General features: G+C 48.5%; 1 protein-coding gene across 1 annotated transcript; it reads left to right on the top strand.

The window, feature by feature from the left end:
* Positions 1 to 20,868: 20,868 nt before the first annotated feature.
* On the top strand, positions 20,869 to 58,251 carry LOC119465203 (uncharacterized). Its single transcript, XM_037726002.2, has 3 exons — positions 20,869 to 21,120; positions 44,921 to 45,064; positions 57,674 to 58,251. The coding sequence occupies exons 1-3, from the start codon at positions 20,913 to 20,915 to the stop codon at positions 57,895 to 57,897; spliced, it is 576 nt and encodes a 191-aa protein (XP_037581930.1). The 5' UTR covers positions 20,869 to 20,912; the 3' UTR covers positions 57,898 to 58,251.
* The last annotated feature ends 13,838 nt before the right edge of the window (positions 58,252 to 72,089 follow it).

Here is a 72,089-nt window from a genome sequence, read left to right as displayed (position 1 = left end):
GTTTGCCGGTAGCTGCGCATTGGCTTTTGCCACAAAATTTGTGCTTTGGAGTTTTACTTAAGAATCCCTACTCATTTATTTTCAATCGGCTTTAAACCTGTTATGCATTTTTGCTGGTACTGGATTTCCAGCTGCGCACAAAAACAAAGCAAGCGAGACCACCTTGCACAGTTCGTTGACAGCGTAACACATTGCGGTGACCTCTGACTTGTACTACCGAGGCAATTTTGTCACTTGCCACCAGGTCGCATAACGATGTATTAAAAACCCAAGCGTATCAGGTGCATGGATAATTAAACATATTAAGAAATCAAAACCTAGCTGAGCTCTGATATACGCAGATTCATTGAGTGTTGTTAAAGTAGAGAAACGTCTCATAAAAGACACAAGAACTGCAATAACATTTCTTGTACGCTACTCAACCACTCTCGCGAAGCTCTCAGCTAAGCGACGCAGGTGTCTCTCGCCACTCCACTCCTGGATAAGCGCTATAGCTGTGTAAGAAAGGCTCCTCGCTGTGTTTTCTCGGTGAAACGCCAATGCTGAATTTGAGGGAAGGAAAAAAAATAAAAAGACCAAGAAAGCGGCAGGCTCTGGGTCTGTCGGTCAGTTTGGTTGCAGCCGTTCTCTGCACTTGTACCACCTCGTATCTGTCCCTACTGGGCCGAAGCCCCAAAGCCTTCTCATTTAACGCAAAAGCAGCCATCTTTGGTGCATCAACAACATCAAATAGTCAATAACTCACCCATGACTCTTGGATATCACGCAGCCGACAACGTAACAATGGGAATCGAAGCGTCCATCTTCTTCTGCTTCTTCTTCTGCCAAGGTTGCACCGGCGCATACTCACGTGATTTGACACCTCGCAGAAAGGGCGTGTTGCACTTCATAATCGGTAATAAATTTCATTTATTGTGTGCTTTTAATTTGAAGCATTCTTTGCCTCACACCAGGCACTTTGTGGTATCTTGGTAGGTTTCCGCCTCGCTACATTTCGTAGAACTTGATTATTTCTTGTAAAAAGTCGCAGTTTCGCCCGAACGGCGAAACGTCGATTGAGATATCAAATTAGTAGAGCGCCATACGAAGTAAGGATAGCACTTTTATCGGCCCTATGAACTTGTAAACATCGGCATACTCAATAAAATAAAAAGCACGATGTCAAGTGCGCCCAAGCAAACATGAACACATCACACTCGATGAGCGCGGACACTCGCTGTGGAAATGCGCCTGCAGCAGCGAGCGAAGTGACCTTCGTGCTGTTTATCTGTTCAACGCAAACTGAGCGCCGAGAGCACACAACACACACAAAGCTGCTAGCCTCCGACGCACCCACCGACTCTGCCCCCAACGCAAATTGCTCTCAAGGTACGGGCGCATGACCGCGCGCAGCTGCCACATACGCATTTGCGGTAGGAGCACCCTCCCCCCCCCCCCCCCCCCGCCCCCGCCCTCCCCCCTATGCCTCGCAATTTTGGGTGCCTCGCGCGGGGCGAGATGCGGTGAGCTTCCTGCCCGAGTTTTTCCCATTCGCACGGACAAGAGTGAGCCGCGCTCCTCGGCTCCTCTCGCAAGTAGAGCACTGCACGGGCTCTGGCTTACCCAAAAACCAGGGCGCGGCCCGGCCCTAGGGCCGGGCCGGGCCGGTTAGGGCAGTTTTTTCACGGGCTCGGGCTGGGCTCGGGCGCGGCATGTGCCTTTTGACCCGGGCCCGGGCCAGGCTTGGGTTCTTCGACGCGGGCCCGGGCTGGGCTCGGACTTTCTGGTGGTGTGCATGTAACGTGCAGCGAGTTATCCTCGCGCGTCCCGACTACGAAAAACCTGTCTTTTTCGGTTTCGGGCCAGGTTCGGGCCGGTTTGGGCCTAGACGTAGAAAATTTCCGGGCCCGGGTCGGGCCCGGGTCTCGCCATAAAGCTTTTTGGTCGGGCTCGGGCGGGCAGCCTAAAGTAAAAACGGCCCTGGGCCGGGCCCGGGCTGAAAAAATCGGCCCGTGCAGTGCTCTACTCGCGAGCTCTTACTCGCACATACCGCGTAGGGTGCTCGGCGGCGGAGTTATCGCCCTTGGACTTTATACAGAACCTCACGGCGACGGCGAAGGTGACGGCAACAGCGAAAATTCGCCTGGAGTGTCCATATAATTGCTATAGCAATAAATGAAAAATGCGCAGAAATCATTGACGATGATTCAAAATGTTAGCGAATAGGCAGAAGTTTGAAAGTTCCCTTTTTGTTGGAGCGGGAATATTTAGACAACGTTGGTTGTTTCAATGCCTAATTACGTGGAGAAGACAACCGTTAACCAGCACGCCCATAGCAATAATATAAATCGACTGAACGTGCGTTGAAACTGCTGAAACAGTTGGCCCGCGAATGCGCGCCGCTGAACATAAGTTACAGTTCTGTTTATTCAATCTGCTTTGCCTTTATTGAGTATGTTGCAGTGCATGTACGATACGTTGTAGGGATTGCATGCACCTGTATTAATTTGTAATACTTATGTACAGATTGACGGGGGCGAAATGCGAAAACGCCCTTGCACTTAGATTTAGGTGCACCTTAAAGAACCCCAGGTGGTCCAAATTTCCGGAGTCCCTCACTACGGCGTGCCTCATAATCAGATCGCGGTTTTGGCACGTAAAGCCTTATAACTTAATTTAATATATTGTCTTTAATTTAATATAATATATACATTGTCTTTCAACTCGTTTACGCGACAGCACGCATCGTTTGCATAGGCGTCGTTGTATCGCTTGTGAATGTCAAACCTCCGACCACTAACCACGAAAAGGAGCGCAAGAATGGAATAAAGCTATGATGCCGCCTATTCAATAAGTGTAAAACGCAGGAACGCTTTTCTGAGATAACCACTGCGCCAATTTTAATAAACTTGTTGGATTTGGGAAATAAGGTTACATTCTAGTGGCTGTTGGAAGCGGAATTTCGATTAGGGCCTGTAATTTTTAACGAAATTTCCAAAAATTGGTAAGTTTGGAAAAAAAATAGAAGCACGAAATTGAGATATTTGTAGCTCTGCACCAAAAGCAGATGTCGCAGTAGTGTAAACTGCATTCATTAGATCATACAATGTGGACAACTTTAATGTGTCAATTTATATCTTACGTGAAGTTGATACATTGTTTACTCTAGTATTGCAAAATTTTCTACTCACAAAGTAAGAGTCTGTTCGAGAGCCATGCGAAATATATCAATTGTTTACACTTCAGATGTACGATTCGGTATTATTCTATTCGGTACTGAATTATCATATTATGTTTTATTGTTCAGTTACAGAGTTGGAAGCTTGATAGTTTCGCTTTCTGAAATTTTCTGATTTCTATGAATCTATAAAAAATATTGACAACCTAAATCGAAAATTTAAAACAAACAGTCACTAGATTTCCACTTTTTCTTTTAAATGGAAGAATCGCATCAAATAAGCTGCAGCGGTTGCCGAAAAAAATTATTTATTTTTTCCCATGTATTTAGATAGGAGGCCCCGAGCTAAAGCATCCTCTTAAAATTAAATTATCGGTGTTCCATCGCTGCATCCACAGCTCTAATCAAAAGGTCACGTTTTTTTGGTGTTACCTGTTTTTGCATGCAATACAGACATATTTAAAAATTTTATGCATACTTTCTTTGCTCCAACGCCAACCATACACGATTCTTGAGTGCGTTACCAGTCATCGCGAGAGCAAGACCGCGTGCACGCGCTAATTTTCATAAGGCCACAGACGCAGGAAGGCGGAATGAAACGCTAAAATGATAGATAGATTATGGGGTTTTACGTGACAAAACCACCATCTGATTATGAGGCACACCGTAGTGGGGAACTCCGGAATGATTTGGACCACCTGAGGTTCCTTAACGTGCACCCGAATCTAAGTAACGGGTGTTTAAGCATTTCGCCCCCATCGGAATGCGGCCGCCGAGGTCGGGATGCAGTCAGCCTTCCTACTGTTCGTCGTGTGCATCAGGTCCCATGAAAAGAAGTTGAGTTTAAAAGCGAGAGATTGCCCATTTCTCTCGTGTTTCTTTGGTTGCAGCTACATCTAGGAAGTGGCGCAGCGGCTTCGCGATTGGTTCATATTACCCTGTCTTTGCCCTGTAGCAACGAGCGCTTCGTAGACGCTGTGCTACAGCACACCACCTTCCCCGCTGGGGCGTATGCGCCAGAAAGCTTTAGGTGTGTTGGGACCCTGCGTATCCGAGCACACGGTGTTTGGACCCTCCCCCGCTTAACGGCGTAGCTTAGCCATGCCCGGGGAATACGGCATTTGGGGGGTTGAGAGAATGTGGGTGTTTGGACCTTTCTGGTCCCTAGGTGGAGGTAACGCACCTATTTGACCTCCGCTTCACGTAGTACTCTGGGGAAATGAATAGTTGCCTTTTTCTGTCCGTCTCTTCAATCTGAGACTTTCTTTCTTACTTTAGATCTTTCCCGTCTTCTCCTCGCTTCCTTTTACTTTCAATTTTCCCCGGCAGCAAGGGCTAACGAGGTGTTGTTTATCTAGCCTTGTTTGTATTACATTAGGTTATAGTACCTACGTACAGCTGGCGTGCAGCCAAAAGCTCCCGATTTCAAAAGTGAGCGGGGGAGGAGCAGTGCCATCCCTGCCCCCCACCCGCACCGGTAAGTGCGCCTATGGCCGTAGTACCAAAAGTGAACTAATCGCTCGAGGTTACCCTCATGTTACATGTTACCCTCAGTTAGGGTAACATGGGTAACTTCTTTAGTGTTCTTTATAAATCATTCTTAACAGCGCTATGAGGCGGTAGTTCAAGTGCTCCAAGTTTTTCATTATAACTGAAAGTATAGGGCACCAAGAAAACTGGGCTATCAATGCTCGATATTTCAATGTGAAATCGCTGACCTTAAACCCCCTCCCACTGACAGCGACTGCCATTCTGGCATGGCTGCTTAATGTCAGAAAATGAGTGGCCACCACATTATTATCTGCCTTGAGAAAGAAGTCGAGATTACGTAGGATGCGCTCTCCCTACACTCTTACACCTAATGGTGTAGCAAGGGTGCCGCCATGGATTTGTACCCGCAATTCCTGCCCTCACCCAACAACATGCAGCTGCAAAACCTCGGAAAAGGACATGCAAAGGCAAAACGACGCATGGCGTTCTTGACGTTTTTCAGCTCATGCATTCGCTTCCGGTGTTTGCAGCACACAAAAGCATTGCCTTCGAATTCGTGTTGGTTGCGTAGCATGCCAATTCATTTTCCAGCACTCAGTGCAGCAAGATTGCTTTGCGATTCAAGTTCTAGGTATGGCATGGTATAATAAAACTTTATTACGGTCCCTCGGAACGCGCGTCAGCACGTAGCGGGCCGCTCCCACGTCGGTACAGAAAGGTCGAGCCTCTCTGCTGCATCGCGGGCCCGATGAACAGCCCATAGCTGTGCTTCAAGATCGGGGCTGCTTAGGGCATCCTCTCATTTGGACGACTTGACGCCGTCGCCGTCGCGTAACGCAGGGCACTGCCAGAGCATATGTTCCAAGTCAGCTAGGTCTGAGCATAGCTCACAAACATTAGTCGATTGTTTCTCTGGATAGATTCTGTGTAACAGTGCCGGGTTAGGGTATGCCCCGAGCTGGAGTAATCTGAGTGTCAACGCCTGTGGTCTGCCTAGTTTCCTATGTGGCGGAGCATATCGTCTCCGTCCCATGTAAACATGTTTGGTAAGTTCGTTGTATGAGGAGGGAGGTTCCCGATTGTCTAAAACTTCAGCGCCGCGCCACCCGCTAGCTACGCGGTCAACGACTCCTCGCGCAGCTCTGTGGGCCGACTCGTTAAGATTGGGCGAGGCGCCCTCGATCTGCCCCATGTGTGCGGGGAATCAGATGATGGTGTGCGACTTGATGTCCTTGTCATGCAGAATGCGCAGGACCTGCTCCGAAACGGTGCCCTTGGCGAAATCTCAGACAGCCGTCCGCGAGTCGCTGTAGATCGTGGTCCTTCTGTCGCCCAGCAGGGTCAGGGCTATGGCTAGAGCACTGCACGGGCCGATTTTTGCGGCCCGGGCCCGGCCCGGGCCCGTTTTTACATTGGGCGGCCCGCCCGAGCCCGATCAAAACTTTTATGGCGAGACCCGGGCCCGGCCCGGGCCCGGAAATAATCTACGTTACCCGCCCGGCCCGGCCCGCCACCCCTTTACATTAAGCCCGAGCCCGGCCCGAGCCCGACTCGAAACCAGCCCGAACCCGGCCCGAGACCGAAAAATACATGTTTTTCAGAGTTGAGAAGCCCGAGAATAACTCGCAGAAAGCCCGAGCCCGGCCCGGGCCCGCGTCTAAAAACCCGAGCCCGGCCCGGGCCCGGGTAAAAAAGCACACGCTGTGCCCGAGAGCGGCTGAGCCCGTGAAAAAACTCCTCTACCTGGCCCGGACCGGGCTTTCGGGTACGCCCGAGCCCGTGCAGTGCTCTAGCTTTGGCCACCTGCTCCGCTGCCTCGGCCGACTTCGTTCGAACAGTCACAGAGTTCGTGATTTTCCCATCGTGATCGATGCCAAAACAGCAATCCGGAGCCTGTTCCCGAGCCTTGTCCTGGAGAGCCTTGGCCCTAGCTCGTCTCCGACCCACATTGTGTTCGGGGTGAACGTTTCGTGGAATTGGAGCGACGACAATGTGTTCTCGCTGTTCCCTAGGAAGACCGCAGAAGCGGGACTCGATTTCCGCTGGAGGAACCCCCAGCTCCCGCAGGATGCTCCTACCCGCTTGGGTGGTTGACAGCCTGGCGTACTGCGCCCTTTCCTGCGCTTCCGCGATCTCTTCCAACGTGTTGTGCATGCCGAGACACATCAGTTTCTCCGAGCTTGTGTACATGGGGAGGACGAGGGCCCTCTTGATAGTCTTCCTGATCAACGTGTTAAGCTTGTCCCTCTCCGACCTTTGCCAATTGTGCAATTTTACCTACGTGGCGCCAATTGGCGCCACGTAGCTAAAATGACACATCACAAAGGCGTGCACCAGTCTCAAAAGATTGTCCTCTCCAAGACCCTGTGGCCGGTTAGCAACTCTCCATATGAGTCTGATGGCATTGTCCATTTTGTTGGCTAGTTTAGACACCGTTAGGTTATTGGAGCCGTTCGATTCGATCGTCATACCCAGGACCCGGAGGGAGTCCACCATGGGGATGACACCGTCCTCACTTGTCCGTAGACAAGTTCTATGTAAAGGAAAAAAAAGCGTAGCTTGCACTGGAGGCGCAATGCTAAAGAGACAACGGAGCTGATGGGAACCTAGATACTTCTGGATTTTGGGCTAGGCTAAGCACTACCAAGTCATCCGCAGCATTTCCCGGAATCTATTGATTATGGATTGATTATCGATTAGGTATTGATTGGCTATCGCAAGGGATTGGCCACATATTTGGACTAGGCTAAGCACTACCAATTCAACCCTAGCATCTTCTGGAATTTATTGATTATTGTTCGATTAGCTATTTATTGGCTACCGATTGCCTATCGCAAGGTATTGGCCACATATTTGGGCTAGGCTAAGCACTACTAGTTTAAGTTTTACGAATATGTTGAATTACGAATCAGAAAGGTGCAAACTCACTATGCTGTAGTCATGGGCGATGTCAAAGCAAAAGTGGGGAAAAAGCAGGATGGTGAGCTAGCGATTGGCAACTACGGCATTGATTCTAGGAACACTAGAGGAGATATATTGGTAGAATTCGCGGAAAGGAATAGGCTCCGAATAATGAATACCTTCTTCAGGAAGCGCAGCAACAGGAAGTGGACCTGGAAAAGCCCTAATGGAAAAACAAGAGATGAAATAGATTTCATACTCTCCGCCGATCCCAGCTTAGTGCAGGATGTAGGAGTGTTAGGTAGGGTAAAGTGTAGTGACCATAAATAAATGAGGTTTAGGATTTCTCTCAGTTTGATGAGAGAAAGAATAAAGTTAGTCATGAAGAAACAGGCCAACCTAGACGCAGTAAGGGTAAAAGCAGACCAATTCAGGCTGGTGCTCGCATACAAATATGCAGCTTTAGAACAGGAAGATAAAGACAATATAGAGGTAATGAATGAAACCGTATCTAGGCTGCTCTCAGAAGCAGCAATTGAAGTGTGAGCTAAGGCACCAAGGTGACCAGTAGGTAAGATCTCTCGAGTAACAAAGGACCTAATAAAGAAACGGCAAAACATGGAACATGGAACATGGAAGTGTCATGGAACATGGAAGAACTCGAGAGATCACATAGAATTCGCTGAACTGTCAAAACCAATCAACAAGAAGAAAGTAAGGGATATCCGAAATTATAACGTGGTAATTATTGAGGAATCACTAAGATTGGATGCAGCATGAAATCAGTGAGAAAAAAACTTGGCATACGACAAGGAGAAATGTATGCACTGAAAGATAAGCAGGGTAGTAACATCAGCAGTTTCGATGACATAGTAAAAGCAGCGACAGAATTCTATACTGAGCTGTACAGCGCCCAGAGCAGCCAAGCTACTATCATTTTAACTAGTGATGAACAGGATACAGAGGCTGCTTCTGTAACTAGTGATGAAGTTAGAAGGGCCTTGAAAGACATGACCAGCGGAAAAGTTGCTGGAGAAGATGGAATAAGAGTCGATTTAATCAAGACCAAGGTAGAGTTGAGCGCGAGCCTTAGAGACGCGATCAGAACCACCCCCCTCCCGAGGAACATGTATCCGGAACATAATGTTAGCAGGAGACAAGCGAGGGCGAAAGCTTTGTTGAAAGAAATTGAACAGCTAGGACAACAGGCGGCCCTCGTAGACGCTGCCTCGGTCAAAGGCATAGAGGCCTATACGGCCGTGGTGGTCGACAGCCAAGGCGACGTACGGGACGCCGTCACCATCTTCACTAAGGATTCCACGGTGGCGGCGCAAGCCGCGATTGCTCTAGCCATCAGGAATCCTAAATGGTCTTTCATTTATAGCGATTCCAAAGCAGCAATTAGGAGCTTTGACAAAGGCTATGTCGCTGGGACTGCGGCTAAAATTATCGACAAGGTCGAAACTATCAAAAGTGAAATACGATGGTTTTCTGCACATATGGGCCAAGTGGACGAGACTCGGCTCATCCTCAACGAGGTGACGAATGACCTGGCACGAGGACTGGCTTGCCGGGCCGGTCAGAACCGCACCGAAGGCCCGCCACCATTCCGGGGACCATAAAGATCATTTACTAACTTACAACGACAGCCCTAAATACTACTTCTTGGGGCATAGGCTATTCCCACTGCCACACGTAAAGTTGAACAAGGCTCAGGCAGTCACGCTACGTTTACTGCAAACCGGAACGTACTCCACCTCGTATTTCGTAAATAAGATTCAACCCGAAAGGCAAATTAGGAATAAATGTAACGTGTGGGATAGCATCATTGAAATCAGACACATGCTGGCGGGCTGTCCCGCGACTCTCCCCGACCCCGAAGAAAAATGGCTTTACTGGCGCAAGATGATATCAAGATCGATCTTCATATCAAGATCAACTACGGGCTCTCCAGAGGGTGCATGATGGCGTCATAAGGCTCGGCCTGACGGTGTTGACGTGGACACGGCCCCCCTCCGTTTGAAAAAAAAAACGGGCTTCAGGACTCTAATAACGTTTTGTGAATGAGTGAATGAATGAATCAAAGATGGAGGAGATATCATGCTCTTGAAAAGCTTGCGGCCCTTTATAGGCAATGCCTCACGACTTCAAGTTTACCAGAAAGCTGGAAGAACGTCAACATTATCCTCAACCATAACAAGGTGGACGTTAAAGAATTGAATAATAATAGACCGATTAGCTTGCTTTCATTATTGTATAAAATATTCACCAAAATAATTTCCAATAGAATCAGAGCAACACTTGACTTCCGCGAACTAAGAGAGCAGGCTGGCTTCAGGAAGGAATATTCTACGATGGATCACATCCACGTCATCAATCAGGTATTAGAGAAATCTGCGGAGTACAATCAACCGCTCTATATGACTTTCATAGATTATGAAAAAGCATTATTCAGCTGAGATACCAGCAGTCATAGAGGCATTGCGTAATCAAGAGGTACAGGAGGCATACGTGAATATCTTGGCAAATATCTACAATGATTGCACAGCAACTTTGTTTCTCCACAAGAAGAGCAGAAAGACACCCATCAAGGAAGGGGTCAGGCAAGGAGACAATCTCTACAATGCTATTCACTGCATGCTTCGAAGTAATTAACCTCATAGACTGGAAAGGCTTAGAGTGAGGATCAACGGTGAAAGTCTAAGCAACCTTCGCTTTGCAGACGACATTGTCCTATACAGCAACAATGGGGACAAATTACAGCAAATGATTGAGGACCTTAACCGAGAAAGTGTAAGAGTGGGGTTGAAGATTCTTATGCAGTAGACAAAGATAATGTTCAATAGCCTGCCAAGGAAACAAGAATTCAGGATCGCCAGTCAGCCTGTAGAGTCTGTAAAGGAGTACGTTTATCTCGGTCAGTTACTCACAGGGGACCCTGATCATGAGAAAGAAATTTACAGAAGAATAAGATTGGGTTGGCGTGTAACGGCAGGCATTGACAAATCCTGACTGGGAGCTTACCACTGTCATTGAAAAGAAGAATGTACAATCACTGCATTGTACCGGTGCTAACATATGGGGCAGAAACTTGAAGGTGAACAAAGAAGCTCGAAAACAATTTAAGGACCGCACAAAGAGCGATGTAACGAAAAATTTTAGGTCTAACGTTAAGAGACAGGAAGAGAGCGGTATGGTTCGGAGAACAAACGGGGATAGCCGATATTCTAGTTGACATTAAACGTAAAAAATGAACCTGGCCAGGCTATGTAATGTGTAGAATGGATAACCGGTGGACCATTAGAGTCACAGAATTCAGACCAAGAGAAGGGAACGCCTAGTCGAGGACGGTAGAAAACTAGGTGGGGTGATGAAGTTGGGAAATTTGCAGGCGCAAGTTGGAATCAGCTAGCGCAAGACAGGGGTAATTGGAGATCACAGGGAGAGGCCTTCGTCCCGCAGTGGCATAAGTATAGGCTGATGATGATGATGATGAAGCACTACCAAGTCATCCCCACATTTTAAGGAATTTATTGATTATTGATCAATTATCAATTAGCTGTTGGCTACCTATTGGCTATCGCAAGGTATTGGCTACGTATTTGGGCTAGACGAAGTACTACCAAGTCATCCCCAGCATTTTCCGAAATTTATTGATTATTGACTCAGTACGTATTAGCTTTTGATTGGCTATCTATTGGCTATCGATGACTGCCTAAGCTTAAGTAGTCCAAACCATGCTTAGACTTGCCAGGCTCATCTTTTCTAGTTCATAGGGGTGTGTGCCACTGCGCTTGGATCCATTCTGCATGCCGTCAGGATCGGCACACATTTTTCGATTCAGCAGACACATACGCTCGGCTTTAACAGCTCCGCTGTTAAAAAAAGTCCCTGCACCGAATGGACTCAAACTTTGTCACCTTGCTGCGAGACGCGTAAAATTTAACATCGCTTGCAAAAGTGTGGATAGCGGGGCCAGTTGTGGTAAAATAATTATAAAACAGCGCCAGGGATGCAGACAGCGGAAAGAAAGATCAGGACGGTGCGTTGACTCTCTATACTGCAGTTTATTCAAGAAAACAGAAAATAAACCTTTTAAGAATGCCACCTGGTGCACCGTTAATATACACACCGTATCAAAACAAAAAGTTGAAAACAGGACAAGAAAGACAAAAAAAGAAAAAGGGACATGAGTAGGGGCAATGCAAACAAGAATTAATATGGTCACAAGCAGTACTAAATTGGCTTATACAATCATCTCGAAGTTGACAAATAAGAAACGTTTCTATGATTTCCCCGAGAATGATAGCGTTAAAGTAACAAGGCAAACAAGCGCAATTATTGCAATGGTCGGCTAAGTGCGAATAAGGTTAACAGATCAGGGCGTGCTTGTGTTCTTTTAATCTAACATTGACGTATCTGCCGCTCTGACCAATGTACACCTTTCCATAGTATAAAGGCAGCTGTTAAACAACACCGACTTTGCATGGCACAAAAGAATGCGGAAGTCGGACACCACAACTACTCACACCACAATATTTCTCTGTTAGCTTAGTTCTGACAAGATTACATAATCTCGATAACTTAACCCGTGAGGAAACTATCTGTTAGACTGTATCTGTTACACTGTATCTCTTAGCAATATTCTTCAGGTTATTCGACAACCTGTGTCTTAATGGCATGACAATCGTCTACTTTTCATGGCGGCGCTCTAGTGCTATTTCTCCCATCGGTTCGTCCTCTTTTACGAGCTTGTTACTAGCCATGGGGACACAGTATCTGGGCTTGCCCATGCATGATACCTAAATAATTGCTCCTGGAAGCTTTTTCTTGAGACAATTGCTCCTGGAAGCTTTTCTTGAATAAACTGCAGTTGAGCGTCAGAGCGCTTTCCTGTTTTTTCCCGCTGTCCGCGCGCCTGGTGCTGCTTTAGAGTTAGCTTGCCTTATTTAAAACTTAAGCTCGAAGCCTTGGTATCATGTCGCCTACTAATACTTACACTCAAGAATGTCTACGTATTTCTAATTGGAGCAAAGAAAGTTTCTACAGCCCTCAAGAAGAAGAACGTAAACTTTATTATCAAATCAATCAGATTTGAGTCCGGCGTATTTTTAGTGGGTCTGGGCACCCGCCGCGGACGCGGTTCCAAGACCTTGTCTCGAAGCGGCTTCCTCGGCTCGCTGAAAGGCCCAGAGTTGTACTGTCAGGTTCGAGCTGAGCAGTGCGGTCTTCCAACGCGAGCGCAGGCTGGCGGTGGAAGAGACGGAGGTGTCGGCACTGCCCGAATTGTTGGTTATGTCCTGACATTCTCATAACATGTGATTAAGTGTGGCAACCTCGCCACAGGATGTGCATCTGTTTGTAGTGTACATGTCTGGATACATGGCGTGCATGAGTCTGGGGTTAATGTAAGAATCAGTTTGTAATTGCCTGTAGTGTACTGCTTGCGCCCTGTCTTACCTAGCGTGAAGGAATGGGTATACGCGTCTCTGTAACTGGTAGTGTGTCGTGATGTCGTGGAACCTGGTCAAACGATCCTCCCACGACCAGACGTTTGCAGTACCCCGCGGGGCTCTTCCTCCGATGATGCTCGGTGAGTGAGGCCTCGAGCAACGGGGTGAGCCGCTTCGTTGGGGGTGCTCAGTCCAGTGTGTGCCGGGATCCATAGCAAGTGCCTTCGGTTATCGACGTCGGCCTCTCCCTGGTGTATGGGATGTCGCTTGAGTATATGATACGCCTCTTGTGATATGCGTCCATTTTCAAAATTGCGAATTGCCGTTTGCGAATCGCAGATCACGTATGTAGCCTTGGTTTGTGTGAGGGCCAGTGCTATATGGCCGCTTCCTCTGCCGCTTCGGCATATGCCGTGTTCACGGTGACGCTCGTGAGGTGGTTACCTCGGTGGCTAGTAACTACCGCCACGAAACTCTTCCTGTCTCGATAACGGCCTGCGTCGGTGAATACTTCCTCCTTGTCGTTGGAGTCACTTAGGTGCATGTGTTTTTACGTCTCCCCGTGTGGTGTTGGGGGTGCATGTTGCGATGCAATGGGCGCACGTATAGTTGTTCGCGCATGGTTCTTGGAATTTCCACATTGATGCCGTGCTGCATGTGGTATGTGATTTTGAGCATTTCGAGCATGTGCCTGCCCGGGCGGGTCTTGGATAGGCGCTCGAGTTGGGACACTTGTTTCGCCTCCACGAGTTCCTCGAGCGTGTTGTGCAAGCCTAGTTCTAGGGGCTTCGTGGTGCTCACTCCGGGCGCAAGTCCCAACGCACATTTGTGCGCCTTGCGTATGAGGGCGTTGAGTTTGTTTCCGCAACCGTGCAGTAGTGAAAAGCTGCCGTGTACGTTATTTGACAAATAACGAAGGCTTGTATGAGTCGTATGACGTTGCCTTCGCGCATGCCCGCGTGTTTGTTGGTGATGCGTCGGATGAGCTGCATCGTGCTCGTGGCCTTTGCCGTTATCTTGCGAAGTGCTTCGCCATTGCCGCCCTTATGCTCAATCATCATTCCTAGTACCGGATCTTGTACACCATCGGGATGGGTAGGCCGTTTGATGCCGTTAATCGGATCTCTTCCTTTTCCGGGGGGTGTAGCCTTTAGGTGGGCGCCCCTTTCTGACCGGTCTATATAGCAGCAGTTTGGATTTTTCGGCCGAGCAGGTGAGTCCCGTGCCCACCAGGTAGTTTTCCACGCACTGGATGGCCTGCTGTAAACGTTGCTCGATCGCTCCGTCGCTGCCCGTTGACGTCCAGATCGTAATATCATCCGCGTATAGCGTGTAGTGCAGTCCTTCGATTTGCAGCAATCGGTTGGGTAACCCCAGCAGGACGAGGTTGAAGAGCATCGGCGAGATGACCGAGCCTTGCGGGTGCCCGAGCTCCCGATGTTGATTTGATGTAAGTCTAGTTGTCCCACTAGCATGCCAGCTGTTCTTCCCGTGAGGTAGTCTCGGACGTAGTCGTACGTTCGCAGTCCGAGATTTAGCTTGTATATTTGTCGTAATATGGCATCGTGGCAAACGCTATCGAAGGCCTTCTTCAGGTCCAGCCCAAGGATGGCTCTCGTCGAGCGCCCCGGATTGTCTATGAGCTGGTGTTTTAGCGCAGCGCTCTCCACGCTGCAGCGCTTGCGTGGAGAGATGTCTTCTGAACCCAATCATGGTGTGTGGAAATAATTCGTTGTCCTCGAGGTGATCCGCGAGTCTATTGAGAAACGCGTGCTCCATCAACTTGCCCACGCAGGACGTGAGGGAGATAGGGCGCAGGTTCTCCAGCTGCAATTTCTTGCCGGGTTTCGGTATCTGTATGATCTTTGCTTCTTTCCATTGCTGGGGTAGCCTGCCGTGCGCCCAACACTCGTTAATGTATATTGTGAGTTTCTCAATCGATCCGTAATCAAGATTGCGTAGTGCCCTATTGGATATTCGATTGGGGCCAGGGGCCGACCTGGTGTTGAGTTTGACGAGGGTCACCTGGATTTCAGCAACGGAGAATTCCGCATCCAGGGTGGCGTTGCTTTCTCCCGTGTAGTCCGGATGTATTAGCGGAGGGGTTTGAGATATGTAAAGGAGTTCCGCATCCCGTAGGAATTGTTGTTCCGTTCCCCCGTAAGCGTGTATGATTTTGTATATGCCTTGCATGTGTGTGGTCTTGGTGTTGGCGGGATCTATCAGGTACCGCAGCATCTGCCACGTGCCACGCGTGGTGAGTTGACTGTCCATATCCGCGCATTTCTCTTCCCATTGTTGTCGTTGCAGAGTAAGCGCGTGCTTTTCTATTTCTTTCTTGAGCTGCGCTATCCGTTTACGCAGTCTCCTATTGTGTCTCTGTTGTTTCCACCAGCGCTGCAGGTGGGTCTTGGCTTCCCACATGTGCAGTAACCGGGAGTCTCTTGTAGCGAGCCTAGCTTTTGACAGGATCGTTTGCGTCACGCGCTCGATGTCCCGCCGCAGTTGGTCGGTCCATTGGTCTATGTATTTGATGTCTGCCACCTGTTGCTTGTCACGATATTTGCGTAGTTGATTCCAGTTGGTGATCTTCATTTGGCGACCGGCATTGTGTTCCTGCGGGCCGTCTTCTGCCGTTATGCAAATGATGTAGTGATCGCTTCCCAAGTCTTGCATGGTGTTTGTCCAAGTGACTTGGTGAGTGTTGCACGTAAAAGTAAGGTCCGGCATCGTGTCGGTGCTGACGCTGTTGCCCTGCCTTGTTGGTGCCGCGGGGTCGGTGACGAGCTCGAGTCCGGCGTATTGCGCCGTTGCCCACAGATGAGTGCCTTTCGTATTTTGCACGAATCTGTGTCTGCATGTGTTCTATTTGCTTCTGTAGCGCTTGTATCGCCTGTGTTAATTTAGCTATCTCCGTCTCTGTCTTAGCGTGTGTTTTGTCGCCAGCCTTCGCAGTTGGGACCCGTTTTCCCATGACCGCATCTGCCCAGCTCACCTTCTCGGTGGTCTCGGTGTCTCTCGTGGCGGTCCTTCGGGGGGTGCGGCTGCCCACGCGGCGTTGCTGCTGGGGGTCCGGGGTGCGGCTCGGGACCGGGAGCGGCCTCGTCTTCGGGTCCTGGATCTCGAGCGGGACTTTCCGGTGGAGCTGGTGGCTTTGGCGGCCTCTTCCGCCTCCTCGGCTTCTCTATGTCGTTCCCATTGCCTCTTTCTCACGACGTAGGGGGTCTTGTATCATGCGCGGCAGTTGCGATCCGCCGTCATGTGTGTTCCCCCGCACAGCTTGCAATGAGGAAGCTCTTGTGGTCGGGGCCTGGGTTAATGGCGTCACAACTACGGCACACTTTGTCCTGAGGATGGGGGCACACAGCCCTCAAACTTATGCATTATTTTGGTCTCAAGTGGAAGTTTCACGCTGAAAGATGTAATTGAACGGCACAAGCGAATATGCTTATCTATGGCCGTGCTGGAAACGGATGCTCACGGAATATAAGATATCGGGCACTATTGGTCGGTAAGACAGTATTTTGGAGACTCCGAAAAACATGTCCAGTGACCACATATATTTCAACTCTGACCTCCACTCGGTGCGGGCCGGGCTTTCCTGGGAGTTGTTTTTAGAAGTGGACAATAAATACTGTTGTCAAGTCACGCCGTTGCATTGATTTAGTTAAAGCAATTTCCGACAACGGTGCTGACCTTAGGACAGCGTTTTAATTGCAAGAAAATTTGGTAGCTGATATTGAATTGCTGGACCAGACATAGAGTATATTCTACTCATACGGACGTAAGAGCTTTCTCAACACCTCTCCATTCCTTCCTGCTGTGCAGTGTTTACAAAGAACATTCCGTTTCAAGTCTCGTTAGTGTGGCGCATTTCATTGTAGCACGCCCAGCATCACATTCGTTGCTGGTCTTGTAGTTGTAACATTAAACCTTAGGCTCACAATAGCGATAAATCAGTTGGCGCCAATTAATGGGAATAAAAGAGCTAATGTTATCTCGCTCTGGCGCGCAGTCTCAACGAGCACAAGCTTGCGATCGCCTGTTAGAGAAGCGAAATAGTGTCCGTGGTAATTTGCGACTCTTTCCTACAGAAGGTATACCGGAAGGTCGAGTATGAACCACGACGAGTCCTTCAAAGTGAAGAATTGCTGAACAACTCATACATTTGACCACATGTTGAAGCAAAGCAAGTAAAGAGACGGTGAACCAGCCAATAAAGTCACGGCAGCTTTTCGCACCTGCATCAACTCCCCTCATTCCTTTTTGCGCACTTAAGCTGTGAATATTTTGAGCTAACAAAGCTGAAAGCGCACCAGTCTTCTGACCTATACTGTTGTTTGCTTCCTCCATATCCCACCTTCCAAAGCTGCAGTGAACCCTAGTCACGAGATTTAATTGCACAGAAGGAGGCTGCTCCTTATAATTATCGCGAGCGAGATCGTATTTATTGTTTGTGTCTTCCTAATGCGAAGCGATTTTGCTGTCCTCTGTCCAGGCATAGTGCGGTAGCTCATCTGGTTTCAAACTCTTGAATAAAAAATAAGAGCCCCTTCACCTCTGTGAAGATGGAAGGCAGCGAAGCTGTGACTATGGTGGGTCTGCTGTAGTGAATGTTGCTATACTGAATTTCTATATTATCATTATTCATTATATTGCGCGTCTTCGGCATGGTCGTCAAAGAGCAAGGACGCCGGCATCTTGTTTTCGCGAGGCGCGATGGCCTTAAGTAGTGCGTTTACAGCGTCAAGTCCGCCCCATCGTCATAGAATAGCGCCTTAGCCACAGCGTTCATATCCGCGGCACACTGCACGGCAGCGTCAGGATCCTGTGAGATCTCTCCCGCTCCTACTCTCGTCGGCTCATACCCACATATCCAACATGCGTATGAGTGAGTGAGTGAGTACGAACTTTATTGAGGTCCTGAGGAGAAAGAATTAAAGCGGGGCCGGAGGGCCCGCCAATCAATCCGGTGGCTCCACCCAGGTCGGGGCCGGTAGACAGAGTCCTTCGGCGACGGCCCGGGGCGTATGAGCCACACGTGATTTCTTTGTTATTTTCATTCTTTCTTTGTTTCTTTCTTTCTCTCCTTTACTTCTTTCCTGCCTTCCTTAATTCCTTCTATCCTTTCTTTCTTATCCCTGGGTCGTACCCGGACGTACCTGGCTCGTATACCCGCATATCCAATACGGGTATGCGCCACGCAGCATTTTATTATCGTTAATCGTGACGTTACTGACGAGCATGTGATCTTATTAATATCATGACCTATCAGTCATGTCAGTCATCCGTTTTGACACCTCTGCTACGGCACAACTGTCGGGAAACCGCCAGGCACATGGAACCAAACCATCACGCACATGGAGCCGCAATGCTGATGCTGATAGTTTTCTTTACACACGTGGACACGACGCTGGAGGAACTAGCCCTTAACAGCTTCGCTGTAAACAAGTAGGTGGACGATCCAACCTTGGTCGCCGTGCACAGCAGCCCGATGTTCAAACGAAATGCAGATCATTTTATTGCCTGTTCTTGCATTTGATGCAGAATATATACAAAACCTCAGCCGTTGCTAGGATCCAGTACCGCCAGTTAGTAGTGAAAATAGACGCAGTGTGGGTGGTAATATTTTCAATTGTATGCACGCTTCTCTTGTTGAGTCCGTAGCACGAGCAAGGTTCTTTTGGGTTACAGACGGGAGCAGCAATGCAAAAATAAAAAGCGTAAATAACTGTCAACCTTACCGCTGTTTTTCACGTGCGTCGTGTCACATGCCAATAAATTCTTTTAAAAAGTCACAGCGTGCAAGTTTCCCTTGCTCTTGTTTTGTAGCAGCTGTTTGAGGCGCTACACCGCTTTTGCGAGTTGCCCATGAACTGCCGCCATTTGCTCGTATATATCAACTAATGCTACGTAAAGCTCCCACAACAATGTACCGCCTTCTGAATCGGCTCAGGTCTTAATGGAAGTGATAGCTGCATTTCTCCGCCCCTGGTGACAATATCTGTTTTACTGAATCAATCATCCACGTGCAGTAAAAGCTTCAGTTGATGAGACGGCGCTGCCGTCTACTTTTCTGAGTTGTAACGTTGAATGAACGTTCTAGAACGTTGTACGAGATATTAAGGACGAAGCTTCTCTCAGAAATATATTTGGAAAGTCTCAGAAAAGAATAAATTCCCCGTCGTATACATACATACGCATATACTTTAAAAGAAGCTGCTTTTCTGTTGCAGGTAATGTTTGATAATGATATCGTTACCTTCATGACTTACCCGCAAGCGTGCTGCGCAATAGCGCACAAGCTGCCTTGCTAATATGCGCCCACTTCCCCTCACCAATTTCTAGGCTTTGTACTTATTCTCAATTATTAGTTAAAAGCTAAGCGTCGGGTGCTGCGCACACCGTTAATGCCACTTCGTGAAAACAGCTGGTTGTTGTCATGCCTAAAGCTGCAAAACATTCTTCTCTTTCTCTTTTTTTACACCGCTGCGGCGCATGCCCGGGGTCAACGCACATTCATATATGCAGAATTTGCGCAGCTTGCTAGCCCAGTCCTTTTTTTCGTTTCTTCTAATATATATATTTTAACTTAGCGTGTGTTTGCGATCTAGAAGGATAAATTACACTTGAAATCCATGATCCCCTTGATATTATAAGGGACAGTATGCGGTAAATTGGGGGCCACATACAAAAATTAGCAGCTTCGCCCGAACGGCGAAGCACTGACAGTGATAGCAGGGTTCACCGTGGCGCTTGAACTGCTCGAACGGTGTTCTAAATACACGCGTGTGCGACTATATACGCGGAGCTGAGATACACAGGTGGCATTCAAATTTCCAGCAATTCCTGGCAAAACGTTTCGGCACAGGCGCCGCTGCACTGCCCCGTAAAGAGCGGTGCCCTTGAAATTACATCGGCACTTTTGAATAGCCTGAGAAGATTTAAGATAAAAGGCATGCACTGTGAATCAGACGTGTATTTAGTTTTGTTTGCACAAAGCAATTCTCAAACATTCTGAGCAATTGCATAGTCAATAGCATAACTGGTTTGAGCAACTTTGGTGGTTGAATACTAAAGCATGTGACTTGCATAAGGCATCGATAAGTACATGGCTTACATAAACATAAATATACACCGAACATTAAGGTCATGATAACGCCGAGGGCGAAAATTCGCCCTGAGTGACCGTATAAGTGATGTCGAAATAATATTTTCATGTGATATGTGAAATAGTTTTATGATATTTCTAAGATATAGACATGTGTGATAATTTCTGGTTGTTGCTGCACCTGTAACCCGTGGAAGTAAATATAGACAACGCACGTCTATATTTGTCCGAAAATTGGTGGCTTAAAGCTGCGTTCGCTGACAACAAATTCCATCATAATTCTGCTTTTATTGGGCTGCACAAGTAACTCTGCAAGCAGGAAATATGTTTTGATTGAACTCTCGTGGAGCGAGGCTATTCAACCTATTGGTGTGTGCCGGATAAGGCTCGTTATCAGACTGAGCGTGCGAGGTTCAGTGCGAACAGGTCGAATAGTGTGCCACTCAGACGGAAACTGGGCGCAGATGGGAACAGCTGCAGCGCCACTCAAAAGCTTGCTGCATGTGTTTGCGCCAAAACAGGAAACCTGTGCGTAGTGCTATCCATAGCGCTAGCAGGTTTCCCTTTACGGACACTTTTTTTTGCCAACACCGCACTTGTAGGCACATATTCTCGCATCGTCCATCTGAACGCACGTTATAGAAACTATGTGGCAGCTAAAGTCGAAAGGCCAGATCAAAAGTTTTTTAAGTGTCGCGGAGCACGATTTTTCTAGGTAATTTCTTAAAGTAAGGGTCAGAGCGTTGTGATTTGCAGACAGTAACACTCGCAAGTACTCACTGACTGGTGTTGAGAACCAATGGAGTCTGCAGGCTGCCGAGCTTCAAGCTACTTGACGGATCGATGTTGGATTTTACCAGTTGTAGCGGCTTGCGTAACATTTGCAGCTTCATTGGTTGAGTCCAGCAGGGGGTACCTGTACGTCCTCTACATGGAGAAGTTCAACGTCGACCACGGAGTAGCGTCGTGGCCAGACAGCATACTGGTAGCCAGTGAGCAACTGTCAGGTACGTAGGAGTCATCCGCAAAAAAATTGTATCCCAGCATAAGGCAAAGGCACCTTGAGGCAATCGTTGGGTAAAACAGCAGTTCTCTGGATGCAGCACTTCACTGTCTGCAGTGTAACTTTGACGACCAGTAAATAATTGTGGCGTACATTTATAAGTATCTATAGCATCAAACAGTATTCAGATCATTCCACGTTCCCGAAACAATGATGTTCTAGGTAAACCGTAGCATCATGCCCAAGTTGTCGCTTTGAGATACTGCTGTGCTAAACATGTTTTAGGGGTCCTGGTTATGGGTTTGTTAGCATGTATTCAGTGAAGCAACAGGCTGCTAGCCTTCAGAAAACTTCCGGGTAGCTCAAAGTGTAGATCAACCGCCCCACAAAGGTGACGGTGACGGCTTTGTTCAACGAATCAGGATGCATTTTCCTTTAACCACGAGACTGACATGTGTGCTAAAGTTCCTTCGTACCTCTCTACCAGTGTCAGGTGGAAGATATGTTTTCCATCTCCAGAAACTTCATCTACTAAATGAACTTGCGCATAAATAATTTAACAGAAACACCACTTGTTTTCAGGACGTTAGCTTTGTGTCTCACTTGTTGGTGGCCCGACTATTCTGTTTGAGTTTACTGACACTGCAGCCACATCACTGGCAGGAAGAAATCTATCGATGTCTCTACCGTCATGCAAAATAGAAAGTGCTGGGTCTTGAGTATAACGTGGACCCGCATAGTTTTTTTTTTTACGAGTGACTACATGTGCGCAACACTTGCAATTGCACCTACTGTTTATTCTGGCTGGAAACTTGATTACATTTATGGCAATTTCAGATTTAGTCTGGTTTATTGACTGGTTCCATTGAAGTTGTTGCCGCCATTTTGTTAATTTCGCTTCCTCTGACGCACAATATCCTGCTCACAGCTGTAGGCTTTCTTCAAGCGGCAGCTTTTTCTGTGATGTTCCATAGTCAAAGTTCTCATCACTTTCTCGTTATTTTTAGTAATTCCTCTGTCTGCCTTTGCTGTGTCATTCTATCTTTTTGAGTCAATGTCCAGACCATAGTTATCTTTATTATTACCCTTAACCATAAGCCTTAGGTGTCTATGTTGGCGGTGCCGTTCACGGTGACCTTGGCGAAACGCCGCAAAGAGTAAAAGCGCGTCGAAAAGTGCTCGCACCGACGTCACATTTCCTGTAACCAAAGTAAATTAGTGGCTTTGAAAGGAAAATTTGGTACATTTAGGTCTCGGTGGGGATGGAACCCGGGCCTCCACGGTGCAAGACGAGCACACTTCCCTGAAGCCACGGCTGCTCCACGGTTCTCGCTTACTAAAGGTGTGTCAAGTGCGTGCCTGATTGCACACATGACATGGTCACTAAGACGCGCTCGTGCCACTGCTCGCGGATTTGTCGTTGTGTTCTGCCACAGCTGCACTCTAAAAACTAGGGAGAGTATCGCAGGAGTGAAGGGGCTGATTCACTCTTTCAATACATTGTTTTAGTCTTGCAAAATGTCGGGTGGAGCGAAATGCATTGTTCACTCTACGCGCAGCGAGTGAGTGAAATGTTGTTTGTACTCTCCCCTTCTGAGTGAGAGTAGAATGCCCGTTCCACTCTTGCGGCAACAGAGAGGAAAACGTAGCATAAACTGCTGCTTAAGCTGCATGAGGTTAGTATGGAACATGGCGATGTATCGCTCATGCCTGCAGAGCAAAGAGCGCATCGCTTTTCTTGTAAGAGACAGGTATCCAGAGCGCAAGCTGGTGCGGAGATCAGCGCACTACTTTTGCTTCGGATTTGGCCACCGCGGGCCCGCACAACATCGCGGAAAAGCACAGCACCGGAGAAAGACGATCCGTTCAGCGGGCAGGCGGCAGGCGCCAACGACATTCAAAAGAAATCTTGCGTCAGCCGTCTTTCGCCGCCCCGAAAACGGAACAGTCGTTCATCGTTCGTTGGAATAAATAACAAATCCTTCACGGTAAGTGATTTCTAACTTAAGGGGCACATTCTGCGTATATGACATTCTATCGCCAGGCAAAGATCACGAAGGTTAACCGCCGCGGTTCCAACTGACTACGTATGCATGCTGCGCCATTCGATGTCAATCGAAAAAGCCAGGTTTCGCGATGACTGCATGTGAATTTATCACTTGCCCCTATCCGTAAGAGCTTTGAAAATTGCAAACGTTGAGTGAACCACGGTGTGTTCAAAAAGAAGGGAGGCGCGGGGTCGCATAAAATGGTTTGTTCACCAGCGCATGATTCCGCGCCTATATGCGGACGTGCTTAGCGTGCGTATTATGTGTTTGAATTTATTCAGTTTGGCACTCTACTGTGTGCGGAGTGCTGCTTAACTAAGGAGTTGTACAACAAAAAGCGTCCACTTGCTGGCGGCATGCTTTCGTTATATTAAGGCGCGCGCTTGATAGTGTGTTTCACCCATGTGTAATCTGCGGCCACTGAAGTTACATGCAGCGCTAGTTAGAAACTTGCCGCAGGCATACAGCTGCACGCTGTGTGAGGTCAGTTTGGCGCGTAATCTTGAACTGCCTGAAAACGCATTGGGAAATAATGTCTTGGGTTGATTTAGACTCATCTCTTTTTGCGCATGTATTAAAGTGGTGGGAAATTGTCTTATTTTGCGTCTCGTGATCCGGTTTCGAGCACGGTGCGAATGTGAACGGGCGCTTATGTTTATGAACTCGGTGACCGTTCAAGCGGCGAGTTATGCACCGGCATCCAATATAGCAGCTACTGTTATATGATTAGCGGCAGGGGCGTTCTGCGTTGTTGCAATTGGCTGGGTCTCAACGTTTACTGTTTTCGATATGCCTTGACATTTGCTAGCATGTGTTTGCACTTAAGAATTATGCCGTATGAATAGATAAATCAACCTTCCTCTGAGGGTCCAAGCATGATCTGTGCATTTCGCTATTGCAGGGCAGATTGAAATGTATTTACCGCCTTAATATTGCTATACGCGAGTTGTATTTGGTTGTTTGAACGAGGCGAGCGGGCGCCAACATTCGAGAAAAGAAGAGGAATAACGAACTCGGCGCGCGCTGTGAATCCAACCGGTCACCGCTGCAACCGTTGTTGTCAATATAATCTGTAAATAGTTGCTTGTCTAATTGACTCGTCGTTCGCGTAACATTGTGGTTGATATGGAGGTTCCCTGTCCTCGCCATGGAGCTCCGAAGCGGCCGCAACGTAGTCTTCTAAGCCATGGCTTCCGCTGGAACCACCCCGTCGCCACCTACACCTGCGGCGCCAACCACAACGTGCGTTACCGTTGCCAGTCTCCGTGATCCTGGGACATTCTCCGCCAAACATGGCGTTGACGTCGACGACTGGCTAAGCATGAATGAGCGTATTAGCTAAAGCCACCACTGGGACCATACCATCACGCTTGCCAATGTGATCTTTTATCTGGACGGAACACCGCGTGTCTGGTTTCATACCCATGAGGCGGAACTCTCCAGCTGGGACATTTTCAAAGAGAGCCTTCGTGACCTATTTGGTAACCCGTCAGGTGGCCAACAGGCTGCGGGAAGAGAGCTTGCCACCCGTGCCCAGTGGTCAACCGAATCGTATGTCTCCTACATAGAGGAAGTGCTCGCGCTTTGCCGGAAAGTCGGCGAGCACATGACCGAGGTTGACAAGGTGGGCCATATTCTACAAGGAATCGAGGACGACGCCTTCAATTTGCTCATCTATAACGACGTTTCTACTGTCGACGCCACCGTCAAAGAATGCCGCCGCTTCGAGGTAGCCAAAAGCCGCCGCGTCGTCCCACAGTTTTCACGGCTCCCACACACCCCTGCCACGTCCTCTTGCTCCGCTCTTCCTGCCACACGACCATTTCAAGAGAACGTTACGCGTATCGTTCGCCGAGAGATTGAAGCGGCGAGTCCGGCCCCACTTTACCCACGACCTCTTGACGATACCGTTGACCAAGCGGCCTCCACTATTTATATTATTCAAGCAGTTCTGCGGCAAGAAATGGCAAACCTTCGCTTCCCTACCGCCTGCTCTGTCTCCCGATGTGATTCGGCACTCATCCCCATGGCCACAACCTGCAATGACCAGTATTTCGCTCCTAGACCACGAAAACATGTTGAATGGCAAACCCCAGACAACAAACTGATATGCTTCCTCTGTCACCGAGTTGGTCATGTATCCCGCCACTGCCGCACCCCCTGGATGCCGGCATACTGGAGCTCATTCCCTACTCCTCGCCCCTACGCCAACGCTCGCCGTTATTCACCTCACTATCTGTACCCTACTTCTGATGCCCCTGACAGCCGCTCCTCCGTGCGATCGCCGTCGCCCCAACGCTGTCGCTCCCCGTCACCCCAACCTCGCCGCTTTTCCTCGCCAACCAGTCGGACCAAAAACTAGGCCATGCAGAACTTGGAGGTAGTGCTGCATCACGTTCGTCCTCTCCAAATCCTCCGTTGAAGCTCCTCACGAACACGAACCTAATTGAAATAGACGTAGATGGTGTTCCGTTTACGGCATTGGTTGATAATGGAGCCCAAGCGTCCATAATGAGTGCAAACCTATGTCGTTGCCTCAAAAAAGTGGTATGTGCACTGCTCGCATAGCAATTGCTGGCCGCCAAGTTCCAGTCCTGTTTACTGTGCTGACCAGTTGCCCTCATGACCTAATCTTCAGGCTCGACTTTGTGACGACGCATTCTGCCCTCATCGACTGTTCCGCCGGTAACGCTGTGCCTTGAGCTTCCTCTTCTTTCAGACGTTCGCCCCGAACAACCGAACACCCTCTGCACTACAGCGTTTGTTCGATTACCTCCAAAAAGCCTGAAGCTTCGTCAAATTGCCCTCAACGGCAACCGTGCCTGATGGTGACTATGTCGTCAGACCCATTCTTGATATCCTCCTAGCGCGCGACATCTCTGCCACACACCGTCGTAACCCTTGCGCAGGGTTGCGTAGCTATCCCCGTTATCAATTTTGGCTTGACGAAGCAAGTATTACCTGAAGGCACAGCGGTGGCCACGCTCCGGTCAGTGACAAGTTATTCGGCAGAGCGGCACAGCAGAGCGGCAAGTTATTCAGCGGTAAGTAAACAAGATGCTCACCAAAGGCATTGTTGAGTCCTCGTCGAGTCCTTGGGAGTGGCCGGTCGTGCTCGCCAAAAAGAAAGAAGGCACGTGGCGCTTCTTCGTTGATTACCACCACCTAAATCGAATCACTAAGACGGACTTTTACCCTTTATCACGAATCGACGACGCTCTTGATTTTCTTTACGGTGCCAAATACTTTTTGTCCATAGACCTTCCATCTGGTTATCGGCAGATTTGTGCAGATGAGCAAGACCAAGCAAAGAACATTTTCGTCACTCCAGATGGCCTCTACCAATTCAAGGTTATGCCCCCGCCACGTTCGAGTGGATGATGGACTCTCTGCTTTAGGGTTTCAATGGTCCAGTTGCCTTTGTTACCTCGACGACGTCCTTGTGTTTTCTCCTACATTAGAGATGCACCTCGAGCGCGTCGCAGCTATCCTTCACGTCTTCCGCAAGGCTGGGCTCCAATTAAACTCATCGAAGTGCCACTTCGGGCGCCGACAGGTTACAGTGCTAGGCCACCTCGTCGATGCTTCCGGCGTACAACCCGACCCGGAGAAGGTTCGAGCAGCAACGGCTTTTCCTGTACCTGAGTCTGTCAAAGACGTCCGGAGTTTTGTGGAGCTCTGTTCTTATTTCAACCGGTTCGTGAAAGATTTCGCAGCAATCACTCGAACACTCACTGAACTTCTGCAGAAAGACGTGCCTTTTAAGTGGGGTTCCCCTCAGGCTGCCGCGTTTCAATGCCTTACTACGATTCTCACCAATCCACCTGTCTTGGCCCACTTTGACCCGTCCGCACCTACAGAGTTCCGAACCTATGACAGTGGTTATGGGATCGGCGCCGTCTTAGCGCAATGCCAACATAGACACGGCCGTGTTATAGCCTACGCTAGCCGGCTCCTGACAACTGCAGAGCTCAACTATTCGATTACCGAGCGCGAATGTCTTGCTCTCGTCAAGGCTGTTTCAAACGTCTGCCCATATTTATATGACAAGCCCTTCTCAGTAATCAGAGACCATCATGTGCTCTGTTGGCTTTCGTTGTTCAAGGATCCTACTGGGCGGCTCAGTCGTTGGGTCCTCGAACTACAACAATATCTCTACACAGTGACTTACAAGTCGGGACTCCAATACCAGGACGCAGACTGCCTGTCTCGCTACCCAATGGAAGACCCGACCGCTACGTCTGATATTGACACCGACGCCTGCGTTCTCTCTGTTTTTCCACTGCTCCACATCACCGACGAGCGGCGCCGTGACCCGTCCTTGCGTATCATTGACCACCTGGAATCGTCTCTTGCCGGCAGTTCCCTTCGCTTATTCATACTTTAAGATGGCGAAAATCTACTGCTACAACGTTCACCCCGACGGCGCAGCATTACTCCTTGCAATCCCTAAACACCTTCGCTTGGTTGTTCTCCACGAACGTCACGACCTCCCCACTGCCGGCCACCTCGGTCTGCCACGTGCCTATAGTATACGACCAGATCCGCCGACGCTTCTTTTGGCTAGGGCTTACTCGCTCCGTTCGAAGATACGTAGCAGCGTGTGAGAAATGTCAGCAACGCAAGACACCATCGACGCTCCCTGCCGGGTTCCTTCAACCACTCGCCATTCCCGCGGAGCCATTCTTTCGTGTTGGTTTGGACTTACTTGGCCCTTTTACTGTATCTACCTCTGGAAACAGGTGGGTCGCTGTGGCCGCGGATTACGCCAGGTGCTACGCCATCACCCGAGCGCTCTCTACAAGCTGCGCCACAGATGTCGCTGATTTTCTTCTACGCGGCGTGATTTTATTACATGGAGCTCCACGACAATTTATCACAGACCGCGGCCGGACATTCCTATCAAAACTTATCGCAGACATCCTGCAGTCCTGTGCAACGAGGCACAAGCTATCTACGTCATACCATCCGGAAACAAATGGCCTCACGGAGCGTCTCAATCGCACTCTCACAGACATGCTCGCGAATTATGTCTCCTGAGACCACACTGCTTGGGACCTCGCTCTACCGTTTGTCACGTTTGCTTACAATTCCTCGCGCCAAGACACTGCCGGTTTTTACCCATTTTGCCTTCTGTGTTTGAGAACCAGCACTGCCCCTCGACACAACACTCCCACTTCACGCGGCACCTGCCAGTGAATATGCACTTGACGCCATCGCCCGCGCTGCCCACGAAAGGGAAATTGCCAGTGACCGCCTTCTGAAATCCCAGCAGAGTCAAAGTCATTTGTAAGACTGGCGACACCGCGACGTGCACTTGCCGCCTGATTCTTTGGTGCTTCTATGGTCTCCTTCATGTCAGGTCGGCCTGTCTAAAAAACTGCTCTTTCTACACAGGCCCTTACTGCGTGCTTCGTGCCGTGACTCCTGACGCCCCATCTGCTTCCCAGTCCAGTGATATCGTGCACGTTACAAGACTGAAGCAGTATCACCCTCCCAGTGATGACATTTAGACGCTTCGAGACGTCACTTCTGCCGCCGGGGGATTTGCTACACGCGTGTTGTATTCGGTCGTTTGAACGAGGCGCGGGCACGATCACTCGACAAAAGAGGAGGAAGAACGACCTCGGGGCGCGCTATGAATCCAACCGGTTAGAGCTGCAACCGTTGTTGTAAATATATTATGTAAATAGTTGCTCGTCTAACTGACTGGTCCTTCGCGTAACAGTGGAGAAATAAAGTATCAAAGTAAAATGTTGCCTTGCATGTTACCAGTCGTCTGTCATACACAATCTAAGAGTTAGTTTAATAAACTAATAACGTTGGTCTAACTGAAGCTTTTACATGCCTTCATAAATTTAAAATGCTAGATTTCAAACTGCAGCGAGAGTCGAGTCTGTCAAAAATGAACCCCACTGCATTCCTCCTGAATTCAGTATGTACCAACTGACCCAGATAGCTAGTCTACTGCATACCTCATAAATGAAAATAAGTTCATGCCTTGTAGAAAACTTAGGTGCGGGCCGCAATGAACTGTTTCTTGCTAGTCTTGAAATGTGGGTGAGCTCTCCATAACAAGCCTTGCTAACCCTTCTTATAATCACACCCAGTAATATCCATTGTACTAGAGGACCACATTTTCATGCCTACTGCAAATATAATTTTCAAATTACGGCTTGAGCAGTGACATAACCAGAGGAGGGGCGCACTGGGGACGTGCCGATGATGTGTCACAAGTGATGCTTATGACCCATCTGAGTTTATCATAGTGCTTTGTGCTGTTTGCGTTATGGTAAGTTACACAACTGCATGCTCCACTGTTCACCGTTAAATGGCTACACATATGAGTGCTTTATATTATAATCACCTTCAAGTGCAGCATAAGCGGAGCACACAGAATTTGGTCTCATAAGTTTGACGGGTTTCTTTAAAGGCGGTTTGACTCCTTGTCATGTCATCTCCCCTCCCCTCATTCTTCTAACACCACAAGTGCGTTATTGTTGGCCACTTGCGTACGCCGACTGTAGTCTTTATACTTTCTTAACTTCACTCGGTATGTTCCTTTTACTTTTCTTGCTGATTTCTTTTGCTTTAGAATTCTCGTCAGGAATTATATTGATAAAATTAGAAATGAGATGCATACCATACCACCCTGCCCCTCATCCATTCATACACAAGCTCTCTCCACTACAGGAGTGGATGCGTTTACGAAGTGTGTGCAGAATGACCAATATTCTATTTTCAGTAGAAGTTTTGTAACATTGGTGCTGGACTGAGGCCCAACGGCCGGTTTTCTTTTTTTTCTTTCTTTAAATCTTAACATAGAAATTGATTTGGCACTTGACTCATCATCATCATAATCATTAGCGTATATATATATCCACTGCAGGACGAAGGCCTGTCCCTGCGATCTCCAATTACCCCTGTTTTGCGCTAGCTGATTCCAACTTGCGCCTGCGAATTTCCGAACTTCATCACTCCAACTAGTTTTCTGCCGTCCTAGACTGCACTTCCCTTCTCTTGGTATCTATTTTGTAACCCTTATGGTGCACCGGTTATCCATCCTACGCATTACGTTTCTTTATTAGGTCCTTTGTTACTTGCGAGAATTTACCTACTGGTTGCCTCGGTGCCTTACCTCCCACTTCAATTGCTGCTTCTGAGATTACCATAGTTACGGTTTCATTCATTACCTCTATGTTGTCTTTATCTTCCTGTTCTAAAGCTGCATGTTTGTTTGCGGGCACAAGCCTGAATTGGTCAGTTTTTACCCTTACTGCGTCTAGGTTGGCTTGTTTTATTTATTCTTTATTCTTTCTCTCTTCAAATTGAGAGAAATCCTAGACCTCACTAGCCTATGGTCACTGCACTTTACCCTACCTAACACTTCTACATCCAGCACTCTGCTGGGATCGGCAGAGAGTGGGAATCTATTTAATTCCTTGTTTTTCGATTAGGGCTTTTCCAGGTTCACTTCCTGTTGCTGGCTTCCTGAAGAAGGTATTAATTATTCGGAGCCAATTCCTTTACGAGAATGCTACCAACATCTCTCCACTAGTGTTCCTAGAATCTATGACGTCGTTGCCAATTGCTTGCTCGCCAGTCTGCTTTTCCCCCACTTTTGCATTGAAGTCGCCCATGACTACAGTTTACTGAGTTTGCACCTTTCTCATTGCTAATTCAACAACTTCATAAAACTGTTCTATTTCTTCATCATCGTGACTGGAGGTTGGGGCGTAGGCTTGTACAACCTAAATTCTATACCTCCTAATCAGCTTTATTACGACTGCTACCCTCTCATTAATGCTGTAGAATTCATCAATGTTTCCCGCTATGTCCTTATGAACTAAAAATCCTACTCCGAATTCTCTCCTGTCTGGAAGACCTCTGTAGCAGAGGACGCGGCCGTTAGTCGGCACTGTATAAGCCTCATCAGTTCTCACCTCAATAAGGCCAATAATATCACAGGAAATACCTAATAATTCTTCAAATAGCCCTGCTAAGCTATCCTCACTCGATAGGATGCGCGTGTTCAACGTTGTCAGGTTCAGTTTTCATTGGCGGCCTGTCCGGACCTAGAGATTATTAGCACCCTCTGCCGCGTCGCAGGTCTGACAGCCGCCTTGGTCAGGTGCTCCGCAGCCGCTGGGGACTGAGGGCCATAGGTAAATTGTGGGAGTCATTAGGGAGGTAGCGGCCGAATACTGCACCAAGGAGGCCAATTGCTGTTCTGGTGAGGGAGTGACTTTGTTGAAGCTCAGTGGGCCTTCCTAATTTGGTTTTGTAGTCATTTAGATGTCTCACATGCATTTCAGTAGAAATATTAAGTGCTAAAGCTTCTTTTTAGTGCGACTGCCTTTGTGTGGTTTTAGAATATTTCTTCGTGTTAATTTCTGACCACAATATTTTTCAGGCACCCGTTTTGTATAACTCAAGAAGGCACCTGCAAGAAAAAATGGTGTCAAGGAGCCACCTCAGCAACACTCTACATGGTGCAGAGGAGCGCAATCCAAAGCATCAAAATGCGTTGCGATGCAATTTGGACGAGAAAGCTAAAATGTGGGTATACTGGGTGTACCATGTAACTTAATGGCACGAAAACTTTCAAAAGATAGTTTGTCATACTAAAATGAAAATTCTGACGTGCTTTTGGCAGTCACTTTGACTTAGTAATTTTTGAAACATCTCTGATGGCCAAGTCAAGACAAATTATGCTCTCTGGAGACATACACATAAAAGCAAGTGTCATTGAAAAGTTGAAAATATGTTTTGAAAAACAGCTGTCAGTTTTACGAAAAGTGACTACTTTTTATCCGGCCTCTTAACAGATATATCCACGTCAGAAAAAGTGGTGCAATGAGATTGCATATTTGCTTACTGAAATTATACTTACAATGAACAGGGTATCTGTGTTGGGTAAAAACAAAAGCTCGTGCTTCAAAAAAGGAGTCAAATACAAACTACTCTGTTTCTGTATTTTAAATGATGACATGAAGCCGGCACATTTTCATGTCTTCCCTTTTATCTATTTCTTACGCCAAATTTCCGAAGTATGGCTTCCCTCCTAGGGTTCAACAAATGCGCCGCATTAGGGCAGAACACTTCAGGTTTAAGGCAGTATTGTTTCCATACGTGCTCACGGGACCAGGTCGCTAATACCGCTTAAACCTCCGGAAACTGGAGCAAGGCCCTTGACGGTTGCACACACCGTGTTGCGCACCCTACGTCTTAATTAAAAGCCACATAGTCACTTTCAATTGAAAAATTAATTTGACACATGTGAAATTAATCTCCTTCTATAACACACTCAACCATATGCTTTTGGTGGGTATTTGAGATTTTGATGAGGGTGACTAAATCTACTTGCCAGCCAAGTTTGCAAGTGGAAGCAGGGATGATGTGTTTAATTTTAAAGAACTGTGATAGCATCAGCTTGGAACACTTGTTGGGCAATCGGTGGATGTGAACATATAATTGAGAAAAATAAAAACCCCTTAGATTGATGGCTTCTACAGGGAAACGTTTTATAAGGTAAAATAAAATTAGAGAATTTTTACGTAGTAAATTTCTGGACTTAAGATAGAGTGCAAATTGAGGTGAGAAAGAATGCAAGTGGTGTTTGTTCTCAGTAGGTTAGAGTAGTGGTGCCTATGTTTTCATCCAATTCTTTGCCGGTTAATATGCACTGCAACTGGCATGGCTGTCAACATTAGTCATAGACTCGTGACCTGTTAAGCTTACATTTCCATTATCCAACCAAAAACACTTGTTGAGCATTTTAGAAATCTTTAATGACCACTGGAACAACTGATTATGCCATTAGAGTATAGCTCTACGCCCATTAACACTTCCTCTGTTCCCTTGAAGCTGTGCAAGGCTTACAACTTGCCTTATTAGTATCCCATGAAAGAGGAGTAAACGAGATGGAGTAATAAATTGGAATACATGCTTTATGCTCTTATTAAAAAATCAGGCAAGTTTGCACTTGGTCGCGCAAAGCTTAGGTACGGCGAAGCTTACTGGCTGCTATTGCTAGGTATTAACTTGGTTGCTGCTAGGCCTGAACTTGGTTTAACTTAACTACGCATGCAGGAAGGTATTATCGAGCGGTCATTTTCGGAGGTACCGTCCTTATCGCGAAATTTCGCTTGACTAGCGCTGGACGCGTCGGCGCCTACGAACGACAGCGTTCCTGGCATGCCACAAACACAGGCAGGCTAACCAAAGTTGGCAGAGTGCCAAAAACGCTGCTGCTTGCCAACGCTGAATGTGTTGGAGGCTAGCCGCTCGATATCGATCGACCAGCTTCGCTGTGTGTTGAGCTTTGTGCGGCCTAGTGCACGCTTTCGTTTTTTTTTCTCGTGGCTCAGCGCAGCGTAGAGAAGAGAGGCAGGGGTCGGGAAGGCAGGGAGCTGGCGAGGTGGAGACCACGTGCGCATGCGCGCGGTCTCCTCCTCGCCAGATTACCATACGTACCACAAATTACGGCTGGCTTAAACAGCTTCGCTGTTAAAATAATGAAGACTTGTCTAATACACAAGTTGAAAGTGGGTGCTGTGTGTGACACATTCCCCACTGTGACCTTAGTTATAGTTTAAATAGCCGAGAGATAAATGTTGTCAACATATGTAAAATCTCAGTGGCTATGAAATGAAGCTCCAATTTCTCTATACCTAAATAATTGAATTTCCTAGAGTGACGAAGTAAAATTTGTTAATATCCGCACAAAGGGCAGCTGCTTTCGAATGGGATGCATGGTGGCATTTGCATCACCAAAACTCATTGTGATTGTCATACATGATTGTCATGCAAGATAAATGTCATACGCCACCAGATATATGCAAAGCGGTCAGCCCAGTGCTGCAGACATTTAGACGATGAAGTGGTCATGCTACCAAAGAAACTGCATGGAGCATTTAAGACAATACAAAAAGAATGTGAGAAAGGCATTTTTTTTATCCGTAATAAATGTCTGCAGTGGATCAGGTCTCTTGCTTGTTAAAGAAAATAAATTGCGCAATGTGCAACCTAAGAACTGATTTGTCCGTGCACACCCATTTTGACAACCGTTATGATGGGGCTTCAGGCACTGTATAAGTGCCCAGTCGCAAATATGCCTATTTTAAGGTGGCGAGAAGATTCCGTCGCCACAATTTTTTTTGCATTAGTGTACTTTTACCGCTTCAGTAGGGAAAGAAACGTAAATTCAGGTGGTTAGTTTATTTCGCAAGTATAGGCATAGCTGCATGCAAAACCATGCATGGGCATAGAAGAGAGCTAAAACATAATGGTGCCCTTTCCGATTGACGATTCACCTATTTCGTTGTCTTTGTGCACTGGCCTGCCTGTGCTTATGCTTCAGTAGCCTTTGATACAAGAATTCATAGCATCCGATTTTTGTTTCACATCTGAAGCAATGCCACACTTCAGTTATAACGCATTTTTAACTCGCCACAATAAATTGCCATCTAATTATACCGGCTGCTCTTGAGAGTTGCAGCTTTCATACCGTAATACAGCAAAAAGCTACCAAATACGGTAAAAATTGCGATGCGCCAGATTTTCATGGTATTGCAATTTTATACTTATTTTGCCACACGCAAGCTAATATTTTAAATTTAATTTTTTTTTATTTTTGAGGTCAAGGTATAACATTAAGCCCTTAAGTCACGAATTATGATCGACCGTCCATAAATATCTGACATTTACATAATTTTATACCAAGGTGCTGTAGACTCTATTAAGAGCAAGTCAAAGAGGTAGAATGACTCTTTCTGTATTTTATGAGTTACCATAATTACAGAGTGATTAAGTATCTAATTATTATTGTGCATTCAGTGATGATACGTTTTTCATTAAAAAGATTGAATCACTAGCGTGAATTACTTGTATCAGTTAATTACCGGTTGCAAGCATTACTAGAAAGAAAAAAATTACTTCGCAATTGCTGCACAAACGTACCACGTCACGGCTCCCGTAAAACACTAGTGCCTTCTCCAAAGCGATCTTCGGTAGCGATAGATTTCCCTCAAGTAAAATGAAGGCACTTAACGTAAGAAGAATGTTCAGTTTACGCTAAGCTTAATTTTTGTAGCCTATTCCTTGCCACAACTGCAAAAAATGGCAAAAATAAGTCGTGTACACAAATGTGTACACCGTGACCGAATACGTTAAAGAGGAGAGTGGGTCAACCATCCAAATAATTATGTACCGGATTACAGCAGAATGCGAAAAATAGGTTCAGAAGAATAGGAAACTCGGATACCTTGTATTGGTTTATAATTAACGACAGTGCGATTAATGGGGAACGAGAAAGGCACAACAACAGGAACATGGGACTGACTATCATTTGACGAATTCATTTGTGTTGCTGTCCACTTTATAGTTGGCGTGCTGCTTCGTGGTACAGGTTTGTTGTCACACAAAAAGAACGAAGTAACAAAATAGTCTGAAAAAAAATACATCCAAACAATCAAGAAAGCATTTGTTCACACAGCTGTCTTCATTTCAACAGAACAATTTTTATATTAATTATGGCAACGATAGCTACATGTTTAAAATAATTCTTATTTATGAAGCATGCTCCTAGAATTTCTCTTTTCACCAGGCCTGCACCTTCTTGATCCGTAGCTGGCATATACAGGCCCAGCACTGCTCTGCCAACTACTAGCACATTGCTGCCTTGATATAGGCACTTTTTAAAACGCCTCCCAGTCTGCCTGATGTAGATAAACCTGCAGGAGAAAGGGATCTCATAGATGGCAGAGCATGTGCATGTAACAAACATGGTGGCAATCGTCGTTGTGCAATGTCTTTGTGAAGTGCTTTCACTCTGAATGTCCCTCTCAACATCTGCAAAGTGCGAGCCAAGTCATTCCATGCTGAGAACATCAAGTCCTTTCTGGAGCTTGCACGACATTCTTCAAAAAATAGGAGAAGCCATGAACATACTGCACCACTTTCTGCCTTTTACGTGTCTAAGTGTAGTAACATAGTCTTGGACTGAGTACTCACATGCCACACTATCAACTTGTCTACTTCAACTTCTACTTTAACAGTATCTCCAAACTTCCACCTGTAAATAAGAAGACTTGCGCAAACTCTATGACCACAAACGAGAAACTGTATGACTCAGAAGGAGAAACGCTTCGAAGTAACTCCTGAAGTGCTGCTCAGCAAGCACAAAACTAGTGAAAAGTGAAATTGCCAAGTCATGAATAGCAGCAACCTGACAAGATCTTAGATTCACCTGATGGAATTCAGTGCCGTGGAGCAGATCACGAAACCTAAGAAATCCAAATATCCAGAGTATCTAATAAGTACATGTTTGGAGATGATGTTAAACAGTTGAAAAGTGGTATGTGCCAGTACTCATACTAACACTGGTTTCCATGCGTAAAAAAAGGCAGTGGTGTTGTACACTCATGGCCTCTCTAATTATTTGGAGATAGTCGTGGCAACGTACCGAAGGTATTTGATGTTCTTAGCAAGAAGAAATATATTTCTCAGCAAGCACAAAAACATTGCCCAACGAGGCAGGCCACCATGTCTTTACATGCACATGTGACTTTGTTATATTCCTTTCTTCCTGCAGGTGTATCTACATTGGGCAGACCGTAAGGTATTTTAACAAGTGTCTCAATGAATACCTATACATAATTAGTGCAGCAATGCACTCGCATTTGACAGTACACTGATGTAGCTGGAGACGATGCATGCGCGTTAGCCGCATCGCGACAATTAAGTAGCACACGAAATTATGGAAGCATTCAGCTGAAAAAGAAAAAAAAACGATGTATCAGCCAGCTTTCGTTTTCGCCATTGATACAAAAATGACGCTGCTAGAATGAAGATAAATGTGTGGAGTGATGTTCTTTGCTGGTGTGACTTTTTCCTTTCCTTTGCTTCCTTGCATTGCTCCTTTGTATTTTGCTACGAACATGTGCCACGATGTAGCATGTCAGCTATAAAAAGGGGCAGCATCGCAAATATTATGTTTGCCTGCTGATAATGCGCACCATGTTCCCGTCATTTCTTTCTCAATCCTTCTTTGTTGTGCTGTTATGAAAATAAGCATCAGGAATTTCACGGAAGCTAGTTCAAATCATGGAATATACGTGAAAGTAATGAAACAGAAAAGATTGTTTAATCAGAAAAGATAATCCCCACTTCCCAGATCAGATCATGAGAGTATGTATTTGTACGAAATGAACAAACTATCACGTCTTATGAGAAAAAGATTTATAAAATAGACAGCAAGAATACCACCACAGTTGTGCAATGCGGCAGCGTGCTGTGGTAATAGCTGTATACGAAAGACAGTGCGTCAGAAAGGGTGACGGCATATCCAGACATCACCAGTAAAATACCTTCATGTGGACGCCAACATTGAAGTCGAGCTTTCTGCCTAAATACTATCACCTTTGGATCTAACCAAATAGGAGATATGATACGCCTCTGTGCCGCGTTGACACCAGGCGGAGATAGTGCTGGACAACCACGCAAAGATGCACGCTTATAAAAAAGGGGGTGCAACACATACATGAATAAGTGTGTTGAATATTTATAAACAAAACTAGACGTGCAGCCTTACATGAACATGTACGACACATTCCTACATATACTGTACTATCAGTCGGGAGCATCCATACAATGCATAGGACGTTATCAAACAAGCTGTTGTCTTAAATATGGCATGAAAAAAAGTTTCTTGCATAATTTACTTTACCAGCCTCATTCTTAGCAGCTCATCTGATAACCTCCGGCATATAAGTACGCGAGTTTCGTGCTTGAAATGTGTTTTCTGGCCAGTAAGGTAGTGCACCTTTCTCTTCAATCGTAGTGCCAATACCTTGCGAGCTTGCGCATGTTTGTTCTTTGTTTGATTTTCCATTGTATGCTTTGATTTAAAAGAAATGTTGCGAATTGACAATAAAAAATATTTCTCACTGCATTGGCGATGAAATGTTACATAAAATGTTTATTTATTGCCAAATTTTGTGTAAAGTTATGAAAATGTTTGTAATCAGATTTTATGTGTGTATCAGTATGTATCTCGATATTTTGCTCAGTTTGCCTTGTAACTGTTTAATCAATAAAAATGTTGACCTTTTCGGAAAAAGATGTTTTATTCGAGTGACTCGGGGAGTAAACATCAAATCCAATTCACCAAGCATAACTGCAGGAGCTGCTTATTAGGGAATCAAATACACTTGACATGTAAGTGTCGTGAATCGCCTCTGATATAATCATGTCACTACATCGCGAGTGCATTCACACAATTGGGAGGAGTACCAGCACTCTGTCTGAAGGAGTACAATTACTCTGTTAGGAGGAGTACAAGCACTTTGTTTGGGGGGAGTAGAAGAATTCGGTTCGGGGGAGTACCAGGGGCTCCGGAACCGCGGGGGCAGTGTCGGCAGCGTACCCCACAGGTTCTAAGCCAGTGGGGGCATGCCCCCACACTCAAAGCTGTTCCGACTCCCCCCCCCCCCCCCCTTCCTCTTCTCCCCTCCTACCAACCGTGAGGCAAGCGACTCCGTGGACTGGTTAAAGAGCGCTCCTTTCCTTACTTATGGGACTTTTTGTTGGTGCTTTTTCTGCATCGAGAGCGCTGCGTGTTTTCGTCTGATTCAACGTGTCTTCCATGTTGACATGGTTCTCGAGGAGGGGAAGGCTGGCGCTCTCTTGTGCAGCCCTTGCAAGAGCACGTCTCAACACCACGACTTTAGGGTGCCTCTCGTTCTCTCCCGTTTTTCCTTGCCCCTACCCAGGCCCTTGAAAAGAAAGAAGACGCCAAAGGTCGGTGTAAGCCTGGCCCTAGAAAAGCACGATTTAATTCAGACTGCGGCTTTGATTTGTCTACACTGCGCTTCGTCAGTGGTCATTTATATTGTAGTGGGGAATATGCATGTAGGCGCAGCGGGCATTGCCACCGCTTCGGCGCGAGACCCGAGCTCGAGCGGCAGATGCCAACAGCTAAGACTGTGCCTAAAAAGCAACTTGCGATCTCTCGGACGAGTTTCAATAAATCCCCCTTTCATTTGGTGAAAGTGCTGGGTAACCTCAAAAACTGGAACTCCGAAGCCGGACGCTACCCACTGCTACGACCATGCCTGACGGCACCGCCCATGAAGATACAATTCAGCCTCCAGCGGTCATCGTTTCTGGTGTGTTGCGCACGCGTGATCCTGCCGTCTTTAGCGCCACCGATGATCATGACGTGGAGGATTGGTTGTCATCGTAGGAGCTGGTAAGCGGGCACAATAAGTGGGACGACGCCCCCAAGTTGCACAACGTGTTTTTTTTACCTTAACGGCGTCGCGAGACTCTGGTTTCGAAACCACGAACACGATTTCACCACATGAACTTGATTCAAGACCAGTTTTGCAGAAGTGTTCGGGCGCCCCGCTGTGCGCAAGCTTCGCGCTGAACAACGCCTACGTGGGCGCGCACAACATCATGGTGAAACGTTCACCAGCTATATCGAAGACGTCATTGAGCTGTGTAGGCGGGTGAATTCGTCAATGGCAGAACAGGACAAGATAAAACACATGAAAGGCATTGATGAGGACGCCCTTCGAATGTTGTTAGCGAAGGATCCGCGTACCGTGGCTGACGTCATCAATTTGTGCCAAAGTTTTGACGAGCTACGGAAACAACGCATCTTAGATCGACGCCCACCACGCACGGAAGATTCGCTAGCACTATTGGTTATTGGCGACAACCAAACTTTGCTGACGCAGATAAAAGGATTTGTTGCGGGAGGAGGTTGCGCGACAACTCTCCATTTTCCCGACCACTGAGAAGCCTTCTCACTCTTTGGCTACAGTGATTCGGCAGATGATTCAAGAGCAAGTGACCCAAGCTCTTCCATCTCCGTCTCGGCCGGCTCCCGTGGCCGCACCTCTGACGTATGCTGAGGTAGCTGCACGGGCTCCTCGCCTACCGGTGTTCTCTCCTCCGCCTTCAGCGCCTCGCCCGCCGCTGTTCTCTCCTGCACATTTGCCTCGGCACACGGCGGTTCACTTCTTCGGTGCACAGCAGCAGGATACAAATCCTAGGCGCACTGCTGATAACCGCCCCATATGCTACGCCTGTGGCACACAGGGACATGTAGCGCGCTTCTGCCGCCGGCGTTTCCCGGCCTTCATGGGCACCCCACGAGCCCCCAGCTACGGATGCTGACCATTTCGTATGCCACAACAGCCGCGACCGGAAGTCCACGTTGCTGATGACTTACCAGCTCCGGAGTACCAGCCCTTTGGTGCTCGTCGCTCACCTTCCCCTCGCCGCCGCTCCCTCTCACCAATGCGTCATCGGTCCAGTGCCAGTAATGAGGCGGAAAGCTGATTTCCGCCGTTCCCGAGGCACGAACTGGGTCGTTGTCGAAAAATCGAAGTCCTCGCTTTTCCCCCGCTAACGTTATTGAAGTGTCAGTGGATGTTATCAAATCTTTTGAGTTCGTCGATACAGGTGTCGCCATATCCGTGATTAGTGAAAAGCTTTGTCGTTTATTACGGAAAGTGACCATGACGCCTTCAGTACTATCACTTCGAACAGCCACCGCTCAACAAGTTCAGCCCGTGGCTATGTGCACTGCCAGGGTGCTGATTCGAGACATTTTGTACTCTATTGAATTCTTTGTGCTAACCTGTTGCTGCCACGATGTGATTATCGGCTGGGATTTTCTGTCGCACCATCATGCCATCATTGACTGTGCACGTGCTGTGGTTCAGTTCTCCGTTCTGTGCAATTTGCCATCTCACGGCTTGCAAGTTCCTGATGTTAGCAGGATCTGTGTAGCGTCAGATACTGAACTTCCCCCACACAGTGCTGTATTTGTCCCTCTTTCATGCACATCGCTTGCCGACACGACGGTCTTGTTCACACCCGCTGCCGCCTTCAGTCGCCGCCACCCTATATTGTTGCCTTTCGCCATCCTCACGGTTCACCATGGTGCTGCGCAAATACTGGTTTCTAACCCAAATTCGTTAGTCTTCTTCTTCTTCTTCTTCTTCTTCTTCTTCTTCTTCTAACCCAAATTCGCACACTTTGGCTTTGCGCTGTGGCGAGACTATTGGCACCATTCAGACTGTGGACGCTGACGTTATTGTGTCTTTCCCTGCTGCCGACGACCAGGCTCAAACTAACGTAACAGCACTGACGCCCCTTGTGCCATCTGACCGGATCTCACCAGATGTTTGTTGTCGCTCTATTGCCGATGACCTCGACCCGCCACAACGTGAGCGCCTACTTACCCTTTTAACTGACTTTCACGCCTCTTTTGACTTGAACCAAGCGTCATTAGGCCGCACAAGTACCGTTTCTCACGGCATTGATACGGGGCGACACGCACCATTACGCCAGCGACCATACCGCGTGTCATCCACCGAGCGTCGTGTCGTTACTGAGCAAGTTGCGGACATGCTTGGACGTGGTGTTATCAGACCTTCATGTAGTCCTTGGTCGTCTCCCATGGTACTAGTTAAGAAAAAAGATGGCTCGATTCGTTTCTGTGTGAACTATCGTCGCCTTAACAAGATTACACGAAAAGATGTCTACCCTCTACCGCCTATAGATGACGCCCTGGATTGTCTGCATGGTGCCGAATTCTTTTCTTCTTTGGACTTGGGATCGGGTTATTGGCAAGTCCGGATGGATGAGTCCAACCGCTCGAAGAGAGCTTTCATTACGCCTGACGGCCTGTATGAATTTACGGTGATGTCATTCTGCCTATGCAATGCACCCGTGACATTCGAAAGAATTATGGACAATCCTTTGGGAGACCTCAAATGGAAGACGTGCTTGTGTTACTTAGACGGCATGGTAGTTTTCTCCCCTGATTTCACCAGTTACCTCACTCGTCTACGCGTAGTTCTGACTTGCCTTGCCACCGCCGGCCTTCAACTTAACTTGAAAAAGTGCCGCTTCGCAGCCCGCCAGCTGACCATACTTGGTCACGTCGTTTCCAAAGACGGCGTCCGTCCCTACCCTGACAAGCTTCGTGCTGTCGCAGAATTTCCGCGGCCGACTACAGTGAAAGAGCTCAGAAGTTTTGTCGGTCTCTGCTCTTATTTTCGTCGCCTTGTGCGCAATTTTGCCTGCATCGTCGCACCTCGGGCGAAGCTCCTGGCTGGGCCTGGTGACCTTCGTGATTCAACTCCGGCATGTGAAGAAGCCTTCATCACTCTGCGTCGTCTACTTACCCCACCGCCCATTCTCCGTCACTACGACATGAGTGCTCCGACCGAAGTTCACACGGACGCCAGCGGCGTTGCTCTTGGAGCCGTCGTTGCGCAACGCAAGCCTGGCTTCCCGGAATATGTGGTTGCCTACGCTAGTCATGCCCTCACAAAGGCAGAAACCAATTATTCTGTCACAGAAAAAGAGTGTTTGGCTATAGTTTAGCCTTTAAGCAAATTTCGCCCTTACTTGTATGGCCATTCCTTTGACGTTGTGACAGACCACCACGCGCTGTGCTGGCTTGCGTCACTGAAAGACCCGTCGGGGCATCTTGGACGTTGGGCTCTTCGACTCCAGGAATTTGACATTCGCGTCATCTATCGCTCCGGGCGTCAACATTCTGACGCGGATGCCCTCTCCCGGTGTCCCATGCGATCCGACGACACGCCACCCGCATCCACGGACTGTCCGGTCTCTGCGCTTACTGTTTCTGACATGCCTTGTGAACAGAGAAAGGATCCGTGGATCGCGTGTCTCATTGACAATCTAACTACTTCTTCAACGGCTTCTTGCCCTCGAGCCCTTCGTCGCCAAGCCACCCATTTTGTGCTGCGGAACGCCATCTTGTACCGCCGGAACTATCAGCCAGACGGTCGCAAATGGCTGCTCGTCATTCCTCGCCATTTGCGTTCCGAGATATGCACGTATTTCCACGCCGACCCACAACAAGGACATGCTGGCGTCCTGAAAACGTGCGAGCGGCTCCGCCAGTGGTACTACTGGCGAGGCATGTATTTTTATGTGCGCAAATACATTCGGTCATGTGCAGCCTGTCAGCGACGCAAGACAACTTCTCATGGAACAGGCCCACTGCAACCTTTACCATGTCCTGCACGTCCTTTTGACCGAGTCGGGATCGACCTTTATGGGCCCCTTCCATGCACTGCTAACGGAAATCTTTGGATAATTGTCGCAGTAGACCATCTAACAAGATACGCCGAAACTGCTGCACTTGCTTCGGCTACTGCTCGCGATGTCGCAGCGTTCCTCTTACGGCATTTCATCTTACGGCACGGCGCACCGCGAGAGCTGCTCAGCGACCGAGGCCGCGTCTTCTTGTCGGACGTTATTAATGAGCTACTGGCAGTGTGCCGCACTATTCACCGCACCACTATGGCGTATCAGCCACGGACTAACGGTCTAACGGAACGGTTCAACGGCACTCTTGGTGACATGCTCACAATGTACGTTGCGTCGGATCATTCCAATTGGGACGACGTCCTCCCTTTTGTGACTTTTGCGTACAATACCGCCACTCAGGCTACCACAGGCTTCTCACCATTTTTTTTCTTCTTTATGGACGTGGACCATCATCTACCATTGACACCGTATTTCCGTATCATCCGGACGCCTCTGAATTCACCCCGCTTTCACAAGTTGCTCGACATGATGAAGAGTGCCGTCAACTGGCTCGCTCATTCACGTCGGATACCCAAGGCATCCAAAAAGATCGCCGCGACCACGATCAGCCAACACAGTCCTTCGCCGTGGATTCTCACGTCTGGCTTCGGCTGCCATTCCAATCTCCAGGCCTTAGCCTAAAGCTTGCTCCAAAATATCAGGGTCCGTACCGGATCGACGAATGTACATCGCCTGTCAACTATGTGGTCGAACCGGTGACACCATCATCGGACAAGTGCCGCCGTGGCCGCCAGACGGTTCACATCAGCCACCTGAAGCCGTACCACGACCCCCTCGTCGTGTCATCACCTTAGGTCGCCAGCATGGCTCACTTTTGCAGCGGGGGCAATTGTAGCGGGGAATATGCATGTAGGCGCCGTGTGCACTATCGCTTCGGCGCGAGACCCGAGCTCGAGCGGCGGATGCCAACAGGACTGTGCCTAAAAAGCAACTTGCGATCCCTCGGACGAGTTTTAATAAATCGCCGTTTCAATATATATATATATATATATATATATATATATATATTGAAATAGTGCGGTCAGATGGGGCGATGGCGGCTCAAGTGGTAATGAGTAATTCAGCTACTAAGGAAATGTTTCCAAGTTTATACGGCCGTTAAAACTACTATCCTTACTCCGTATGGCTGTCTACTAATTTGCTATTGTAATTGATGTTTCGCCTTTCGGCCGAAACTGCCACTTTTTCATAGCTAGAGAACAGCGAAAAATTATCGCAATTGCAGCGCAACCAGCGCAATTACAGTCAGCGTTCGTTTTGTGCCGTCTTTCTTGTCCTGGTTTGATTTCGCGGTCCTTTTTAGCTATGAATTGTAAAATACACTCTTATCCTTTTCAGGTACGTGTCGTCCCCGCGACAGTAACTTATCTCTCGTCTTCACACTGCAAAGTACTGCTGCATTGCCACCGCGTTCATGCAGAAACGCCCCATAACATTCATGGATAAAATAAGCTTTATAAGGTTCTTTTAAGGCGAAAGTCTTATATCCCTATGTTTCAAGGTCGGGTTGCAATCTCGGTATTGCACGTAACCTTCTTTTTCCCTTGCTGTGGCATAGCTCTGTGATTACTCTTGTGACTTGCACTGCAGGATTTGCGATAACACTGCTGCAGAACAAGCTTTCCGTCTTCTACATCACGATACTTTCCATCACTGCTTGTGGAGGTGGAGTCATAGCAGGCGCCTTTTGTCCAAATATCATCTGGATGACAGTTGCAGTTGGAGGACTTTATGGTAAGTGCACGAAGAGTCCTGCAGCTTGACAGAAAATATCGCCTGTTATCTGATTAGTAGGGACATGTTTTGAATGATCAAATTCGAATGCAAACAATAGGCAGAATAATGCGTTGGAATATATCAAGAAATTGGTTGTAATTTTCTTTTGGCAGAACACGAGGCATCAACAGAAAAATGTGGCAAAAGGTTAAACGCTGACATTACCAAACGAAATTGATTGATCTTGAAAAGCTAAGACCGAATCAATGTACTCTGAAATATATATACACTCAAGCGACTAACATCAGTAATTGATGATACCAGTATTATAAAGTGACAATGCTAAACCCAAACAACACAAAACGGCTGCACAGATACAGACAGCACCAATGGCTATCTTTTTAAACACCATGCAAAAGGGCAAAACATAGTATTGAACCACAAGATAGCGGATGTGCTTCATTGCGATAGTATTTACATGAACACTCCGAGTACATTTTTCCCGTCGCCGCCGCCGTGGGGTTCCGTATGAGTCCAACGGCGACAAAATTGTCGCCGCGTGCCATACGCTGTGTTTGCGAGTGAAAGTGTTTGTGGGTGAACCGGCAATCGCGGCTCAATGTAGCGCACGCGAGGGGGGAAGGCAGGCCAGAAGCGCGCGCTCTTCTCTCGCGCGCCAGGCACGGGGGCGAGGCGACGGAGAGGGAGAACGGGGGGGGGGGGGGGGGGGGGGTTGCGTTCTGCTCCGTCGACTGCTGCTCAAAGCGCGGCCGCGCTGTATCTTGAATCTGCCATGCGGGCGAAGTGCGCGCACGCGCGGGCCTCATCTTTAAAGCGATCTGCGATGGGGACAAAGTGCATGCGCCGGGTGCCGGACGCTTCGTATGCGCTCTGCTTTTGACGTTTAATTCGCGTTGAAGCGAGAGGGGAGAAAGCGCACACACAGGTCAATTGGCCCGTTGCTGCTGGCGTGCTTTCCCACTCGGGCGTTTCCGCAATCATCGAGCGAGATGTGTTCATGTTTACCTGTGTGCGCGTGACACCGTGCTAGCCCCGATCGTGGCCAAGATTTTGAATGCGATCTCTTCGGCTAACTCACGTGCCTGCTTGGCATACGCCATGTCCATACTACCGCGTACCGCGTATGCGCTCTGCTTTTGACGTTTAATTCGCGTTGAAGCGAGAGGGGAGAAAGCGCACAGGTCAATTGGCCCGTTGCTGCTGGCGTGCTTTCCCACTCGGGCGTTTCCGCAATCATCGAGCGAGATGTGTTCATGTTTACCTGTGTGCGCGTGACACCGTGCTAGCCCCGATCGTGGCCGACAGTTTGAATGCGATCTCTTCCGCGAACTCACGTGCCTGCTTGGCATACGCCATGTCCATACTACCGCGTACCGCGTATGCGCTCTGCTTTTGACGTTTAATTCGCGTTGAAGCGAGAGGGGAGAAAGCGCACAGGTCAATTGGCCCGTTGCTGCTGGCGTGCTTTCCCACTCGGGCGTTTCCGCAATCATCGAGCGAGATGTGTTCATGTTTACCTGTGTGCGCGTGACACCGTGCTAGCCCCGATCGTGGCCGACAGTTTGAATGCGATCTCTTCCGCGAACTCACGTGCCTGCTTGGCATACGCCATGTCCATACTACCGCGTACCGCGTATGCGCTCTGCTTTTGACGTTTAATTCGCGTTGAAGCGAGAGGAGAGAAAGCGCACAGGTCAATTTGCCCGTTGCTGCTGGCGTGCTTTCCCACTCGGGCGTTTCCGCAATCATCGAGCGAGATGTGTTCATGTTTACCTGTGTGCGCGTGACACCGTGCTAGCCCCGATCGTGGCCGACAGTTTGAATGCGATCTCTTCCGCGAACTCACGTGCCTGCTTGGCGTACGCCATGTCCATACTACCGCGTACCGCGTATGCGCTCTGCTTTTGACGTTTAATTCGCGTTGAAGCGAGAGGAGAGAAAGCGCACAGGTCAATTTGCCCGTTGCTGCTGGCGTGCTTTCCCACTCGGGCGTTTCCGCAATCATCGAGCGAGATGTGTTCATGTTTACCTGTGTGCGCGTGACACCGTGCTAGCCCCGATCGTGGCCGACAGTTTGAATGCGATCTCTTCCGCGAACTCACGTGCCTGCTTGGCAGTACGCCATGTCCATACTACCGCGTACCGCGTATGCGCTCTGCTTTTGACGTTTAATTCGCGTTGAAGCGAGAGGAGAGAAAGCGCACAGGTCAATTTGCCCGTTGCTGCTGGCGTGCTTTCCCACTCGGGCGTTTCCGCAATCATCGAGCGAGATGTGTTCATGTTTACCTGTGTGCGCGTGACACCGTGCTAGCCCCGATCGTGGCCGACAGTTTGAATGCGATCTCTTCCGCGAACTCACGTGCCTGCTTGGCGTACGCCATGTCCATACTACCGCGTACCGCGTATGCGCTCTGCTTTTGACGTTTAATTCGCGTTGAAGCGAGAGGGAGAAAGCGCACAGGTCAATTTGCCCGTTGCTGCTGGCGTGCTTTCCCACTCGGGCGTTTCCGCAATCATCGAGCGAGATGTGTTCATGTTTACCTGTGTGCGCGTGACACCGTGCTAGCCCCGATCGTGGCCGACAGTTTGAATGCGATCTCTTCCGCGAACTCACGTGCCTGCTTGGCGTACGCCATGTCCATACTACCGCGTACCGCGTATGCGCTCTGCTTTTGACGTTTAATTCGCGTTGAAGCGAGAGGGGAGAAAGCGCACAGGTCAATTGGCCCGTTGCTGCTGGCGTGCTTTCCCACTCGGCGTTTCCGCAATCATCGAGCGAGATGTGTTCATGTTTACCTGTGTGCGCGTGACACCGTGCTAGCCCCGATCGTGGCCGACAGTTTGAATGCGATCTCTTCCGCGACTCACGTGCCTGCTTGGCATACGCCATGTCCATACTACCGCGTACCGCGTATGCGCTATGCTCTGCTTTTGACGTTTAATTCGCGTTGAAGCGAGAGGAGAGAAAGCGCACAGGTCAATTTGCCCGTTGCTGCTGGCGTGCTTTCCCACTCGGGCGTTTCCGCAATCATCGAGCGAGATGTGTTCATGTTTACCTGTGTGCGCGTGACACCGTGCTAGCCCCGATCGTGGCCGACAGTTTGAATGCGATCTCTTCCGCGAACTCACGTGCCTGCTTGGCGTACGCCATGTCCATACTACCGCGTACCGCGTATGCGCTCTGCTTTTGACGTTTAATTCGCGTTGAAGCGAGAGGAGAGAAAGCGCACAGGTCAATTTGCCCGTTGCTGCTGGCGTGCTTTCCCACTCGGGCGTTTCCGCAATCATCGAGCGAGATGTGTTCATGTTTACCTGTGTGCGCGTGACACCGTGCTAGCCCCGATCGTGGCCGACAGTTTGAATGCGATCTCTTCCGCGAACTCACGTGCCTGCTTGGCGTACGCCATGTCCATACTACCGCGTACCGCGTATGCGCTCTGCTTTTGACGTTTAGTTCGCGTTGAAGCGAGAGGGGAGAAAGCGCACAGGTCAATTTTCCCGTTGCGGCTGGCGTGCTTTCCCACTCGGGCGTTTCCGCAATCATCGAGCGAGATGTGTTCATGTTTACCTGTGTGCGCGTGACACCGTGCTAGCCCCGATCGTGGCCGACAGTTTGAATGCGATCTCTTCCGCGAACTCACGTGCCTGCTTGGCGTACGCCATGTCCATACTACCGCGTACCGCGTATGCGCTCTGCTTTTGACGTTTAGTTCGCGTTGAAGCGAGAGGGAGAAAGCGCACAGGTCAATTTTCCCGTTGCGGCTGGCGTGCTTTCCCACTCGGGCGTTTCCGCAATCATCGAGCGAGATGTGTTCATGTTTACCTGTGTGCGCGTGACACCGTGCTAGCCCCGATCGTGGCCAACAGTTTGAATGCGATCTCTTCGGCTAACTCACGTGCCTGCTTGGCGTACGCCATGTCCATACTACCGCGTACCACCTATCGGCCAATAGAATGGTCGAACGCCTTCACGTCAACTTAAAGCCGCCTTGATGGCTCGCCAGTCTTATGCTTCTTGGGCTGAAGATCGTCTCTTCCTGATTTGCGTGCGCTCGTCTTTCAAGGATGACCTCGTCTGCACAACTGCGGAGTTGGTCTATGGTACAACGTTGCGTATACCTGGTGAATGTTTCGCTCCAGCTACTGTCGCCACGCGCAATCCAGACAGTTACCTTCAACAGCTCTGCTACCTCTTTTCACGCCTACGTCCTTGACCTAGCCGGCGTTTCGTCAGCGTTTTTGTCAACTCGCGTTTTTCGGGAGCCCTCTAGCGGCCATCGTCATCTTCATCAGCCTTCTTTTTTTATGGCGCGCGCAGGTGCATGTGCATGCCCATTTGCCTCGTTCCTCGTGCTGCGAGGTTAGCAACTTCAAAGAAGAATAAAATATAGTTTTTTTTCTGCTCCTGCCATTCGCCTGAATGGTTACTTGTTCTTTCGGTCGCCGACTCACGCATTGTTATAGTGGACCTAACCTCGGTCAATATACCTAGCATAACCTAGCAAAACCTAACAACAACTTAGCCAAGTCACGTAAAAGCTAGGTGTTCACAAGTTCCGCTGTTGACTCCAGCCTTGCACCACTAGTGCAAGCTGCCCACATTAAAAAAATATTACATCTAACATTATGGAAACAGCTCTGCAGATTGTGCTCACTGTCGGAGTCGATGGTATGTAAACCATTTATCAGCTTGTTGGCTATCCAGTGCCATCTGAGTTTCTCCAGCGAGTTAGCAAACTGACCAACGTGTTTCTGTAAGGCGTGCAGTTGTGTGTGTGTGCTGCGAACATGTGCGGAAACAGCAGCAAGACGCGGACCACGATAATATGACGGTGACGGCATTGTGACTGATTATGTTATTGCGATAGCAATTATATGGACACTCCAAAGCGGATTTCTGCCGTCGGCGTCGTCATCGCCGTCGCCGTCGCCGTGAGGTTCCGTATGACGTCAACGGCGATGAAATCGTCGCCGCGCTACGGACGCTGTATGTGCGAATGAAAGGGCGCGAGGGACGCGCGCTTTCACAGGGAGCAAACGCGCGTTCTGCGCTTTGCTCCCTGAAGGGCTGCAGAATTAACCGTCTCTTTCCTCCTTTACTCAGCCACGGTTATGACAAACAACCCAGAGATTGCCGAGCAGACAGCAATCGCCTTGGCGTTAACGGATACCCGGAGGCCATACATATACAGTGATTCTCGTAGTGCAGTCAGAGCCTTTCAGAAAGGTGTAATCTCGCAGCAAGCCTTACATATCATACAAAAGAGCAAAATCCACTTCCATTCAATCTGCTGGTTCCCTGCACACCTGGGAAACATAGAGAAGCCCCCCCCCCCCCCCCCCCTGAATCTCAACGAGATGGCCCATAAGAGCGCGCGAGAACTAACCCTCCGCAGCGCCGCCCTCACGGATCCGGACCATTTCCAAGAGAACAGGGACGCCCCACTGACATATAACGAGATCACTAAACACTTCTACCTCAGCCGAAGGGAATTTGCTACACCACATCCCACACTCAAGAGACCACAAGCACTCACTTTGAGACTACTTCAAACCAATACATACCCCACACCCAAACGCCTACACTACTACATGGCGGAACGATTCCCCTGTACACAGTACGCGAACTGTAATGAAACACTTGACCTCAAACATATGCTCTGGCCATGCGACCGAACTACCAATGCCGATTACACTCAGGACCTGGCCAGGTTCGAGGCTGCCATTCGCAGTCCGGATCTGGTTGAACAACTTTGGGCAGTCCAGCAAGCCCACGACGCGGCCTCGAAGCTCAGTCTTCCGGTCCCGACGTGGGATTAGCCCTTCTATGGGTCACCCCATAGCCTTGCAGGACCAAATAAAGTTCTCCATCCATCCATCCATCCTCCTTTACGATCGCCATATATAGAGAGCAAACGCGACTTCTTGCAACGCGCGAAAGGCCGTGGGGGGACGGGAGGGAGGGAGGGGAGGCGACGGTTAGCTGCGGCACCAAATGCGGATTTATGTCAAAACGTTGCGAGGCGAGAAGGTGGGTAAGATTTCTGACGTTGCTCGACGAGTGTCCAATTCTGATCTCGTCGAAAACCTCCAAGCCGCCCCCAGAGGCACCGGCAACAGTCATCAACGCCGCGCGCGTTCGGTCAAACGCAGGCAAAACACCGACGGCGTCGACAACAGCTCTGCGCGTTGCGGGTGCTGCTGCATGTCCAAGTTAATACAGCTGATAAAAGTACTATCCTTACTCCGTATAGCTCTCTACTAATTTGCTATCGAGATTGATATTTCGCCTTTCGGATGAAACTCGGCTCGGCGTCTTTAGTAAAGCTGTCGCTCTAATACAGCACTAAACCACTTAGCCTTGCTAAGTGGTTTAGAACTACACACGTCTAGAACTACACACGTCATTTCTGGAACGAACCACTGAAACTTGTATTTGCATAACTGTTACAGTCTGTTCGTGCTTTAGTAATAAAAAGGTAATATTAAATGAAATAATAAATAACTGTTGATATGACAACAGAATAACATCATCCACAAGCCTGTTCATCAGGATATGTTTGTAGCTGCATTAGGAAAAAACGTTTGCACAGTTTGCGTTTGGGCTTCGGGGCGTCTTCCGTTACATGCAGTACAAGTCATCTTATATTCTTTTTCTAAATCCACATTTGCGCAAACAGTTCGAGATGCACGTATAATTACTAGACTAAAAGAGTAATTATGAGCAGCCGTTTTTCTCAGTGAGTAGTGATTGAGTCAAAGAAGTAGCTGGGGCTACGCCGCAAATAAAGGAGCAACAATTACATAGGATGTTCCTATGCAGAAAATTCTGTCAAAGTTAAGCTTCAGCAAAGTGACATTAAAGAGACAGTAACCAACATATTCTATGTAAGTGAGATTTGCCGCGAAATGAGACATGCACAAAAGCCCCCCGTGTCCTCGTGTACGTGTCCTTCCTTTGTTTGTGTGTTATTTTACAGCTAGTAGGGATCACAGCAAATAATAATTGGGCCAAGAAGCAGTTATCTTGAAAGAACATATTGTTACGGAAGGATAAAAGAAGATGAACACGCTGGCTGCATCGTGTTGTTGCTGGTCAGCAATCTTGACCACATTAACTCTGCTTGTGTGTTTGTATATATATATATTGTAGTTGCATTCTGTCTACACTCCCAACATCTCCTTGGCAATATTCTTATGCAATCTAGTTGAGTAACGCGATTTCGTCTTCTTTAAATTTCAGGTATGGGGTTTGGCGCCACCATCACGTGCTTCTCGATGTACACACTTTGCTATTTTGACAAGTACCGGGCAACCGCTACAGCTGTTAAATACGCAGCTTGGAGTGCCGCCGGGCTCACTGGTCCATCCATCATGTCCTTCCTTGCCGGCTATTACGGCCTAAACGGAGCTCTTCTCCTCAGCGGAGCATTCATCATTCAAGGCGCACCACTGGTACTCCTTCTCAGGCGTCCTCGTCCTTTTATTATTTGGCGTAGGTTACGCGGCCCTGCAAGTAACGACGACTCCTCAGCCAACATGACGAAGCCGCATCCGACGTCTGAATGCAGTTCCCCAATACCCTCATCCCAAAGTTTCACAGAAGCGCCCACAACTCAACTGCAAGACACCGGACTGTGCGTTGCTTTGTCCAAGAAGAATGTATCGGCACTATTCCACAGCCCGGATTTCTACACTCTGGTGGCTTTCTTGGTATTATTTGACTGGTCCACTTCAGTGCACAGTACAACGGCCGTGGACTACGGTCAGGCAAAAGGAGCACCGCTTGAGAAGGCAAAGTTTGTTTTGACTACCACGGCTTTCGGTTATCTTGTGGGCCGCACAGTGGTGCCCTTTGCGGCCGACAGAATACCGTTCAGCCGTGCTCCATTCGCCGTAGCCGCCCTCGTGACGTCGTTTCTGACTTTCTTGGTACCTTCTATGATCGAATCTTTCGAGTGGTTTGTTGCCCTAAACATGATCCTCGGAATTTGTCAAGGTTATGTCTCATGCATGCGGGGCGTTCTTATATCCGAATACCTGGGCATACATCGTTTGCCGGTCATAGCTGGCTTCACGGGCGTCTTCCTTGTACCATTATCAACCAGTGGCCCAACGATTGTCGGTAAGTAAACGCAATTTTTTTTCGGCTTTCCGGGTTGTGAGCTCAATGTTCTCCCTTTGAACGCGAAGCGTTCGTTGCCTCTTCTCCCGACTTTCCAGGTGCTGCTTTGGTCTTGCTCGCAGGCGCCGCTAGGTTTCTTGCAAAACCCCCCAGAAGGCGCTTGCCTCCGCGCATCCTTGTATATTGTGTGTTTTCTCAAAAATAAAGGTAGGACATTAGGCAAAATGATATAAGAGCTTGGTGGCGCAATCCAGCACCCCGTTTCAAAGGGGGCGCTCCTAGCAACCATCCATTCATCCATAGATGTTCTGCATATTCTCCCCTTGGGGAGCAGAGTTGCGCATCTGATTGAACGCACCGCTCGCGCCCCCATTTGGTAAATCTGGACACATGCGCAAAAAAATTTCTTTTTGAGGGAAATCCAACTTCGCGGTTGCACCTGCACCATAAAGTTTCTATGACCTGCACTGCCGCCCGCAGCGCCACCATCGTCGCAAGCCTCTGTGGCCGGCCCCCCACTGTGCTACCGCCTTCGCGGAATGAAGAAGGAAGTACACTCGGCAGTTGAGCCGCGCCGTATGCTGCATTTAAGAGGACGGGCTTTTCTGCTTAACATAGATGCGTCGGCGTGCATGATGGCGGACCTATGCGCAACTCTGCTCCCGTAGGGAGCATAACAGCAACTCTACGCATCCCGGCCGGTGCCGCAGCGGCGGCATCTCACTGTTTGTGCTTGTGTTCCTATGCGACAAAAATGCAGCTGCTGGGCTCTTTAGGTCGCGTGCTGGGCTTTGACAGTGTAAATTACACTCGTCAATAGCCTGAAGAGAGCGCTAGGAGCTGGTGTATCAACAGCATACTGGCCACGTATGCAGAAGGAGCGCGTAAACCGGAACAGGTGCGTCTTCGCTACGCAGCAAAACGTGGTGCAGACCGCGAATGTATATGTACACAATGTAAGCATACATTTATAATAACTAAATGAATTACGTAGAGTCTCATAATTCAATAAAGGTTTAACACTTCTCGCACGATGTGATGTGCCATGTGAGGCAATGATAATGTTCAACCTCTCAGAGATTATGAAGAATGACACACGACAACGCCTCAAGCTAACACGTCTCCCTATGTGTTTTGTGGACTACGCAGGCAAACAGCAGTGGTGCACGCAAGATAATGTTTAACATGAACTCACCACTCTCTGAAGAAACCACTCGCTGAAAAAATGTAACATTCGCCGCCAACATTACGGCTAATTATCGTCAATCAACGCAAACAGCATAGAAAGCGTCGCTTATATCGATTCCCACAATGCATGTGAACGGCAGATATTTTAACTGTCTGCTACAAGAACACGCTTCACCTATAGTTTATATGTGCTACAACTTTTGATATTGTATTGTATAATGTGACGGACGTCATTTACAGCCGGCCGCCCACCACGTAAAGAGCATCTTGCCATTTCGTGCGAAGGATGGCCTATTCAGCGAAAAAGCTGACGTCTGTAGCTGTGAAGCGGCACTTAAATTCCCGTTTGCTGGACGCCACTTCACGAGTGCGCCTCGGCGTAGCAGAGCGGGCGCATCGGCGTTGCACGAGAGCAGAGGGCATCACCGCGACGCCACGTCACCAGCGCGCCTCGGCGGAGTAGATACGGCGACGCGATGCCGCGGGGCGAGACGGGTTGTCGTCGGCGAAGCAGTCGCATGAAGCGCACGCGCGTGCTGGTGCCGCCGTCTCGCTATTGATAGCAGGCGCCCGGTCCGTATCTCTATGCTGCATTCTCTCTACGTATTCTATGCTGCTTCTTCGGTCTCTCGTCCAGCAGGACAGCGGTAGCTTGCGGCGTTGGAACGGCAGGCTATGTTGCTTCCTGGCTCCGGCAGCACGAACCGCTGTGGTACATAACTCGCCGCGCAAAACTCGAAGGACCACTCAGCGGGTTCAATTGGACATTAATGCTTTCGCATTCACAACTCATGTGAAGTGCTTAGGTATTCTCGGATTTTCTGTTCCTTTAGGTCCCTCAGTTTTTAACATCAACCTTTTTTTTGCTTAACTACGCTGCAAATGGTTAGATAATAGTCAGTACAAATCTTACAATAACAAACCAAGCTTACAGAAGGTAGAGCGGTTTGCCTGTGGTTACGTTGGAAACAAATTTGACAACACATTCTTATGTGAGAAATTCAGAAACCTATCATTAATTAATAATTATATTTCGGCAAATATGTTTAGAAGTAATGATGGCTTCAAGGTCAAGTAAATCTATCTAGCTTTATCAGCGCTTCTCTACAATACGCTCATTGAAATATCTGCCTGAGTGTCTAAACTTACAAACTGAATCAACTAATTTTGAATCGCTAATGAATGAACTGCGATAGCAACTCATGCATATAGCCTTCGCTACACTGACGGGTCGAGTAGTGAAAAAAATTGAGAGCCCTTCCTCTCTCGAGGAAAGGGAGGTAAGCGAAGCTTGTGGCAAGACGACGCTGTCACAGTCGTGCCCCTTCGTTTGCCCTAAACTCAGGGTCGGCGGCTCTTCGCTGACGTTTGGCCTCAACATCGCGCTCCCACAACCCGGGGTCCGGAATGCGGGGTTTCGCCTGGGCTACGGAAGCCCTCACGCTAGGACCGGCACGTCGACGACGAGCCCTTTCCCCAGCGAGTTCGGGGCGCCGTTGCTCAAACGCCGCCTGCTTCTCGGCGGAATGTACCACGCGAGTCCTTCCCAACCGTTCGAGGAAACTGATCTGAAGAGAGGGAAGCGCGGGGAAGCACGCGCCAACGCCTTTTCCTGCCCTTTTCTTCCCCGCGACACACCAAACAACCCTGATTGGCCGCGCGTGTCACGTGATCCGGCGCCGGTGCAGCTTTCCCCGCACCTGCTCTTTCGTTCTTCCTTCCTTTCTTTCGGTCTTTCTATCATCCCTTCGTTCTTTCTTTCTTTCCTTCTGTCTTTCTTTATTTCTTGTCCCTGGCACCGGGATCGAATCCAGCCCACAGCGGCCGCTTTTGGATGGGGGGCGAAATGTCAAAGCACCGGTGTACTTAGATTTAGGTGCTCTTTCAAGAGCCCCAGGTGGTGCAAATCATTCCGCAGTCCACCACTACCGCGTGCCTCATAATCAGATCGTGGTTATTGCACGTAAAACCCCATATTTTTTTTGTCCCTGGCACATACCCGTATATCCAATGCGGATATGAGCCATAGTAGTTCTAGCGTTACGTCGCCGGCGCAGGCTAGCGTATACAAGATTCGTTTGAAAATGTATCTTGCATAATTTAAATCCTCTGTTTAAAAGGTGTTTCCTCGGAAACGTTACCTGAAAGAGTTGGCCAAATTTTTATTTCCATTAGAAGCATATCAACGAGATATTTTACCATCTTTGATTGAAGAACTGCTTGCATTCATTCTTCAATATTCTTGTTAATACTGATGCATCAGGGGATGTGTAGAAATAATCTTAATTTATAAGCACTCGCGAAACCAACTGCCCGGTGAGAAGCGCATTAACCCATAGTCATGACTGGTGCTGGTGGGCAGGCAGACAGAAGGCCCGTAAACAACGAACTTGTAAGAAAATATAATTAAGAACCACAGCTCGCCTTGGACAGTGCTAATACTGGCGGCACTGTCAGCTTTTATCAAACGCAGTGACGCTGCGCAAGTCTGTGGGCTATTTATTTATGGATTGAAGGAAGTTATCAAGCCGTCGTAGGTGCTGATGTATTGCATAAGGGGATCTACTGCAGCATTCGCGGCACGCATGCAGTTTGAGTAGAGGTGCCTGTTCGACGTAGCTTTGCAAAGCTTCCATCGAAACCAGCACGTTCAAAACATTTTGGGTAACCAGTGGTTTAGAGTCGTCAAGGTGTCGAAAGTACACTTCCGTCGACACCAAAAATAAAGTGGTGCTGATTCCACACCCTATAAAATACGACGTGACGTATTTGGTCAGTTGCAATGGCGCGAATATGATATTTGTGGCCCGCGGCTAGGTCGGTATACTTATTTGCCCCACCACTTCTGAGTCGCAGCTCATGAGGCGGTCCCAACGTCTGTAACGTTGCTGACTAGGCTTTTGAGCAGCAACCGTTTGTCACAGAACACATTGCTTCGTCTTAAGCGCGCGGAATTTTTTACATATATATTTTCAGACTGTATATTAACATTTTTATTTGTGTTACGGAAATATTTTTGCATAATTTTAATTCAATCTCGCCCATCCAGCACAACGTCTCTATCCTTCAGTGTGTGTAAGGGTGTGTGCTAGGAGCGAAATACATTGAGGCACGCAAAGTGGTAGACTTCTAAAGTATAGGAGGGACGCGTGTTTCGCAGTTGTTTAATGCAGTAAACGCAGTACAAATCATTTTAAAAATGATGAACAGTGTGTTTCGAAATTGTTGAGAAAGGATTGTTAGAATGCACGCTGTATTATTGCAAGTTTTGACTAGCTTGTCTCACATTTCAGGTTTCTTCCGGGACACCCTGGGATCGTACGACAACCTCTACGCCATGCTAGGTGCCGTAAATCTCCTTGCTGCAGCGATGCTGTCTATCCTCGTTTACCGTGACTGTGCTCACCGTAAAGCCAACTGGACGCTGGCCAATTGTAATCGACCACAGCGTCCCATTGGCGAATGTTATAGTGCTGATTTTAGCTCCTGTTTTCGTGGGGACACGATTGTTTATTGACAAGCCTGAGTATTGACAAGCGTGAGAATTGACGAGCCTGAGTACACAGCTTCAGACCTGAAATTACGCATAGTGTAAATATTTTGGGAGCATTTCATTGGTTCGTAGTTAATACACAAATAAATATGTTGCAATTGCCGTAAAAGGAATCGTGTTCTAGCGGCGTACGTTCTTGTGGGAATATTCCATCCTAGGAACAAATCGTTTCCCAAAATGCTCAAGGGGCGGTTATAGTGCAGCAGCTACATTCAGCTCGCCGACACTTGTTACAGGCTGTTTACAGCATGCTTGCGCAATGTGACTGTAAACGCTTTGTGATAATAGTGGATCGAAGAAGCAATTTCATTAACGAATAATCGTTCAGCGAATTTTTTGAGCGGTTCATACTCTGGCCAGTCCGCAACATGTCGATTCTTATTTCCTAAATCCACGCGGAAATGTTCCGCGATAGAGAGAGTTTATCTCCACCACGAGAAGCAGTCAAAAAAACTATCTCAGTGTGCCTCCGCGGGTCAATTCAAAAGAAAAAGAAAAAGATACGACAAAACCCACCTCGCGATGAAAGTCGACGATGCAGCACCACACCCCATTGCCAATGACAAAAACTGCCGTATATGAGGTGTGCATGCAGCTGAAATCCTCTCTAGCGCTTGCCACGTGACATGTGGCGCCATCTAGTGGCAGTACCGCGAAGTGCCTGCGTGTGGCATGTGTGAATATATATAGACACCACATTGTTTGATTACGTATGACGTGGGTAAGATGCTGCCCAACACTGGCGACGGTGTCGTTAGTGGCACTTAGCCATCCACCCAAGTTGTCGTCAAGGAGGTTTATTGGTACGCGGCACATACCCAGTCCATGGTGCATATCCAGTGACCAAAGTTGGCGCCAAAGCTCTTCATTGAAGAACTGCACATACACAGGGTCACATATCGGTTGACCCAAATTGGTCCGAAGGCTGGTTTCAAACCCGGTTTGCTCAGCACAGCAGCCCTATCATTTACTGATAATGCAATCTACAACCAGTGACCCAAGTGTGCGGGAAAACGGCGAGAGACCCTGACAGACATAAACCGGAAAGCTTGTGAACTATCCTAAGAAGGCTAATCCCATTAGAAGCCCTATACAAGTAGTAATGATGCTGTGCAGTCAAATGGCTGCATTCATTGAGGTGCAGATATCGAAGCAGTCAACTGCACAACGCAAGCTGCCTAATAAGTTGTCTTCAAATGCGAAGACAACTTTGGTTAAAGAACCTAGCCGGCATAACGCGTGGGAATTCATGATTTTATAGAAGGCTCAAAACGTTCGCTCTGAATTCGACGATGGCACAAAATTAATTATCGATGTCGTTCACATTCTAAAGTGCAATTACAATGTTTCGTTTTTGGCAAGGAGTTCAGGTAACAAAAGTGGTAGTACAAGTCATCAGACCAACAGGCGCTGCCAAGCGAAAATTTTGAGTGAGTCAACTTTAATAAATATCCGGCAAATTGATGGCCTGGGTCTAGGCCGCGCAGGGGGCAGCAGAGAGACCCTGTCTCTCGGTAGCTTCCCGGGCTTGCTGGATGGCCCAAAGTTGGTCCTGAAGATCAGAGCTAGTCAGTGAGGTTCTCCACCGCGCCCTTAGTTCATCCGGGGGGACTGCAATTCTCCTCTGAACTATTTCGCAATCCCAGAGTATGTGTTCTAGGGTGGCTACTCTATCATTACATAACTTACATTTGGCCTCAGGGTATAAATCTGGAAACATGCGGTTAAGATGTACCGGGTTCGTGTAAGTTCTAGTTTCAAGTCGCCTCCAGTCAACCGGTCTGAGACCTGTTTAATTTTGGGTTAGGAGGTGGATATATACACCTCGACTTTCTGTAGAATTGGGTAATGTCACTGAATGAGAAAAGTCTAGCCCTATCCATCCGTTCCATCTCCTCCTCGGCCAGAGCCCCCACTAGTCGGGCGCGGTTAGTGAGTCCTCGCGCAACACGATGGGCAGACTCGTTAAGGTTTGGGTTGGCGGTGGATTCATAGTCTGTATGGGCTGGAAACCAGATGATTTCCTTGTCGTAATATTCCTCAGATGATATAAGTTTGGTTTCACTGTTTAGAATCGTTGAAGCTTCAACTGATATCCGTCCTCTGGCATAATTTCGTATAGCCGATTGAGAGTCGCTAATAATGTATCTATATTTGGGAGAAGCGATAGCCAGAGCGATGGCAACCTCCTCCGCTACCTCAGAGACACTGGTTTTGATTGAACACGTGCGTACGCTTTCTTGCTTTGTATTAATTGCTACTGCCTGTAAATGCTGGGTGATTTGAATATTCCGCGGCGTCTATGAACAGCGCTTCCTCATCATTGCCATAGGCTTTGAGTAAAGCTTTAGCTCTGCTCGTTCTCCTGCCCTGATTGAATTCCGGGTGCATATTTTTGGGTAAATTGGGGATTTTAATCCTGCTCCTGATCTCTCTGGTCAACGTAACCTTCGGTCCTTGCTGGTTATGGTAATTTATTCGTAATTTGTCGAGTATACCTCTGCCAGTCCGGCTGCTGGCGAGTCTTTCCAGCTGAGCTATCTGCTGAGCTTCGATCAATTCTTCTAAGGTGTTATGCATGCCCAGCTGCATTAATCTCTCAGTACTGGTGCTGTCAAACAAGCCTAGGGCCTGCTTAAAAGCTTTCCTTATGAGCGTATTGATTTTGTCCTTTTCTGCCTTGTACCAGTTAAGGTACGCAGCTACGTAAATGATGTGGCTTATCGCAAAAGATTGAATGAGCCTAACAATACTAGCCTCTTTCATTCCCTGATACTTGTTCGTGATTCTCCTAATCAGCCTAATAGCGTTAGTGACCTTGGCCCCGAGCTTTCTAAGGGTTTCGCAGTTAGTTTCTTTAGACTCAATATTGAGTCCCAGGACCCTAATTTGTTCAACGATGGGGATGCCCCCCCCCCCCCCCCATTCTTTGTACGAATGTGTATCTCTTCGTACTCTCTCTCTCTTTGATGTACCCCTTGGGCGGCCTGCCCTTGAGGGTGGGTGTGTAATGGAGAAGCTCTGATTTCTCACTTTGGCGAAAATTTTGAGTCATGTAGTGAAACGCCTCATTCAGCAACAAGAACTTTCTGTGCTCCCCTTTGAATAATTGGTGGCATACAGTACGCGTTCAACAATTGTGATAAATAATGGACAATTTGGTAGTTCTTACTATGATTAGTGTTCTTCAGTTGCCACAACTCGCACAGCACGAAAAATATAAGTATTAACGTACCTCGTGAGATCATATATATACATACACAGTAAAAAAAAAATTCGTTGCTTGTACCTTGTACCATTGTACACTTGTACCTAATATTATTGCGTATTTCCGGTACGGTGGCGCTGCTGTGCCGCGGACTAAAAGGACGGCGCGCGTGCTGCAAGAAATAAATCAGTTCTTAATAAGCGGCCTTCGAGCAATGTAGTTTTCTCCCCATCGGTGACTTGGACGTGATGCCATTGCGCATAGAAGCTTCCATTTTGCTCAGAATGCTACATGCCATTTGCTGCAGCCTCGTTAACTTTGACAAATCCGCTAAGTGTCTCGAAATATTACTGCCTTCATTCCAAGGGAATCAACACCTAAGTAGCGCAAGTAATAAAATTATGACTGTATGAATCTAAAAAGAGCAATAAATGAATACAACCTAGAATTTATGCCCTAAGGCTCTCAGCAATGGCCCTTTGCTCCAGATGTGTTCCTTCCCCCTTAGACGAGAATTTGAACAAAAGCGAAATGATTCGTAGAAGTTCCCATTTTGATTTACGTTGCACCTATATATGCTGCCCGACTCATACCATCGGGGAATTTCCAGCTCTGAAAATTTGTCTTTACATGAGCACAATTTTGAAGCAAATTCAGTTCGCTGCTGTAAGTGTCGATTAACAAATACAAAGGAATGGTGCTGTACCTGACCTGTAAGCTACCTCGCTTAGTAACAGTAGTGCCGTGTTTCAGTCAGAATGCACCAAAACGACGCAAATGCAGTGCACGTCAAAGCTTTATTAAATAATAAGTCTTTACTTTCAGAGCGAACTGGCCTGTGGCCTCAGTGGGGTGAGAGGCTATTTGGTAAGAACGTCAGAGGCGTATTGTATCTACGCCTCTGAGCGCATCCTTTTTGTCACTCTGCACTCGCAAGGAAAATTTCACACGGAGAGAAGCAACACAAATAATTATGCCGAAACTCTACTGGAGTTGTCTAAGTATGTGTCAGCATTGTGCCACTTGCTCATCTCGACTCAGCTCGGTGTCATTATCAATCTTGCCAAATTCGTCCGACCAGTATAAACCCATATCAATCATTATCGCTTGCTATAAACCTTATCAGCCTCGATCCAACCCTCATCAACCCTTATCGGTCGTTATCAACCTTAGCGCTTCCGAACCGATCCTTATGAAGTCCTATGTATCCTTATCAACCTTATCGGACATAATCCGCCCTTTTTAACCCTATGGGGCCTTATCAATTTTATCAGCCCTTATGAACCTTATCAGAATTGCTCCGAATATTATAAGCCCTTACAGCTCTTTAGCACCTTATCCATCCAAGTCAAACCATTATCAACCGTGACGAAACCCATATAACCCCTTATCCATCCTTATCATGCTTTTTAACTGATTGATTTCTTATTTTTTATTTACATTATACTGCGGCCGAAAGACCAAGCAGCAGGGCGTAACAAAGCAGTTGAGAAAAGAAATTCAAAGAAGACAAAACATGAAACAAAAAAATGTCACAGTTTCGCCCTAAGGGCGAAGCAATGAATGCGATAGCAACACAGCAATGTCTTGGTAGCAATATAAATTGTAGTAAACATGAGCTGATTAAGTAAGCAGGTGTGCTGTGGCGTAAGTAGACCGACATGAAGAGAGACTCGATGACCACGAGAATGCGCGTGTGAAACGGTGGTGTTGATGAGAAGCGCTTCCCGTGGGCAGCGCGTGCGGAGGGACACACCTGTAGTGCTGCACTGCCGATCCGGGCAGCATTGCATGTGTAGCGTGCGTTGGAAAATGTGACCCGACTATTAATAACTGAATGAACAAGCGTGGTGTGAGCGCGCACAAACAAACACGAATAGATCACACTGAATGACTGCAGACAACGACCGTCAAAACTCTGGCAGCAAGCGGATACGCCGCAGCGGCGAAGGTACGTGCGGTCTATCGCTTCAACGGAAACTGAGCGGCGAACGGCGCGAACAGGTCAGAGCCGTGTGGAGATAAGAGACGGTGCGAGCGAGCGACGAGCGCGGTTGTTGGCAGAGTGGAAATGCGCCCCCCCCCCCCCCCGCTCCCTCCGGCGCTGGCTTCCCGCTTCCTTGCTTGCGCGTGGGAGATTGAGTGCGTTCGCTCTCCGTGATAGCGCGCGTCCCCGCACGCTTCCGCTCGGGCATACGGCTCGCGGCGAAGATTTTATCTATAGGGAACCTCACGGCGACGACGACGGCGACGGCAGAAATCCGGTTGAAGTGTCCATGTAATTGCTATCGCAATAAAAGAACGTAGTGAAATGATAGAACACAGTATTATACATAATCACAATCAAAAGTTAACAGGATGCCTGTGTTGTGTGACGCGAGGCGCATGAGCCCTCAGAGATCGGAGGCATTTCGGTCGATTAAGGAACGCCCCAAGGGAAAGGCGCATCCTGCGCCCACCGTAACGCATCGGGGGTGTGGCATGTCTCTAACATTTCGCAAAACCGCAATTTTCCTGATGTCTAAGTCGCCTCTACTTGTGGTCCTAGAGATGGCCTTTATTTCACCATCGCCATATCTTTCAGCAGAACCTTCATAGAAACTGTTCATCTGTGACATTTCTTTTGTCCCGCTGGTACAACACATTCATATCGTTCAGACGCATTCACGTTCTGCAAGATTTGCTATTTAACCCAGTGGGTAAGATACTCGGCCTCTAAGCGTGAGGTCATAGGTTCGAAACACACGACCGCCAAGATTTTCCTTTCGAATTTATTCTGTTTTCCTTGATGGCGCGCGTCGTGTTACGCGGTACGGACGGACAGACCGACGGCCCTATTTCCTGGATCAGTCGCCTAGAATACTTACGCATAAAAAAAATGAAGCCAGTTTGACACTTGTGAAATCTGATGAAACAGCGGAACTCTGTAAGCGTGGGTATATAACGTTGTGGGTGTATTAGACTGATTGCACACGTGCGTCAGTGTCTCGGCAGCCAGTGACGTTCATTATCAGGGGTATGCTTTTATACAGTTGGGGCATGTACAGCGTTTCCAATTTGCTACACGTTACACGCTCTTTCTGTTGAAAGACGAAACATTGTTATTGACAATTTAACAAATAATGAAACATTTAACAAGTCAACTGGTTTGGCAAAATTGTTCATCGTAGTTCAGCCGGCCCGGTGATCGTATCTCCCTCCTCGACCTGCGCACCACGGGGCTTTGGCTAGTAGAGGTGGTGCTGGCCGCGTGCTCTTCAGGAGACTGTGGCTGCGCCCGTAGAGCTGCTGGTGTCGCTTCTTCTCTTGCTGTGGCGTTGGTTTCGAGAGGCGAGCCCTAAGCAAATCCACTTCTTTCCGATGGCGTGTCCACTTATGTCTCACTGCTCTCTGATGGCGTTCCACTGCTTGCTGAAGGGTAACCCTCAAACGTTGCACTGCTCTCTGATGGTGAACTTACCGGGCACGCGTTCTGCACGTTGAAAGGTACCGCTGTTCACCTAAGGTCTCGACGGTTTCTTCGAAGCAATCTTTCTTCATCCGTGAGAACCTAGTACGAGCGCGGACACGCTAGTTTAAGCACCTTGGCTTTGACGCGTCAACTTCTAATAATGATAACTCGAACAGTATCACCGTTTTGAAGTGGTGGTAGCTGCTGGCCTCTTTGCATGTTCTGTTTAAGTTTGACGGGCTGGGATTCGGGACAGAGACAGCTCTGCTGGCGACCTGCCATCTTCAAGCGGTGATGTTCTGGAGTTTAATTGTCCCAGCCACAGGTCGCTCATTGAACCTGTTTCTTTAGCAATCTCTTGATGACCTGGTCTCTTTTCTCAGCGAGGCCATCTAGAAGAGTGGGGGCTGGAAATAACATGTCCAAAGTAAAATAAGAGTGCCGCAACTTCGAACTGATGGAGGATGGACTGTCGCCTAATAACGCAGCAGTTGAAACGGCTACCAAATAAAGCTTCGACGCCTTCGTGTGAGGACCAGTCACGTGGACCTCATCTGTCTAGACAAGAAGATTTGACGCGGTTAATTCATTGCGAGCTCGATGCCATGTCTCCAGCCGTTCCTCGTCAGTATTGCCAGGCCAACGCATGCTCTGTCTCCCTTATCCAGGACGTTGTCAGACAAGAGGTAGAAAATTTAGGCCCCCCGTCTCTCTGCCCCATTCATGATGCCACTGTTAGTCAGGACCAGCCCCGTCCAAGCATTGCTTCGCAATTTTGAGCGTTTCCAACTCGCCGTCGTAACCCGGCCGACTGGAGGACACTGGACGATAGGCTGATTTGTTTCAATTGCTCGCGTGTTGGACATACCGCTCGTCATTACCGCAGTCGTTGGTCCTCGCCCCCTATAGGCAGACCTTCCCGTACAGATAAAGGTGCTCGCCGTTTTTCTGTGCGTCCCCCGGCTACGAATACTGACGACGTACCGCCGACCTTCCGTACCAGCCTCTCAACATCGCCCCTAAGTCGTCGGTCTCATTCGCCGCAGGCCCGCCGCTCTTCTTTCCCCGCGTTCGTGCCACCGGAAAACTAGTCCGTGCAGCTCCCGGAGATGACGCTGCACCAACGACCCGGCTTGAAAATCCTCTAATAACGTTGCCAACCCGTGGAAGACGTTGAGGTGGATGGAGTCCCAGTCAAGTCCCTCGACGACACCGGTGCGCAGATGTCTGTAATGAGTGCCGCCCTTCGCAAAAGACCCAGAAAGGTCCTCGCGCCGGCCGTACCGTGCACAGTACGCGTTGCCGATGGCAGTACGCAACCGGTTGTCGGCATGTGAACAGCACGAATAAGGATTGCCGGCCATCAAACCACCGTCTTATTGATTGTGTTAGAGCGCTGTCCGCATAACTTGATTTTGGGGCTGGCTTTTCTTTTGACCAATTCTGCCCTAATAGACTGTGCTACGGGTGTTGTGCAGTTGGACCTTCCTTCTGACAGCACCTTTGTTTCCGATGCACATCCTCTGTCCCTGACTCCTGCTGAATTCGCCCGGTTGCCATCTCAAGCCGTTACTAATGTACATTTTAACGCTCGACCACATGTTCCCGATGGCGACTACATCGTCTCTCCGCTGGTCGAATTTATTCTCCAGCATCGCGTCAAGCTCCCAAGTACCGTTGTCACCATTGTGGATAATTCTAGTTGGTTTCCCGTTCTCAATTTTGGGTGTGTTACCCATGTTCTTCCCAGTAACATGACAGCGGCCTGTATGACACCTGTGCAGGAGTGCCAGATATCTACACTCGCGCCCGCTATCTCTGTATCTGTCAGCCCTTTCGTCGCGTGCTCCAGTTCGGCTTCGTCACCCTACCACGACGTCGATAAGATGTTCGCTACCGACCTCTCCCCAGTTCAAACTGAAGACCTTAGAGGCATACTGTTCCGTTACTGCGATATTTTACAGCGTAAGCTGTTATGGGCTCATTCAAATAGCAGTTTCGGTTCGCGATGGTGTCCGCCGCCTCCTCCGCCGGCGCCCGGGTCCGTAACCGCTATCGCCAGAGGCCTGCGCGGCACACGCCGCACAGTGACAGCGTAAGCTGGTGGAGCGGCTCAAGAGTAGCTCCAATTTGGGCACCACGCACAACAGGGCCTTCGCGGCAGTCTGTTCGCCTCGTTTTGACGATAACGATCTGAACTGTCCGCCCGGCGTCGACGGCGATGAGGCTTGTAATGCTCTCTGCACAGCAGGCTGCTGAGCCCGAACAAGCCTTACAACTGCAACTTACACGTTGGCCGCGCCGCGTTTGCATACACCTAAACTAGATGGCGCCACCACACAAGCGGAGGATCTGCAGCTCGTTCATTGCGTGCCTCGTCTGAATTGCATATCGTCGTCTGCGCCTGCGGACGATGCGTTTGTAGGCACCTTACCTTGATGGCGCCACCATACTGGCGGAGGCTCGAGTCGTCTCCCCCTGCGAGCTTGCATTAATGGCAATTTCCGCGGCCCAATAGCAAGCGCTTGCGCGGCTCCATGGTAGAGTATCGGGCTCCCACACAGCGGGCGCGAGTTCGATCCCGGCGGGAATCGGGTACTTTTTTCGCGTTTCCGACGATAGCGGTTACGCGGCGGGAGCCTCCGGCGGCGGCATCATCGCGACCCGGAACGGCTATTGGTATGAGCCGATAACAGCTTACGCTGTAAAAGTACCCGATTCCCCCCGGGATCGAACCCGCGCCCGCTGCGTGGGCGTCAGATACTCTACCGCTGAGCCACGCAAGCGTTTACTGTCAGGCAGTGGAAAAATTCACTATAAATGCGCCATATGCAGGCGCGCAGGCGCAGACGACGAGACGCGATTCAGACGTGGCGCACAATCAACGCGATTCCGAGCCTTCGCCATTATGGTGGCGCCATCTAGCTAAGGTGCCTGCAAACGTAGCGTGCCCGACATGTAAGTGGCATATAGCAGTTACACGCTGCATGTAACTGGACCTGGTTAACTAAAGCAGGCTAGATGGCTAATTGTCACCAGCCCGTTTTGAAGATTTCAATAGACAATCATGATCATCATCACCACCACCAACAACAACAACGTACTGTGCCACGGGCCAAAGGATGTGAGATGTGCGCCACGTATTCTGGATACCTCTTCGGTACAAGTTATGGCGTCTCCTCGCAAGGTACGAACCGCTGCTGAAGAAGCGAATCGTAGAGCTACGTGCCCGGTTACAACCAAGCTTCACCGGGCTCAGCAGACTGCTTTGCAGAGAACAATAAAAGCTGCAGCTCGCCGTCGACGCCGGGCGGACAGCTCAGATCGTTCTCGTCAAAACAAGGCGAAGAGACTGCCGCGAAGACCCTGTTGTGCGTGGTGCCGAAATTGGAGCTACTCTTGAGCCGCTCCACCACCTTACCCTGTGACTGTGCTCCGTGTGCCTCGCAGGCTTGTGACTGTTTTAACGTGAAAGCCTTTAATGGCTCATACTCGGGGCGTCCGTCCGTGGCCTGGAACGGTGCCAGATGTGGCCTCTCCCCTTCACACAGCTCAGCAATGACGGGATGACACAGCGGCGCGCGGGGCAACGCTCAGCCTTCGTCAGACGTCTCGTTGCAGCAGTCGAGTTAGTCGGATGGCTCCCAAGCGGCCCGGTGATGATTCCATGGCAAGCGTTTCGGAGAAGAGCCCCAAAAATGTGGATTCCCCCGATATCAAACGCTAGTAGAAGAATGAGCGAATGCGCATGCGGCGGTAGTCGGTCGAATGGGCACATGCTTTCGCCGAACACACTTTGGTATTTACCAAGTGTCCTTCAGTTTTTGATTTCGATGATCACCCGCTCGACCAAACAGTTGTCGTCACTCACCGGATTCACACCGGAAACGCAAGTTCCATCATCGCCGCCCCTACCGTGTGTCTGCTACAGAGCGCAGCATCATTCAAAGCGGAGTCGCGAACATGCTGAAGAACAGCATCATCGAGCCTTCCGGTAGCCCGTGGGCCTCGCCAGTTGTCCTGGTCAAAAAAAAAGGAAACACCTAAGAGGTTTTGTGTTGATTATCCCCATCTTAACAAGATCATGAAAAGGGACGTGTATCCATTTCCTCGTATCGATGATGCACTTGATTGCATACATGGGGCGAAATATTTTTCATCGATTGACCTCCGCTCGGGCTACTGGCAGATCGCTGTTGATGAGAAGGATCGCGAGAAGACAGCCTTTATTACGCCCGGTGATCTTTTTCCAATTCAGAGTCATGCCCGTCGGGCTTTGCAATACCCCGGTAGCGTTCGAGAGAATGACGGATACTCTTCTCCGAAGTTTGAAGTGGACAATCCATCTGTGTTATCTGGATGACGTGATCGTCTTCGCTCAAACATTTGAAACCCGCCTTGAGCATCTCTCGACTGTCCTTGCTGTGTTGCGGCCTGCTAAACTTAAGCTCAATTCGTCGAAGTGTCACTTCCGTGGTCGTGAAATAACCGTTCTCGGGCACCATGTCAACGCCAATAGAATTCAACCTGACCCGGCCAAAGTTAGAGCCGTGCAAGACTTTCGTGTGACTTGCTCAGTTAAGACATTTCGCAGCTTCATTGGCTTATGCGCGTACTTTCGTCGCTTTGTTCCAAATTTTGCTGACATTGCTCGCCCTCTCACCGAGCTTTTTAAAAACGACGTCACTTTCACGTGGGGACAACGGCAGGCCGACTCCTTCACAGCCCTCATCAAACTCTTGACGATCTCCCCAATTTTAGCCCATTTTGACCCATTGGCGCTCACACGAATTCCGTACAAGCGCTACTGCTCAAGGTATTGGCGCAGTTCTTGCCCAGATTCAGCGTGGTCAAGCGTGCGTCATCGCTTACGCAAGCCGCATTCTGTCCACGGCCGAACGCCACAAGTTATCACTGCACGAGAGAGCCTAGCGCTGGTTTGGGCGATAGCGAAGTTTCGCCCATACCTATTAGTGCGCCATTTCCGCGTAATTACTGACCACCACGCGCTCTGCTGGCTCTCCTCGTTGAAAGATCATGTGCAAGTGTGCAAGTGTGGCAAGAGTACACTTTCTATCTAGTGTACAAATCGGATGTTTACATCAGGACGCCGACTGCTTTTCCCGCCACCCTGTGGACACTCCGGAAGCCACAGACGTCGCATCCGACCCCCGCGTTATGTTCATCTCAGGCTTCCTCAACAATGGCGATGAACAGCGCCGTTATACCCTTCTGGGAACCATCACGCATCGGTTAAGCTCAAGACTCCTGATACTGCTCTTCGTCCCTTGTGTATTTCCGACAGAGTCCTGTCTAAACGCCACATGCATCCTGATGTTGTTGACCTACTGCTAGCTGTACCGGGGCACCTTCAATGCACCGTGCTTCAACTCCACGACGCGCCCACCGCTAGGCGTCTCGGTGTTACTCGCACGTTTGACCGCGCGGCGCCGTTTCTTCTGGCCGACCTGTACCGCTCTGTATGCCGGTATGTTACTGCTTGCGGCCTATGCCAATGCCGATTGCCCACTCCCATGTCTCCATCTGGGCTTTTACAACCCATCGATATTCCCACTGAGCCTTTCTTTCGCGTGGGAGTCGACCTACTCGGCCCTTTCCCTTTGTCATCTTTGGGCAAGAAATGGGTCGCGGTTGCAACCGATTACGCCACGCTCTTCGCCATTACGGGAGCTCTGCCTACAAGATGTGCCATTGACGTAGCGGAATTCCTCTTCCACAGCGTCTTCCTACACCACGGTGCTCCACGTCAGCTCCTCACGATCGCGGAAATTACTTCTTGTCAAAGGTCATTGATGACATCATCCGCCTATGCTCTACTGAGCATCACGTAGAATAGAATAGAATAGAAAATTTATTTCTTTCACGCAGTACAAAGCAGTACAGGGAAGAGGGGACACTGGGCAAAAAGCTGCTAAAGGCAGCTTTAGGGAACACCCAGTGCCCCAGGTACACATGAACAGCAATGGGTGGGCATATACACGACTTACATGTAACATTTTCAACGGAAAAGCAATATATAGCGCATTCATACACTACAAAAAAGAGAAAGAAAAACTGAAATGCATAATGTCAGCCTAAAATATCTTATAATAGAATAATTCATGCCTATTTATTACTGATTTCAAAATCCAAAAGCATGGATGATAGCTGATTTCGGGATGTATCTTCTAAACATACATTATTTTCAGCAAGTGTGTTGAGATAATGAGACACGTAGCCACAGCTTACCATCCGCAGACTAATTGTCTCACAAAGCGACTGAACAGAACGCTTACCGACATGCTAGCTATGTACGTTTCTCCCGACCATCAGGACTGGGACGTCGCTCTGCCGTATGTTACTTTCGCGTGTAATTCGTCCCGCCTTGACACTGATGGTTACTCACCGTTTTATATCCTGTTTGGCTGTGATCCCGTTTTGTCCCTGGACACTATACTTCCACAAGTCAAACAGTCGCACACCGCTTGTGCCCGCGATGCAACTTCTATGGCAGCACAGGCCCGTCTGATTGCCCGCGCTCGCCTCACCGATTCCAAGTCTTCCCAGAGGACCCGTTACAATACGCACCATTGGGACGTGCAGCATTTACCTGGCTATTTCGTGCTCATGTGGTTACCCTCTCGTGGTGTGGGCCTATCGGAAAAACTTCTGTCACGATATTCAGGCCCCTGCCGAATCCTGCGACAGCTTGCGGATGTGACGTCTGAGATTGCTCCTGAAGAGCCTGGCCTGTCGTCTGTACAGCCAAGAACCGATGTTGTTCACATCTCCTATTTAAATCACTACGTGGCGTGCCTTTTCCGGGCCATAATAGCTTGCGCCGGGACGGCGCTCCAACCCCGGCGGTGTAGTGTCGCGATGCAGAAGAACAGGACAAGCTGCCAAGTGACGATGACGAAGAAGTGTTGTTGCTGCTGGCTCTTCCACAGCCACGTTCTAGTGTGAGCTGGTTCCGTCGGATTCGCCTTGCATAAATGCCATTGCGCTTGTTTACGCCTCATAACAATATTAATACATACAATCTTTTATGTCTTTTTCACAGGTACATTTATAGTAATAAATTTCACTGTTTGCCGCTTCATGTACCTGTGCGTACATCTCGACGCATTCACAATGCACTTATTTTTGCACGCATTCATGGTCAAACAAAGGCATTTAACTCATCACCACTACCTCGAGCTATTGCACATTGGAATAGTCTTCCGGATCAGATTGCATCCATCTCTAATCGCGAAACATTTCGTGATAACTTGAATTCGTTGCGTAATAATATTGTATAAAGATGTTGTACTTTGCTTTTTGTTTTATTTGCATTGTTGCCTTTTTTTCGTCTGTATCTTTATTTCTAATATTTTTTACTTGTAATTACTGTTGCCCCCCTTAAATTACCTGTAAAGTAATTTTAATAAATAAACAAATAAATAAATAAATAAACTGACGATTCAGAAAGCCGTTACCTTAGTCCTCTTGCGCTCC

This window comes from Dermacentor silvarum, chromosome 9, assembly GCF_013339745.2.
Source record: "Dermacentor silvarum isolate Dsil-2018 chromosome 9, BIME_Dsil_1.4, whole genome shotgun sequence".
NCBI classification, from domain to species: domain Eukaryota; kingdom Metazoa; phylum Arthropoda; class Arachnida; order Ixodida; family Ixodidae; genus Dermacentor; species Dermacentor silvarum.
This window is presented reverse-complemented; position numbering and strand designations above follow the sequence as displayed.

Bases quoted from the DNA above. Each gene is read 5' to 3' on its own strand.
- LOC119465203 (XM_037726002.2), top strand. From the start codon at position 20,913: ATGGAGTCTGCAGGCTGCCGAGCTTCAAGCTACTTGACGGATCGATGT. The intron at 21,121-44,920 runs GTACGTAGGAGT...CTTGCACTGCAG, and splicing joins AGCCAGTGAGCAACTGTCAG to GATTTGCGATAACACTGCTG. The intron at 45,065-57,673 runs GTAAGTGCACGA...CTCACATTTCAG, and splicing joins TGCAGTTGGAGGACTTTATG to GTTTCTTCCGGGACACCCTG.